General features: G+C 40.5%; 2 protein-coding genes across 2 annotated transcripts; both read left to right on the top strand.

Annotated features, from left to right (window-relative positions):
• Positions 1 to 12580: 12580 nt before the first annotated feature.
• ASZ1 (ankyrin repeat, SAM and basic leucine zipper domain containing 1) lies at positions 12581 to 48489 on the top strand. The gene is made up of 13 exons (XM_041471556.1): positions 12581 to 12685; positions 14256 to 14352; positions 19332 to 19454; positions 22345 to 22456; positions 29472 to 29583; positions 29825 to 29959; positions 32296 to 32408; positions 35168 to 35243; positions 35610 to 35666; positions 40548 to 40660; positions 45907 to 46012; positions 46419 to 46532; positions 48343 to 48489. The coding sequence occupies exons 1-13, from the start codon at positions 12581 to 12583 to the stop codon at positions 48487 to 48489; spliced, it is 1410 nt and encodes a 469-aa protein (XP_041327490.1).
• Positions 48490 to 55547: 7058 nt separating this feature from the next.
• On the top strand, positions 55548 to 70556 carry WNT2 (Wnt family member 2). Its single transcript, XM_041471500.1, has 5 exons — positions 55548 to 55627; positions 56935 to 57158; positions 60093 to 60370; positions 63181 to 63445; positions 70327 to 70556. The coding sequence occupies exons 1-5, from the start codon at positions 55548 to 55550 to the stop codon at positions 70554 to 70556; spliced, it is 1077 nt and encodes a 358-aa protein (XP_041327434.1).
• Positions 70557 to 71881: the final 1325 nt, after the last annotated feature.

The following is a 71881-nucleotide window of genomic DNA, read 5'->3' as shown; positions in this document are numbered from 1 at the left end:
TTTTTCATGGTAGAGACATGGTAATAGTGAGTTCTGAGAGAAAATAAGAAAAAATGGACAAATTTAACAACACTGAGTACTGAAATGATAGACTCAAGCAGTTCTGAGGAGTTATCAGAGAAAGCATTTTCAGATTAGACTCTAGAATCAAAAAGGCTCTTTTAGAAGTTCCATTTTATTTCCCTACCCAGGGATTTCTAGAATTACCTAGCTACAATTAGGAGTATTAAGTTGGTCAATGTCAGCGCAATGCTTTTGCAGCAGAGTTTAAAAAGCCAGGTATACTCGGAAAATGTTATAACTAATAAACTGGGTTTATTACTTAAGAAAGGGAAAACATTTGCAGTTTTGCTTCTAACTGCATTTACGACAGAAATTAAAAACAGGAATTTAATACTATACCCTTACATAGACATCTCCTTTGCTGGCTAACAGAAACTTAATTTACACTTCCATGTGCCTGTGTGAAAGGAAAAATGCAATCTACTCATGCACACTAACAGATCATAAATTAGTATAACCATTGAGGGAAAGAACCTCCTGTGGGTCTAATTGTAGACAGCACAATGAAAGAAGAATGGACAACACAAGGTGTAAGTTATGAGATAGAAACTAATAATTAAAATACTGAATTATATTGTACAGAAATGAAATTATTTCTCACCAAATATCTGTTTAGTCTCATTCATCTTTTCTCAGAACAATAGCATAGAAATTAGACAACAATGAAAAAATTATGTATTTGAAATAATAATCAGGAAAGACAAACAATATCAAGACATCTGTTTATACTTTTGCATAATACATAAGTAAAGGGAAATACTTTTTTATTTGATGCATGGTTAAGCTGTGAAACTCAATGACCCACAGATTTTTAAGCTTCTAAGGAACCAGGACACAGACATGTACAGAGGAAGGGAAATATTTAATGCATTTACAGTAATTGTTTGTTAAAATCTGGGGTTTTTAAAAAAAAAATTAAAATATGAAAAGCCTTTTTATTGAGACAATCTCTATTTCTGTGAATTTAGGAGGCAACATCTGGTATATGTTGTTTATCACAAAACATCTCCTACTACAGCTTTACTTTTTTCACTGTCATATCCTGGACAGGATCCTGGCTAGGGGAGGCAACCACAGTAGATAGGTCTGTCATATACTTTTGGCAGCAGGAAATGAAATAATTTTTTATTGACACAAATAAAGGCAATTTCATTCTGACAAAAATATAAAATGGCTTTAGACGCTTCTTTTAGAGCTGGAAAACAAGGAGCAACATCTGAGTGCTAGATGTACAAGAAAAGTACAAGTACAAGAAAATGAAACAATATGAAAACTTATGCTTCTTTTTGCTGTAAAATAATTTCATTTTGGAAATCAGAAATAAGAGATATTTTCTGTTTGTTTACTTTATTACCTTGTAAGTTGTTTTCCCTATTATTGCAGTGCTACCTAAGGTCAGCTAAATCATGATTCTAGTCACTCTTCTCAAACTGCTTTCATTCTGAAGGTAAGATACAACATGTAAGCGAGACAAACTGTTAGATTGTGAGAAAACCTGTAAAAAGAAGAGCCAGAAACATGCATATTAAAGGCTTCTCTTTCACCCTTTACCCAACCTCAGCTACCTTTCTGCTTGTCTCAGTCAAGCAGACCAAGCACACTTTTGAAAGAGCAGGTTCACCCAGTTACACCTGGGTGGGAAGAAGGTAGGCAGGGGTTGATAAGTGGAGAGAAGTCAGAAAGAAAAGTAGACATTTATGATTTTTAGAAAGAAGTAGTCAAACAGAGGTGTGGAGATTTCTAACTCCCTTCCTTTAGAGATGATTAAGAATACCAATAAAAAAAAAAACTAGAAAAAAAAAAAAGTTGAAGGTTGTGTTTCCTGAATTCTAGATGCTAAGCTGAGAGTAGAAACACTGAAGAGTAGAAGCACTGAAGATGACTCAGAAATTTAATAAATTAGATTTTGTTCTTCAAAGACTAAGCTAGGAAAGAAAATAAGAAGAGAATTTTTAAATTTATACCATGCTGAAAAATGCAGATAGAACCACTGGTGTGGCTGACCTCATTTTATGTATTTATCAATTAAAAAAAAAAAAAAAAAAAAGTAAAAAAATTCCAAACACCAAAATGGCAAACAAGATATTTGTCTTGAGATATGTCACAGGAATTTTGAACAGTGAGCATATGAGGAGGCACCTTCTTAAAGCAATGGGACCATTCCAGCACCTTCTTATCTAACTATAAATATGCTTACTCTACTACAAATGCCTGGGGAAAAGTTCCCTCTCAAAACAGAGGCTAGAACACCAAGTGCCTACACCCAGTCGAGCACATTGTATCCAACGGGCTTCAGTTGGTAGCTAGTCACAAATAGTCTGCTTGGGCAGACAGGAACAGCAAACAGATTCCATTGCAAAAAGGCAGCCCTTTAAAAAGGAAACACAGAAAGAGTAACCTACCTCTTCTTCAGACACAGCTGACCCCCAGCAAACAACCCTGTTTACATCAGAATAAAAGGTGATCTATAGAACAGTGAAGAAGAAATACCCTCCATATAACAGAGCTCATGAGAAAGGGGTGCTAAAATTTTCTGTGTAGGTATACCAGTTGTACACACATAGAGACCAACTGATTCCCACTTGGGATACCCCCCCATAACATATTCATGAGAAACTAAATTAAAACTGGTGTGGACCAGTGCTGCCCCAACAGGGAGCAAATACTTGGTGATATTTCCCTGCCTAATCTATAATTTTCAGGTACTGAGTTTCTGTTTTGTGTTATTCTAGGAAGTTGGCTTTTTAAAAAAATCATTTAGCGTAACCCAAGCCAGGATCCACACCCATCAGAGGCTTGCAAAACCCAGAATGCTTCAGATATCATTTACCTAAAAAGAGCTCTCAGATCTTACTTCCTGCAATTATAATATATATATATATATAAGCGCTAAAGGAACGACGGCAGAGAAAGGTAAACAGTAGCCCAACCAAAGCAAGTGGGATGTTCCTTAAGTTTCTGCTGCAACTCAGTAACAGATGAAGCATGTGATCCATCTGTCTGATCAATCAAAAATCTCTTTTTTGCCTTTTAATAATCCCTGGATCTATTAGATGTATTACTCCCACATGCTATGCTTATGATTAAATTTATTTTCAAACAGCAGTTTCAATGCCATTAACTGAACACTACATTACCAAATGCCTTTCCTTATGCTTAATCCACTGTTCTCATTATGCTTCTGTCATTGCTGTTTTGATCATTGACTGTATCACTAGAAGTGGCTTAATAATTACTCATTGCTTCTAGAAGCCTCAGTATAAAATTCTTCCTGATTCCTCAGGTTTTTCTGGAAAAAAAAGGTCTTTTTTATGCTATTACCTGTAAAAAACTTTTAACACCATTTCAAGAATAGTTGCTGTTTTTAACTGTCTCCTAAAAGTATTGCAGCAAGTACAGCAGTGAGAGTAACAGTTCAGGAGAGCAATTGGATGTTTATAACACAATCATTACAAGAATCCATCTGTAATAAAAAGCAATTCTTCCCAGAGTTTGTTTTCTTTTACCCTAATTCAGTTCTCCCAAATAACAGTGTAATGAATCACATGCTATTACTGTTCCACAAAAAAACTCCCCAAACCAAGATCGGTATTTATCATCTTATAACAAAGATGATCAAATTTAACACTGTTCCTCAAGACCTAGGGGTAATAGATTAGACAGGTTCCCCGGTTGTGAACTTTTTCCTCCATTACTCTAAATTTCAGAGACACCTAGACAAAAGGAATTTGCATAGGAATTAAAGCTATGTGCCTCTGCGTGAAAAAGGCCACTCACTTGAGCAAGACAAGGCAGAAGAGATCCTGTTGGCAGTATTCAAATAAACTAATTTATGTCAGCAAAAACTACAATCAAGAAAATTGTCCTTAATCCAAAAAGATTGTTTATTGCTTTTTCCCAAGCAAAAATGAAAAGTCTGAATTTAGACAGTGTGGATACTAGAACCAAGCATTCACACTAGAAACCATCTAGGAACTATTACTTCAGAGGGATCCTGCGCTTCAAGCACACCATGTCAATCATAAATGCCTTGCTCTTACCATGACTCTGTATTCACTGCGCCACATTCTGTCCCACAGATCCTGAGAACAGATGAAAGCAAAATATCTTGGTACGAGTTCAGGGAAGTGCTTCTGGCAGATCAAAAGAGGCATGCAAGAAGAGGAGTTGCAATGACTCAGTGTGGGAATACACATTCTCAATACCTCCCTGTAGCACTATGGTCCCTGGATTGTCAGGGGCTCTGGCCAGTTCATTGCCAGTTAATAGCCAAAACACAACATGATGTGACTCTCTGCTGTTGACTGTGATACTCTCTTCCACACAGTGACTCACAGCTTTGTTACCTCAAAGGTGTAACATTAAAACGTTGCAAAACGATCAGTGGTGTCGTGGGCAGGTAAAACAAGACTATTTTGCTAATGCATACAAATAAAGAGGCCAGAATAACAAATAGATGTTAAACACAAGTTGTATTTACAAACCAAAAGTAGAAACAGCGCAAGCAGGAGAAAAAAAAAAATCATTCTAAATTATTTGAAAACATAGACAACCTTAACATTGCTTCCAAATGTAATGAAGAAATCAAATTCCTTTTTTCCAGACTCATGCTGCTCAAGATAAAATATGCTTTAAAAGTCACATTAATTCCTTAAAAAAGTAGTTTCTTTCAACAAACACTGCTGTCTACAGATTTATTTGTAAATACCCATGCTATGCTGTTTAGGTAATGTGGATGAGACTTAGATGAGGTTAGTCGCATTTAACACTTCTGTGAAAACCTATTTTCCAATCATGTATTCTTTATATAGAACATGAAGTATGCATATAAAAATTACAAATCCTAACTCAAACTGACCAAAAAGGGTCCTGAAAAGAGTCAAGGCTTATGGAAAAATAGAACTTTCCCATACTGGCCACCTAAACCTACACATAATGCATAATTTCAAGTGTTGCTTTCAGCACCAGCTAATTTTTGCTACAAAGAAATTATTAGCCCAAGTTCAATAATGTATTTTCTTTTTCAGTATGTCTGTCTCTAAACAGGTACACTGACGGTTTTAATAGTTTGCTGTTCAATGGAACACATACTTAAGAACATGTGACAGACTGAGGTATGTAACCATAATATTTCTATCATCACAATCTATTGAACATTTTTTAAATGTTTTTTTCAGTATTGTATTTCTTTTCATGCTCGTTCCTGCAAAAGATTCGGTGTGTAAAGGCCTTCTCAGTTCAGTATAAAGCTTAGTAAAACATTAAAATTCCATTTTTGAAGTATTAATCTCACTGTGTTTCAGCCAATGCAAAGCCTAGAGAGGACTGTTGCATTTTTAATGATATTTTGTTAGCTACTGGTGCAACAGAGGGCTCAAGGGAAAAGTGATGACTTGTTAAAAAATGAGAAAGCCTCAAAAGCTCTTCCAAAGAGCCAGCAGTACTGAGCTGCACAGTTTTCCTTGTCCACTGGCCTGCTCTTGACAAAGGGAACTTTCTCTGCCCTCAGTTTGGTAGAAATCATAGGTTTACCTACCTCCGTGATGAGTGCAAAGAGCAACTTACTTTCCTTCCCTACTTTCCCCTTTGAATAAGTTTTCATGCAAACTTAACTGATATTGTATCATTAACACAGCTTTCTTTCTTTCTTTCTCGCTGGGATACTTTCAGCTCCTGGTAAAACTAAGCAAGATCAGCTGTAGAGGCAGCAAAATCTCCAAGGCAAAGGAGAAAGTGAAATAGTATGCCTTGTTCTTCAGAGCTGGAATGGACTAAGGAAGGCTAAAAGTAGGAATAAACAGAAAAGCAGGCTAGGTAAAAGCAAGGTGAAAGGGCAGTGTATTTGTATCTCCGTGTAAGTCTACTGATTTAACTATTTGTATATACAGTGTTTGACTTGGAAAAATTCAAAGCCTAATAAGAACTAGAATATAAACACTTCTAAAACCTGTGTACTAAATACGTGAACATCACAAAGAAAAAAATTCAAAGAGCAAGCACACTGAATTAATTCCTTTTTATTTTTTTCTCCACAGAATTATGATACAGGCTTTAATTGTGTTGTCACTTCATCTAAACCTGTCCATCCCATTCCAGGTAACAGAAACCAAGTAAGTCTAATAAAGAGAAAATCAAACCAACCAAACAAACAAAATGATGCTAGCTAGAACCATTGATTTCCCAAGGACTCTCCTAAATACAGAATCAGAGGTTAGATATCCTGACACCTAGATGAAATTTTCATGTGCTGGAAAAATCTTATTTAAAGCATGCTGTCTTTTGTCTGTTCTTCTAGATCCTGACAATAATAAGAATCGCATCAGTGTCACTCCTGCAAGCCTAATTCTATTATATCATGAATTATTTAAGTAGAGATACTAGCAAATTATGAAGCATGTTGGTGGGAATATTTGCCTGTTACAAAATCCTGTCAGCTTGAAATGACCAGTCAGAGCTTGCTGCCAAAGGAGCACGTGGAGATTTTGCAGAAAGTTTGCCAAATTTTTCAGTTGGAGGTTTGTTACAATTGGCTGATCTGGACAAGGAAACCTATGATCATGGCTCTTTAGTGCAAGCCATATGGTCCATTTTTCCCCCATATACATCTGGATTTCAGATATATTCCATGATGAATTTGGATGATCTGGTTAAAGAAATGGGTATTTCAAGGAAAAGCAGAGAAAATAACTATATGGGACAGAGGCAATGTTTTGGTTTTTTTTTTTATTGCAGAGCCTCATAGGCAATTGGGTTTCCAAAACTTAAGTACAAATTAAGCTTTGTAGTAAAGCATTATGAGAAAGAAATCTATATCAAACAGTTGTTGGCAGCTTATACAGCTGCACTAACAAAGAAGGAGCTGTCTTCAATAACCTGGACAGTTCTGGTATATAGGATGATTAGGACTCAGGGGATTTTACAGTATCAAAGTAGATAGAAACTGCAGAGTATTTTACTACACCAATTAGACAGAAGGTATCTTTCTTCATATACTAGTGCCTGTTGATTTCATGCACTGAAACTAATGATGTTTTTGTAACAAGAGAACTGTTATATCTATGGCAACAGCAACTTGAATGGAGTTATGCCATTGGTTAGAGATTTAGGAAGGAAAAGCTGCAGATACATACACAGGATCCTATGTACAAACATGACTCTATATGAGCACACAGGAGGCTGGACTATGGCCATTTAAATATTAGGGATTTATTAGAGGGAAGGAACCTTTTACTATAAGCCCAATAATCATTGCTTTGGAAGCATGGAATTGTTACAGTTGGAAAAGACCACTGAGTCCAACTATTAACATAGTACCACCATGTTTACCACAAAACCATATTCCCAAATACCACATCCACATGCCTTTTGAACACTACCAAGACAGTGTTTCTACCACTTCCCTGGGCAGTCTGTTCTAAAGATTTCTCACCTTTTCAGTGAAGAAATTTTACCTAATATCTAATCTACAGCTTCCCTGGTGCAGCTTGAGGCCATTTCCTCTCATCCTATCACTTACCTGGGAGAAGAGACTGAACCCCACCTCACTACAACCTCTTGTTAAACAGTTGTAGAAAGCAATAAGGTCTCCCCTGAGCCTCCTTTTTTCCAGGCTAAGCAACCACAGTTCCCTCAACTGCTTCTCCTAAGTCTTCTGCCCAAGACCCTTCACCAGCCTTGTTACCCTCCTCTGGATATGTTCCAGCACCTCAATGTCTTTCTTGTAGTGAGGGGCCAAAATTAAACACAGGATTTGAGGCCTCACCAGTGCCAAGTACAGAGGGACAATCATTGCCCTGCTCCTGCTGGCTACATTATTTGTGATCCAAGCCAGGGAGCCACTGGCCTTATGGCCGCATGGGCACACTACCTGGTCATGCTCAGTCTCAGTCTGCAGTCAACCAAAGACAATCAAGGCATCCCCAATGCACACCTGCTCCCACATGCCCAATAAGGAAGAGTTATGGTTTCCTGTTACTTGGACCAGCTGTGACAGAACAGCTCAAATTATCATAAAAGTCTCTTCCACAGGTAGACACTTCTGCACATAAGTTTGGAGAGTAGAATAAGAATGAAAGTACAAGACAGCTAGAAAACAATACAACATCTTTGAATAGTTTTCCCACACAGTATGTTCTCATGATTCAACTGTTGGCATTTGTAGCAATTTTAGTTTATACCACTGGGGATGTCCATAGTATCACAATTACTCTTGAAGAGAAGACCTTAAAGCAGATGTAAAGGATATGATGACTTTGCTGGAAAAGATGGATGAGATTAAAGGAATCGGTAGCAACGTCCAGTTAGCACATCCCAGGAATTCAGTGAGGGGCTGAACAGTTCCTCTCAGAATAGAAATTGAAATTTTAGGAGCTCTGAATTACTAGTATGACTTTGGAGAGCCAGAATAATAGATCATAATATAAAATACCATCCTGACTTAATAAACTCAAACAAAACAAGTCTAAAAGACAATATATGTGTGGGAATTGTCACAATGCCAGAGACTACTGGTGAGCAGCCCCAGCAGCTGTAAAAGTAAGAGATAACCAAAGACTTAACATTCTGTGGTAAACCTGTGACAGCAAGGCCATTCATTTTGAAGACATGACAATTAGACTGTATGCTTTGCTAACAAAAGAAAAGAAAGACAAAAAAAACAATACAAACCACCAAACATGATAATGCAAAACCAGCTTTTCATTCAAAACTAGCCCCTTTTCCAAGAAGCCATATTCCTTTTGAAGTGGTCAAAGCAAAATAAGAATGTGGCAACCAATAACAATACTACATATATGAATATACTGAAATATGTGGCTAACCTTCAACCTTGATAAAAGCAGTAAGCCAAAGTGAGATATCAGAATAAAAGGTAAACGGTGTAGAAAACTCAAAGTAGCACTTGATCATTATAAACAGCCTTTAGAAAATTCAAACATTTGAGTTTCTAAGAGACAGGCAATACTATTACAAGTGGTTGCCTGAGTACCAGCAGAGAGTCAACAGGCTGAAACAAGAAGGTACTCACCATGATAACGAAGTGGGAGTACTGCCAGTTAAGATTAAGGGGACGAAACAGCATAGAACAGAGTAGAGATAGTGAAGGAATGAGGAATTTTTAATAGAGAGGTTGCATCTAGTAATATCAGGAATTGTTCTGACACAGACTTGCTACACAGACCAAAGCTTCTAGGTTACATGAAAAGAAGCTAAAAATCTGCCTGAGAGACACTAAAATAAAAGAAAGCACATTCAACATCCTAATTCTTGTTCTAGGTTTTTTTATACATTATTGTCATAATAAGAGATATTTTCACAACAGGATTCGATTTACATCATGTCCACGAATTCCCCACTAAGTATGGGGAATTTTGACAGTGGTTTAATGCTTCTACCAGAAAACAATTTTTACAAACAGAAAACCAATTGATATACAATTTATACTCGTGTTTGGCAGCAGATTGAAAGTTTTACATCAGGTACCATCCAGATAGATTTGGTAAAGTGTACAGGAGGAATCCAGCTGTAAAACATTAATTATAAGCAAAACAGAAAAAATTAAATGCTTTCCATCTTTTTAAGTCCATTAGAATGATGACTGAAATAATTATGAACACCTCAATTTGCTGCAGTGCAGCATCTAAACCAAATTTCATGATTCATTTATACTTGAAATACCTTAAATATAAGACATGCTACAGCTATTTACAAGTCAGCTGAAAAATCATCCAGGACAATATAAACTACTTTGTTTCTCACTTGTTTCATGAAAGTGACCTGTTAAATTGCAATCACTTGTGCTACATTACTGGACTTTTTTCAAATTATGCAGATTCCTGGATGCACTGCTCTTAACCATGGAACTGGTACAGCTGTTAGTTCACTATCTCCCATTTGAACATTTACTGGTAATTTGTCAATTCTGCAGACCCAGAGCTACTAAGCCTCTCTGAGAATGAGGATCTCTTACAATTTTCCCAGCTTGACCCATTCTATAATCACCTCCTGCATGTAAAATGAGTACTGCACAGCAACAAGAAAAGAATGTTAGGAAGTGTTCATACAGGAATAAGTAAAAACACACTGATATCTCACAAATATGGATGACAGCCAGGACTTACCATACCATCAAACAAAATAAATAAGTCTGCCTAGCTGAAAAATCAAGACAGACTTCAAGGTCACAAATAAGCTGGAGTAAGAGGAATGTGAAAAAGGAGAGTCTACATCAACAATAATGCCTGATTTACAGTACCAAGCAAACACAAAAGGAGAGATCACCTGCTACCAGCTTCTGTATGATTGTCTTGTTCACATTTGCAACAGCTGTAGGGTACACTGTCTGCAAGGTTCTTCTACACTGTGAGCCTTTGAAAGGAGCTGGGATTTTTTTCTTTTAACACTAGATACTATCAGGCCTGTTGCTGAAAATGCCCTTCCTAGAGTGGTGCCCTTCGAGAAACCAGCAGCATGCAGGTTGCATTTCAAGTGCCTTTTGTGACATTTTAATTTGGATGGGTTATAATGCAGAGAAAAGGCAAAAAAAAAAAAAAATCACAAACCAACCAACCAACCATCTCCAAATCTGAACCAGTAAAAATAAATCACAATTGTCAAATACTAAGCAATTGGTAGTGTATTAAAGATAATGAATTTATTCATAGTACCAGCACCATTTAGAAATAACTCTCCTGGAACATGTGATGTCAGTTGTAAAACATCACACTCAGTTGTCTTTAGCCACTGGGGATATAAGTTCTACTAGCAAGTCCATCTTCTGTAACACAGCTAAGCTAAATTAATAATAATATGGAAGCTTTATTCTGGTTATGGTTATTATAAAGTTAAGTACTGATGGAGTCAATACAGATACAGAGAAGCTGCACAAAAAAGGCATAAGTACTACTTTTCCTCTACAGAAAACAACAAATATTCAGACCAGTACTAGAAAATCCTGAAAACTTAGAATAAAAGTTACATTTTATAAGAACTGACATGGCTACAAAACCATTCGATTATTACACATGGTAAAAAATATATCTTCATTACCAAAATATTTTAAGCCGAGATTTAGTGTATACAGCTAAATAAAAAAATAAGCATATAAAGCTAAGCCTTCATATGGAAGCATGTATTACAGTTGAGTCAATTTTAGCAACCTTTGCTCTGAAGAGGTTGTGTAAAAAGAAGGGGGTTTGCATTTCTATCAAGTTTCCAGAATTGGAAGTTTCTCTCATGGGAGTTAATTTAAAATGTTCACCTAGTTCTTACACCAGAGTTCCTCATTGTTAAGAGTCTGACTTCCATTATACTTTAATGCAAACAGGCTGTCATATTTAACAGACAAGCAAATAAAATCCAGAAAATGCAGCTATTAAATATGTCAAGTGGGGACTATTGAAATATGCAGACCATGAGGGTTTCTTTTTTAATATGTGCAATTTTTATAGCACTTAGTATGTTCTAAGCATAACTCTAGCTAACCTGCAAATCCCAACATAGAAAATGTTGCCTTACACATTGCACTGCATTAAGAAACAAAAGTTAAGCAAAAACTAAAATAAATAAGAAAACTTTCACAGACACCTTCTGATCAAGATGAGGGTAACACATTTTAATTACATTTTTACAGTGTTACAGGCATACGGACTACACTTATCGTTTTGTACTCCTCTCCAAGACCAAACTCCTCTTCTGTCAGTGGATGCTCAATTCCATTTCAACCCGGGGCAAAGTCTGAGATGAGCTCAAGGAGCAATGATGCCTGTGGATGATGTGCAGAACATCATTCCTCGTTTATTCTTCAAAGAGTTTCACACGAGCCTGGTGATGGATGAGGCATTATTATCGGTCACTAGAAAGAGCTCTCAGCACAGCTCTGGGACTTTAAGCCCAGCCCTGTGCAGCCAGGCAGGGTCCAAAGGCTGGCTCATCACGCGCAGCGGCTGTTCCGCGCTCCCACGCGGCTGTCCCCACCGCAGGCCCGGGCTCTGTCACCCTGCGTGACACACACACGAGTGACCTCACAGGCTGCTGCGAAGTGAGGTGGCGTGGAAGGAGCCTGTTAATGACGTCAGCGATTAAAGAGCGGAACCGTGTCTTTTACCGTGAATCCACACACACAGACCAGCCACAGATCTAAAGACACAACTTCACACACGGCTCTGCAGCGTCTCCCAGCACCCACAGAGCAGCGGAGCCACGAGTGCGCCGTGTCACGGCCCCACGCGCTAACAGCACCACTGCCACTGATTCCTTGCACCCCGAGCCGCGCCGCCATGCCCGGCGCGGAGCGGCCCTGCCCGGGGCGGAGCAGCGCTGCTCTTCCCGCCCCGGGCACGGTCCCGTCCGGTCCCGTCCCTTCTCTCCCCGGGCAGCCCTCCCCTCCCCGAGCACGGCTCTGCTCGCGGCGCTCCCCTCACGCGCTGAGGGGCGGGGCCGGGGGCGGAGCGCGGGAAGCGGCCGCCTCGGCCACGTGCCCCGCCTGCGCTGAGGCGACGCGCGCGCGGGAAGGGCCGGCATGGCCGCCGTGATGCGCTCCTTCCGCGTCGTGGCGGGCGGTGACGAGGGCAGCGACAGCGATGACGGCGACTGGGACATTGGCGTCGTGCGGCAGGAGCCGCAGGTGGGGCTGAGCCTCCCTGCACCCGGGGCCCGCCAGCCGTGGCCGGGCGGTCTCGGGGTGGGGGGCGGCCCGTGGAACCGTGAGGGGAGCGGAGCGCGGTGGGTCCCAGGGGAGGGTGCGGCTGGTGCTTCCACTCAGGCTGTTTCCTACCGGGGTAATGCTAGTGTACCCTCGATCCAGTAAATGAAACCTACCAAACCCTTAATGTTTATTTGGAAGCTCTTTCTCCCCTTAAGTAGCAGACCCTAGTCCTAATTGTATTTCAGCATGAGAGTAAATTTGAAAATGACTGGGGGCCTGTAAAGCTGTTTTATATCTTAAATCTCTTGAGGCTGTTTCTGGCTGACTTGAAGATTTCAGTAGTTTTATTGCTTCTAACAGGTGTGAAGTGTCCATCAGTGTGAGGTAGAGGAGAGAAACTCTTGCTGTCTGTGAGGGTTTTTAAGCCTAGGTTTGTCTCATCACCAGACTTGAAAAATGGAAGTATAACTGAATTCTTGAGGTCTTAGGCTAAAGGTTATAGCCAGTGTTTTAAGAGGCCTTGACCTTTAGATAGATGTTCCTATCCAAAGATGTGTGTTGTTTGAAAATTGTCATCTGAGTAGGACAAAAAAAGGGCTGAATTGTTCCGTTGACTGTTTCTCACCTATGATTCTGTAGACACTTTTGTTAGTCTTTACAAAAGCTATAGGAAAGATGGGCTACAATGTGCTGTAAAATTTGTACATTTCTAAATTATAAATTGGGATTTAAAAACTTATGATAAAAGACAACTTCATTTCATACCCACTTGTGTCTCTAAGGAAACTAGTGAATAATCCGTCCTCTGCTTACCAGTATGTAAATGTTTTGTGCACTTGATATAGCTCCAGCAGAATCTTCAGCTGTGTCTGCAACTTTGGGACGTTTGCGTCAGAAATCTATGATGCTTTTGCAAACAAATTAGGTAACTGTCTGATGCATTAACTAGTCTTTTGGTCAGTGCTTTTTTCAGCCAGAACGCTTATGATGCAGCACTACAAATGCCTCTGTCACCAGAGAATTAGGATGACAGAGGAGCTGTAACCCTTCACAGCAGTGGACTTGTGCTGTTAGGCCAGCCAGTTAGTCACTGAGGTCCCCTGACTCAAGCTCAAACTTTCATATCTGGTAGTTTTATTTTTTAATGTTGTACTTCACAATATGTGAAATATAAAATTAAAAAAAAAGATAAATGCATTGCAAATTTTTTCTAGTGTCATAAGATGAAAGAGAATCTTAATTGAAATCAAACTGTGGTAAGTAAAATTGAGAGCAGCATGGGAGGATAGCAGGTCTGTTGAGAAAGAAGGTATTTCCATTTTCACAGAATGGAACCTCTCAGAGAAATTTATTTTAAAACTTATGCTTTATAATAGACGCTGAACAGATCTATGGAGATGGAAGAACAAGTTATATGATGCTTTTTCCCCTCTTCTTCTATGCTATGGCCTTTCAGAGATTATTGTTCTTTTATACTGAAACCAAGCTCTATTGTTTTTGCCTTGAAACAGTCTCCAGATTTTGACTTAATTTTTCTTTATTTATCTAGCAGTTGGATCAAATGTTGCAGGCAGACAAGAATGAGGCATTAAAGAAGGCTCTGTTTCGTGGGGATGTGTCATTAATTGAAGAACTCTTAAACTCGGGTGAGGAAAAGTCAGTTACAAAGTTGAATATTTTTTATTGAACTCAGCAAAAATTTCAATTCTCATTTAAAACAAGACTTTATATCCTTTATTGAAAACTCACATGTTCCTACATGCACTCAACACATTATTTTGGAAGATTAAATTACCTTTTTAGTGACTCAGATTTGATACTCTAGCACATTCCTTCTAATTTATGTTTCTTTTGTCAGTCAGGAGACCTGAAAATTAAGAAAACTGTGGTTGAGCTATGAAATAACGTGTTTCTTTGTTTTCAGATGAACCTTTAACATGCAAATACCAATTACAAACAATGAATTAGAGGTTGTTTAAATTGAGGGGGAGAATTCAGTGGGTGGTCATTGGTGTTGAAAGTCGTACAGCATGGGGTAAGAAGGGGAGGCTAGGCTTTTTTATTTTCATGTTTCCCCAGTTTGGAAATTCCTTTTCCTCTTTTTTTTTTTTTTTCCTCTCCTTCACAGCACTGGTAAGTGTCTGGTATGTGCCCTGTGTATAACTGCTGTCTTGGCAACATCAGCTGAACAAAGATTTTGTGATTCTGAAAGGTCTTTTTGTGGCTTTTTGTGGCATTTGTCACTAAAAAGTAGTCTGTGTTAACACTGAAAACCTTTTTCCCTGTTCTGTTACTCAGTATTTGTCTCTAATGTGTTTGTTAATCAGTGTTAGGAAGATTGGATCACTTATTCAAGCATCCAGGGCAATCAGAAACTGCATAGCTGAGTTGACCTGCCTGGTGATAATTGTCAGGAAGTTCTGCTTCAGCAAGCAAGGAGAATATAGTAACCAAGAGCTTGTTCTCTGAGGAAAATTTGTCTTGGGGAAGAAAGTAGTTTCTTGGTTAGCAATGGGCTTTTCTGAGTTTTGAAACAATGACATTATTTGCCCTTTTAGAACCCAACTGTTTCTCACCACAATGGGGGAATGGTTTTCTTTTTAAATTAAGCAAAACTACTGCATGGCTTGGAACACAAGAAATGCAGTACAAGCATGAAATACATCTGTCTTGCTTTGAGACAATATATTCTTATTTATGAGTAGAGTTTTAGTGATGTCTGTGCCTCAGATTGCTGATTTGTTTTGCTACACCATCCATTTTAAATTGTTGTGTTGCAGTGAAACAGCAATAGTTCACTTTCTGTGCTGATGCCTGCTGCACAGTGGACAGTTCTGTGCTGTTGGAGGATGATAATAGGTTTCTGTAAGAGCATAGGTTGAGGCCAAGGATTCATGTAGTCTAGTTTCTGTCTCCTGAAACAAACAAGGCAGTATTATAAAAGAATGTGTAAGTTCCTTAGAATGGGACCGGCAGTACATTCTGACCCATCCAGTACTGTTCTGCAAAGCAGCAGAACACAGTGCCTATTATGGAGGTCTTCCTGAAGAAAGCTAACATTGTCCTTCAGGAGATCTGTGCTCAGATTAAATCTTTGCCGCCAGCAATACCTTTAGTATAGAAGAGCTTGTAGGAGGCTCACTATCAGCAGTCAGCCAAACTCAAGGTTTTTGTTGGAAGTGGATTTCCTAGCAAGGGTTGGGGCTATTCCTTCAGGTAGACTGAGACTGTGTTGTCTTCTGGCTTGGTTAGGTGTTGCCTTAGTATTTTTGATGCTGAAGCAGTTTTACAGAGCTTCTTGAGGAGATGGACAAGCACAATGCTTTTCCTTACCACTTCTGTTAAATGGCAACTTAGGAAAAAGTTTCTGAAGTACATATCACAAAAAGTAATGCAAGCAAGTAGCACCTTCAAAGATGAGTTGGATATTTTGGTTTGCTTCAGAAGTAAAACCCTTCACACCATGTGTTCCATTTCCTAAAATGGAATTAGAAGTTATGACTTCATGACAGAATGAGTGCTGGAGCTCATCTCATATTTTGTGAGCCAGTTCAGGGAATTACAAGTAATAGTAAAAAACAGAAATGGGAGGGTGCCTAGTGTGTGAGAATAATTTTTCAGCTAGTTTAGGACTCTGAACCCTGAGTCAGGTGACCACCATAGCTGGCCCAGCAGAGGGAGACAACAGCAGCTCTAATATGACTCAGCTTTAAGGTCGTGTGGGAACAGACCTTAAGTGCAGACAGACTTAATACTTCTACTGGAGAAAAGTCTTAGAGAATCTAGCATTTTAGCACTTCCTCTCAGGTAAATGGTGGCTGAATGTGAATGAATTCCAACACTGAGAGCTGTTCTTCAACTGAATGGAAGTCAAGACCTCATATTTTTGGTGTCATACATAGACTTATTTAGCAGAGTTACATTTTTCTCTACAAAAACAGCCTTTATAGTATAGCTATTATTAGCCACAGTCAAGAAAGTATCTGAAAGGGATATGGGAGAAACAATAATAGTCACCAAAAAAAAGTTCTTTGCTGTTCTTTTGCTTCACTATTATTCATATTCTTCACATGGTTTCTGCTGTAGAGTTTGTCTGTGGCCAGAATGTGTTTATCCTCTTTGCTGCTTAAACAGGAGGATATTTTTCTGTAATTCAGATTGTAAAGAAGAGTGTTGCATCTAGTTTGTCTTCTAGCTGTAATTTGTGGGGCCATGTAACTGAAAAGCTCCTCTGCTCATACCTACAGAGGAACACAGATAATGGCAGGTGAGGGAATCCAAATAATGCCCTGGTCCAGCTTCTCTCATGCTCATCATGGAATACAGTTGCCTGCCTCTGCAGTCTCAGAGAAGTAGAGACCATGTGCAGGCAAATTATAGGCTCAGAGCAAGGGACTCCCAGCTGTAACAAAAGGTCCTGGTGCCTGGGGGCCCAGCAACTGTAGCGACAGGAGTGAGTGAAAGCTGTGCCAGCCACAGGGGTGGGACCAGAAGTCAGAGACCCATGTGTCTGTGGTGCCAGCAGCTGGAGGGGACGGATGGCACACGGATGCCAGTGCTCCTGTGTTCGTAAGAGCGCTCTGTGTGTCTGTGTTGGTCACTGTGACCAGTGATGTGTGTGCCTGTGCCTGCTGGGAATACAGCTCAGCATTGAGCATATGGGTTGGACCTGCAGTTCTGGAGTGCAGCAGCCTCACTTCCCTCTGGTTGTTGGATCTGGCCTGATTTTTGACTAAAAAGTTTTTTCTGTGCTTCACTGTTCTCTTGAGAAAATCTCAAGGGTCATTTAAAATGCTGAACTAACACTGCTTACTTTAATAACAGCTCATGTAGTGAGAGTAATAACCTATTTGAGTAGTCATCAAGGTGAGACACTTCTGGTTCAGTCAACAACTCCTATAACCAAGCAGCCAAGAAGCCACATAACTGTTCCTGTTTCAATTGTCCTCTGTCTTCCTCTGGGATTGCAGCTTGTTTGCATTGGGACCATCAGTGGTACTTCAAGACAGTCAGTACCAAGATGGTAGGAGACTGTGCAGGACAAGCAACATATTGCCACATAGACCATTCTACTTCTAGAACTGGAAAAAAGCACCAGCACCATCGCAGATACTGGCTGCTGTCCATGGAAAGAAAGCATTGAGGAAAATGCCTTCTCTAGTGTTTTAATAAGTCTATATATAACTGCCAAGGAGGTCGTTGCTGTTGTTCTGATACGTATTAAAGTAAGAAGTCCTAGATGGGACTGCTTTTCTTCTCACGAAGAAAAGAGACTTAAAGGCTTGCAGGGTGACAGTTTTTGGGTATTTTTTTCTTACTAGTATTGCTTCAGTGGGCTGTTGAATATCAAACTTGCTAAATTCTTGAAGTGATTTACAAGGAAGTTCTGATATGACTGCTAAAGGACATTTGCTGGCTCCCCTTGTTGAACTTTTGTGGGCTTCAATGAAAAGTTTTGTACACTGCACATAGGCCAGTGTGCTGTAACATTAACTGCAGCTAGTATGTGTACATTGCTAAGGAGATTTGATTGTAAATTCTGTGGCTTGCAGATGTTACAATGCTTCAATACGTGGCTTTCACTGAATTGCTACCTCTTTATCGATTCTGCAATTCCAGTGATCTTAAGAAATTAAAGAATCAATCCAAGAGCAGTGACCTGTTAGGCCCTCAGCTTTAATGACTTTATGTTGCTACACTGAACACATCTTTGATGTGTACCACGACAGGGAAAGTACACATTTTGCATGAAAAAGTATGCAAGTAGCTTAACTGCCACAAATTTCTTAGGATAGTTTTGGGGGGTTTTTTTCCTAAAGAAGTATTTTTGGTTATCCATGGTCACTGTAGGAATAATATGGAACCAGCTGATGGAAACTTTTCTAGAGGAGGTAATATTTGTTGAAGGATTGAAAAATGCATGCAGGTATTTAATAGAAAGTTGTCAGATGAGTCTCAGTTTGTACTTGATTCTCAGTGCATTTGGGAGGGCTGGTCTCTCTGACAGGCATGCTTCTAGCCATTTTAGCCATTCTGGCTCTTAGGAAGAGTAACAAACAATTCTGGTGATTGTGTTTGAACCTTGCAGTCTCCTATTTTCTCTTTTTATTGAGATAATATTTTATTAGTACAGAACAGAAGTCTGCTAGCTAACTGTCTTTGTCCAGGACAGAGAATAAAAGGAGCTGTGAAGCGGAAACCCTAGATGTTGTGATCTTAATTGTCTGACAAGCAGTTTGATTCCACAGCAGTCTTCCTGGCTTGGCAAGAGTCAAATTTTTTCATTTTGTTTGAAGAAAGCTGTTGCACAGAGGTAGAAAAACAGATTCCGTGTGCTTATATGAAATTACTTTTGCAGCTAAATGATTGAGGTTTTTAGTGTAGTCTTTCTGTGGTACTTAACTCCTTGGGTTGAGAACTGGGACACATTGATGTCAGTTTTAAAAGTTGTTTTCTGGTGTATTAAATAAAGATGTATTATAAAAAACAAAATGCCATAAGAGATTTCTCTCCCTTTTACTAAATGCAAACAGGGTGTAACCTTTGTAATGATGAGAGTAAGTTTTATAAAAAACATGTTTGTAGTGATGCAGTTTCATGACTGTAATTTCTTCAATTTTGACAGGTATCAGCATAGAAACTAGCTTTCAGTTTGGATGGACTCCCCTGATGTGTGCAGCCAGTGTGGCTAACTTTGCAGTAGTACGTCTTCTTCTGGACAGAGGTGCTAATGCATGCTTTGAAATAGGTAAGATGGGAATGAAAAATGCTGGCTGGTAATGCTCAGTACCAGACATTGTCCTTATCCTTGTTCTCTTGTTTACATGTGCAGGGAAAAAAATCGAAAGTTCACAGTGGATCTTAGACCTACTTGACTTCTCACAGTTCTAAAGTAAAAATTGTGTTCTTGGAATTGATCTGGAATCAGTTGCTGTGTTTTCTTGTTCTTTCTCTCTCAATTCCACTTTCTCCCACATGTCCCAAATCCCAAGTACTTTTTAAAAAGTGTTTGGAAGTACTTCCTTAAAAATTGTAGCATAAAGTTGCACAGGTAAAACTTACTGTGTTTTGGTCTGTTATGAACTATGTATGTGCAGAAACCAGTTAACATCTCAAACAACATGAATAGCTTTCCAATTCATGAGAAATTAACGTGGACCTCTCTAAAGCTAGAGTGCAATTTTTCTGTTAAGAAAACTGTTCTTCAGCATGTTGCTAGATGACCTTTTTCTGTGAGAGTTCAGTGTAGCTTCTAAGTAGTATCAGTTCCTCTGTCAATTTTATTGGCATAATAATAACTCCTTTTCTACTTAAATTGTGGTTGTTTTCAATCTCTTCCATTGCACTGGAATATTTATCCCACAGTACTGCCAGGTACATAAGAGCAGTGATCATATTTTCCAGTAACTTGACAGTAGTTGCACTAGTAGTAGAGTGAAATGCAGATGGTACAAATCTGGTTCTGAAAATTTTCTCTAACCTCTTAGCAGTTGATCAGAGGATGAGATTAGAGTAGATTGCCTACACCAAAAGCAATCATGCCTTCTTCTTATCACTGTCCTTGTAGCCAGTTTCAGAGAACTACTGTGTGTCTGCCTAGAGTTCGTACCCGTTCCTTGTTTGTGGCTGTAGAAAGCTATAAATGGGGCAGAAACTGCTATGGGCAATAGTTTAGGCTGACCAGGTAACCAGATGCATGGCATTTTTTCACTTGTGTGATCACCTATCTTTGCCCAAAGTGGCACCTTGCTGGGATGAGGTTTCTTGGTTTGTTTCCCTGTTAAGCTGTGTAGGGAAACTGTAACTAGGGCATACGAGCAGCAAAGTACTGCCAGGAGCAATCTTGTAAGTCACTGATTTGGGTCAGGTCATATATGTTCAGTAGAGCTGTGCTGTCCTAAGGGGTACTGAATTTCACCAGCCCTCCTGCTATTTTTTACATCAGCAGGCAATCATACAAGTGATCCTGTAATAATAACCCTTTAATGCCTAATAAACAGCTATACTGTTAATCACCTTGAGTCACTCTTCAGTCATTCTCTATAACTAATTACTTAATTTTACCCTCTTTGGTAGTCGACAAGAATTAATATATCATTCACTGTGTGGTGGGTTCAAAATGTTGCATCCTTGAGGAATAATTTCACCAGAATTACTGGAGTTTTCATATAGTCTGAACATAAACTTACATTTTTGCAGTCTTTTAGCAGTTATTCTCTGTAAAAGAGAAATCTAAGAATTCCAAGGTGTTTCTTTCCTTTAGTCTCTTGCTCACATGTATGAGCTACATGTAGGCTAACAGAAATTAATTTCTCACTCTATCACTGCCTGAGATAATGAATACAAATACAACTGCAGGTTCCTCCCAAATACCATTCCCAGACTGACAGTGCTTTATTTAAAGTCCTGCCATCTTTCTATTCATGTTGTAGTTGATAATCAGGTTAAACATTTTGAGTAAAAATTTGTCAGCATATCAAGTAATTTCTACATGACACAATTGAAAATTAAAAGATGGTATATTAAAAAACCAAATAAATGTAGAACTAAGCTGTAGAGGTGGAAGACAAGAAGTGATAAGTAAGAACAGTGGGGGTAACGTAAATAACAAACTTTTCATGTCTACATATAATGAAATCTGACCTCATTGAAGAATGAATATGTTAACTATACACAGTCTTAAAATTTCTGAAAGAAAATAAGAAAATATGTTGTAACACTTGATAGGATATGCAGCTAATGTAGGTGCAGCTAATATACTTCTTAAATGGATGAAGGCATGTTGGAACTTGTGAACAAGTTTGTGCAATAAACAAAATGGGCAGTTACTCAAATGGCATTCTTCTAAATGACTCTGGGACCAGCTAACTAAGGTGCTATGTTTCTCAGAGGGAAACCATGGTAATCATGGGAAAGGAGGTGTTCTGTGTGCAAACAGCAGTTGTACAATTTTGATTTGTGAGCCAAGGTGGTATGTAACACCCAGCTGATTTCAGAGCTGGAGAAGTAAATATACTGGTATTCCTATGGAGTGTGTAGATGCTCTTTAAATCCACATCTAAACCAGTACTTTTAATACTTCTCCTGACACTACTGGACTATAGTAAATTAATTAATTTAATTCTTCCTCCTTAAGACCTATCATGAAGCTCTTTTGCTTCCAGTGTCTTTTGTATGGGCCTCTGTTCTCCCCAAAACTGGTGTCACTATGTGTTCATAATACATTTTGTGTACCTTTTTCTATCCATTGCAGCTGTTACTTCCATTTACTGGAGAGGAAGAATAGGGAGTGAATCTACTGGTGTGGAATGTGTTTTGAGAAATAAGCATCTATAGTTAAGCTCCTGTTGTAGCTTTGGGGTACTTTCATGGTATTCTGAACTTCCTTAGGAGTAGATACTTTGCTACTGTGATTCACTCTCATGTTTCTGAGTATCTCCTCAGGTGCCTTTTTCTTACCTGATCATTCTAGTGATTTTCAGACAGGAAAACACAATTGTTAGCCTTTTCCAAATATAATAGAGTATCAAAGTCTCAGTAGCAACTCTAGCAAATACAAAGACTTCTAAAGGAGTTTCTGAATTAGCATGCTATTTACATTTACATATATAATTCCCTAACTGCAAATTTCCCAACAGATAAATACACCGTGTTGATGGCAGCGTGTACTGCACAGGCTTCAGAGGAGAACATCTTGAACACTGTCGAACTGCTTTTATCAAGGAATGCTGACCCTAACCTTGCTTGCAGGTATTGAAAACCCCACATCGGTGAATACGGTGCAAAATTTAATATTATTATACAGAGACATGTTTATAGACATAGCTGTCGGTGGTGGTTAAGATGAAGTCTACATACTTCTTGTAATTTCACTGCTGATTGTGTAAGAAACTATTAGTACCCAGATACTTATACTTGTTAGTACCATTTTAATATGAATAAATAAGACTGTGATCAGCTTTATCAAATTGGAAGTATATTCTTCAGCTGAACAAAATAAAAATCTTAATTCTTCATGTGAATGAGGTATAAGGGCAAGAAATATGTCCTCTGCCTTTCCTAAATCATATTGCTTCTTCTGCATAGGGATGGAAGTCAAATCAATTCATTATCTAAGTTCATATCCTACTTTTGAACTTTTTTGTGGATATCTGGCTATATTCTTTTCACTTTCCATGAGTGCTTCCCATGGAAAACAAAATTCTGTAAATAAAATAAATTTATTCCACTGCAATGTGGAATAATTTGGATTAAAGAGGTTAAGTTCCTTTTAGAAACAAGTAATAGTGTCCTTCAGTTACAACTTTGTGTCTCAGCGGTTTGAAGCAGTGCATTGTGAGATGTCTGTAGTTTTACAGTCAGATGAAATGTTTCATTTTACATAAAAAATAAATAAATTCTGGACTGACCCCAGGATAAACTGTCTAGTCTCTGCTAAAAAAAAATAGTGCTTAGGTCACCTAGTTTTTCATCTAACAACATTTTTTTGTACCACACCTCTTTCATCACATTACCTGGGATATATAGACTGAGTAGCTCTCTAAAAAGAATAGAATTGAAGGCCTTTGGTTTTCCATAGTAGAATTCAATTACTCAAGGCCCTGAACCTCACTATAAGCACAGTACCGACAGACAAGGAGGAAACAGAGTTCTGCTGAAGTGCAGCTGATATCTGGTACCAAATTAAAGTGCCATTATTTTATTCTTATCAGAGAGACTAGAAATTCTTCATGAGAGAAGAGAAAGCTACATACTCTGAAATAATTACATATTGTTGTTGTCAGATAGCTGGGTGTTAGAATAAACATCCTGTTTAAAAAATAGGGGAAGACTTTTCATTATTAACTTTGTCTTGGGTGCTGGAAATGGAAGCAAGAGTGCAGAGCTGCAGGTTTGCATTTGGACAGGCCTTTGGTTAAACTTTGGGGGAAGAGAGTGTGAAAGCTGACACAAAAAGTAGGAATTTTAATTTTTAAATTTTACTTATAAACTTAGGGTGTGTTTTACGTGGTTGATCTTTATATACAAATATTTACTTACTACCTTTTTTGTATCCTTAGACCTTGTGCTAACATGACCTATCTGTGCATCGAGCAGATATGGTTGTGGCTTTTTCAGTTTTGCAGTAGTAGTCTTTCTCAAATGAAAAGATAAATTAAGTGACAATCAGAAATGTCATTTATGCTAAATAAAAGCAGAGACTTGAAAAATCCAGACCTTATCATCTCAAACCTTTGAGCTGCCTTTCTCCCTTTCCATTATTTGACATATGTGCATGCCACTCAATCGTTGCGTCTGCTCAGACAACAGCTACTGTTTCTCATGGACTTCTTGCTCTGTGTTCAGAAATGAGAACAAAACACAATAAACTGCCTTATGTGACCATAAGGGATCAAACAGCCCCTCTCTGTGGCACTGCAGTCCCATTCTGCCTGTTTCATTAGAGCAAGCAGAATGTTCTGTGGTAGAGATCAAGAACTGTCAGTGAATTGAGATTATTGTGAAGGTATTTCCTGTGTGATCAGCTTACTGCAGCTGAAGAGCTAAGGTTCTCATTAGTCTCATGGTTTTCTTAGCATGTAAGAACCAGAATGATTCTAGGAAGCTTCTCTTCTGTCCACCAGTCACTGGAATGTGTGTGAATGCAAAGCAGAATACTTAACCTTCATGTAAGCAGGGTTAATGTTTATCCTTTCTCTATTGCTCCATCAGGGCAACCAGTAGGCTCTTATTTCATGTCATCTGGAGGTGATACACAGAAACTTGGAGAGAGTGGGTCTAATTTACTATGTGTGTGTAGAGTGGGGAAGGACTAGTGGGAAAGACGTGATTTTTGAAATGCAAAGAAAGGAGGCGAGTTTAGGAATGGGGAGGTAGATATCCTTTCTTTGCAAGGGGATATGGTTCTGAGCAGAAAGTATTCAGTAGCATAACTCAGGATATTTTTGTTAAATCAAAATTGGAAACTGAGTACTGGTGGCTGTAAAAACAGTATTGTTGATGAGAATGTAGTGTATCAAAGCATAAGTGCTAGCTAAAGGTTTTGAAAGTCAAACAAGTAGAGTAAAGGCTAGGTGAGACAAGAAGGCATTGTAAGACCTGCTCTGAATAGCCGTTGTAGAGCTACTATGGCTTGAATGCTTCATTTAAGTTAGTGCTACCTTAAGAAATTTGCTTTGCTTGTCTCATGTCATTCACCTTCCTCTGCTCCAAAATGTAAATTATGTACTCTATCCCTTTGTAAGACCTGGAAGTCTTTAAGTAAGTCTTTTTTGACCTGCAGTGCTTTACTAAAATTATACTAAAATATGTTCTTCCAATATTACTTATTATATAGGATTTTCCACTTATTCACTAAATCCCACTAAGCCAGAAAATGGGCAAATAGATTATCTTCTGTTGCTGTGAATACACTGTTGCCACTTAATTTCTCAGTTCCAGGCTTAATGTGCAGCAGTGGAATGGGGAAACTGGCTCCAAAAGCTTCTGAAGATGCTTCCTGTTTATCTGAAGAATTGTTCAGTTTACAGATCAATAGACTAAAATAGTGTGTTGCAGCATCATTTCCTTGCTTTGGGATCTCAATAAGAAAAGATGGAAACTAAACTCTAGACTAAATTGTTTTCTACCTGCTGCATTTTTTCTAGTGTTACCGATACACTGGTCTAGTTAATAAACACGTATCCACTTATGAGACTTTACTTACAACTTTCCAAGACCACCACCTTGAAATACTGAAGTTTTTATAGATGTCCTCCCAGTGGAAAGAAACCTGTGGGTAAATAGGAGACATCTCCTCTCCTTCCTCTTACGAAAATTTCCAGGAAGGTGAAGTTTGTCTTGCTTGAGATCGTGATCCCACACACAGCATGTTTATTTGTCAAGTGTGGTGAATTCTTCACCACAGATCCAGTTTAGTGACATCTGTTCAATGCATTTTTGAGTCAGATGCTTGCCATCTAGGAGATAAAACTTTATCACCAGTTCTGTAATGGCTCCTGACTGACTGGGACAGACAGCTGCAGGGTAGTAGGTGTGTTCTACTCAGCTTGTTGTCTTGTGGTGTAAATTTTGCCCCATTTTTCCACAAGGTAAAGTGAGCCTGTAAGAACTTGTGGTTTTATCTATGTGTACACGTCACATACAAAGTTTGGGATGGCCCTGAAAACTAAAAAAGCTTCCATTTTTGTCTTTTTCTCCAGTCTTAATATAAAAGCAGGGATACTTAGAGCACCAAGCTGTGTTAGAGGATGTTTACATTGGATGTTAGGAAAAGGTTCTTCTGCCAGAGGGTAGTTGGGCATGGGAACAGGCTCCTAGGAAAATGGTCATAGCACCAAGTTTGACAGAGCTCAAGAAGCATTTGGACAATGCTCTCAACTATGTGGCGTGATTTTGGGTTTGTCATGTCTGGGGCCAGGAGATGGACTCTGTAATCCTTGTGGGTCCCTTCCAGCTCAGAATTTTCTGTGACTCTAAAGATAAAAACAAATAAACAAACAAAAATATCCATTTGCATGAGGCCCTGCCTTTTATGTAGGTGCTGCAAAACTGGAAGCAAACATAGTTAGATGTTTAATTAATAAATTGCTTATATGCCTTTTAAGATTTTATTTATTTACTTACTATGACTTGAGTATCATATTCAATGTGGAAAAATGTCATTTGGCAAATTGTACCATACAAAAGGACTTAATGGGTGTTTGGACAAGAAGGTCACCTGCAAACCAGACTGCTGAAACACAGCAGTTCCTCAAAATTATGAAAGGATGCTTAAGATCTGTCTAGATGAGTATCACTACACTTGATTAACGTTTTTAGATTGCACTAAGATGTACCAATATGTTTCATTTCTCTTCACCTTAAGCAGGAAAGAGTGGATTTGCCATGTTAAAGCTGCTGTTGTGGTTGTGGGGGTTCATTGCAGGGTTAGGAAAACAAGGTTTGTTTTCCCCAGTGCTCTTGTTTTCCCCCTGTGGCCATACATTTAAATAGATGCTGCTTTCATGGGGTGGCTCAGGGCACACTCTTGCACGTAGAGGTGCAAATTTCTGCAGCAATGCATTTGTTTCTATCCTGAAACAGCTTGTAGCCTTCGAAAATAAAACTCAGGCATTAAAATTGAATGCTTACAGTACTAATTGCACGATCATGTTGATGGACCTTTTAAATGCTGTATTTATTGAGTTTTGCTTGCAAATTGAGCAGTTCTTTTAATGGCTTTAGTGTCATTGAGTTGTTGGGTTGATTTCAAGTATCATGCTTGCAGTACTATACAGCTGTAACTACATCACATTCTTTGGAGAAAAGACTATTCTGTAGCCCCTGGGCTTTTGTTTAGTTTTTTTCCTTTGAAAAAGCAGAAGATAGCTGTGATGTAGTATCAAAATTTAAAAAAAAAAGGTTGAGAGTGGGAAAAATGAAACCAGGTGTGATTGGACTGGTTTTGCAGTCAGATGTAAATGGTAAATACTTCAAAGGTGATGGCATGTGAAGTTAGTCAAAGGCTACTTACCACCGAAAAGAAAGAAGCATGGGAGTGTCCATGTTGGGCAAAAAAGTTTGCATTTTGTTGCTACAAATTATTAGGTTATCATCAACTTCTGCTCATTCTTTAAAATATACATTTCTGTATATGTCTCTGTATAGACATCTCTATAGAGACCAGTAGAGATAGTGAGATACATGGGTATCAGTTATAAGTTGAAGATGCAGATTATAATCTTTCTCTGTTTTTATAGTAATCTCTATAGGGTAATTAATGTCAGAAGGGATTTCAGGAGGTTTCTAGTTCAACTTTAAAGCTACGTCTGCTGTAAAATTGGGCTAGGTTGCCATCTGGTCTTGAAATCCACTAAAGATGGAGGCTAAAAAACTTCTCTGAGCAACCATTTCCAGTAATTGGCTGTGCTCTGTCGTGAAATGTCTCCTCACATACAGTCAGAACTTCTGCTTTTTTAGTTTTGATTAACTAAGTTCTAGACTGATGCAAGTATTTTTGCTTCATTACCAAGTTGTTTTATGTTGTTGACGGTATGTCTTGAAGGTCTGGTTCCTTTAATTTTGCTTATCTCTATGTGATTGACCTTTTTCCCCTAGCATAAGGTTGTTTCAAATTTGTAATGTTACTGGATTTCATTCAGTACAATTTTAACTGCGTTTGCATAAGACAAAACATTATCCTTGTATGAATGGTTGAAACCAAAGAAAAATGTGCGAAGCCTTAGTTCTAGCCATACTCTCTGGAAGGAGGCAGAAATTTTAAGGCAGTTGCTTTAAGACATGAATTTGGGGGTCCCTCTAGTGGTTGATGAGCTTATTATTAAGAAACCCAGTATTGGGAAGAACAGTCCTCCCATCAGGTATATCCTAGCAAAATATAATAATCTCTAGAAAGTAGATTTTTAACATGGAGCTGTACATTACAAGCAATACATAATATTTTTATTAAAAACTATTGCTTTTTAAAATACAATAGATTTTGGTTAAACAACAGTAATAAAATATTTTACCTTAAATCTTAGTAATTACTTGGTACAACCAGAAACTCTACAATCTTTTTCCTCCAATACTGCATTTTTTTTTCTTTAATTCTGCAGTCTTATTCCACCAAAGAATGTGTCAGGCATCTGGAAAGATACTTTGCAAACAGAAGCTTTCGAGCAATATTTCATAATGGCTTCATCTTGTAAGCATCTCTAGAAGCATAAGATCATGTCTTGGTTTGAGACACTTTGAAGAAGAACATTTTGGAATGAGTCATCTTGTTTAAGTATTCCAACAATCCCTTTCCACCAATAAGAAATTAATAATAGATGAAAGAGAAAAAACAGTGGTTTATTAACAAACAGAATGCCAAAAGGCATGGGGGAAAAAAGTAAATAACTGCTAGACCTCATACCCCACTGCAACAGAGACCCAAAATGGTGGAAACCATCCCTTCATGAAATGAGCCCGGCAGGAGAGTTTCAGGCTTTGTAGGACAGAGTGATAAGATGGTGTGAGAATCCTCCCTGGAAAGCAGGATCCTCACGGAGCTGTTCCAGCAGCAGGCAAAGAGCAACCCCATGGCAAGGCAGCGCTGAGTGGGCACAACAGCTGAAACATCTGGGCAGGAGCCGCTCAGTGCATCCTCTCCCCAGCTCAGTGCAGTCAACAGCTTCTTGGGCTGCAGCGGGTGGCTCTGCTCCACTTCTGCCAGCGTGGTACCCACCTGGTTTTTCATACAGGCAGCTGCAGAGCTCACCCTCAAGGTAGTTCAGATATTGCTCCTACAGCTTCTCTGCGCCAAGGGGAGAAAAAACCAAACAGAATGGCCATTACCTGAGCAAAGATCAAGCAGGCAGCGATAAACCTCCCTGGAGAGCTTTGAAAAATTCCTGCATAAAAGCAACCTACACACACAGACACACACAAAGAGGTCCCCTGCTGCAGGGTCTTAAAGATACAGATATTTTGCTTACACTAATTCTACTAGAGAGAGTTTTGCATTTATGAACATAGTTGTTATTTTTAATATTCTTTCTCTTAAGTATTCAGTTGTGATTTACATCTTGCTCTCAGATAAACCGCACATTTTTTCCAAACTTTGGATTGAAATTGTCTGCATGTAGAGCACATCACTTAGGCAGTGTATTTTAAAAATATTTTTTTAAATTAAAATAGAAGTGCCAACATTAAAAAAATATGCCATTTTTTTAAAAAAACATTTTTTTTCTTTTTGCATTTTGACATACTTGATTTCACCTGGCACCTTTTCTTTCAGGAAACAAATGACTGCACTGATGTATGCAGCTAGAAAAGGCTATTCTCGAGTTGTTGCTTTTCTTGTTGCTCATGGATCACACATAAATGCCCAAGATGAAAATGGGTATACAGTAAGTGATTATTTTGTCTGTTGTATTTAATGATAAAAAATTTTAAAAGTGAGTACCCAACTAGCTTGTTTTGAAGTACAGTTTTCTGAGAAATATTTCTCAGAATTTTCTCCTTTAGCACTACTTTGAGATCCTCTTGCATTAATTGTCTTTGTCTCCATATTGGGCCATGCTTTATTGATTGAAAGTGTTGGGTTTTGCTTCATATGTAAAATTGGTAAAACAAAGTTGTTCTTTGCAGGCATTGATATGGGCGGCACAGCATGGACATAAAAGTGTAATTTTGAAGTTGCTTGAGCTAGGAGCTGACAAAAATCTACAGACCAAGGATGAAAAAACAGCAGCAGACCTAGCAAAAATCAATAAACATTTAGAGGTATTTAATTTCTCTTAGAAATGCAAATTCTGTATTTTGTGTCAAAAGTGTTTTCATTTATCATATAATTTTCTGTAGAAATATTACTTTAATAACAACATAATGGCAGCTAGTTGAATACTAATGCTGTTACATTTATGTTTATGACAGACTATTTTCTGTTATATCACAGCTTTTCACAGTGCTGTAAAGGCTATATTGTAGTGGTTTGGAAACCTTTATTCTTTTTTCATTCAGAATCATTGACTTTAGATATAGAATACATAACAAGGGATTATTCATGTTTGCAGTGTTGATACGAGAAGTAGAAAATATGTTTTAGCCTATATGCCAAAGTATGTGAGAGAAGGCAGATATCAAACTGATTTGTAGTGTATAGCTTCTCGTTGAGTTTGGAAAAGGCTAAAGCCAAAAAAAGAGTAGTTGGTATTGGCCTTTTTCAAAATCCATTCTCTGGAGGAAGGTGTACAGTAATGTAAATTGGCCATCAGATCATGGAAAGAGCAGCTGCTAATTACCAATATAGAGGGCTACTAAAGACATGTATTCTCCTAAAATAAATGTTTACTGCTGTTATCAAATGATACATGGTGGATCAGTCAGACCATATTCCTGTGTATTTTGTTCTGAGTTGCTCTTGCCAGTGATGTGGCTTTTTACATGGGCTCTTCAAAAATGTATAATTTACTCTTACGAATTGTAATTTACAGCTTCTTACCTCTTCTTTTTTTTTTTTTTTTTTTTTTTTTTTTTTTTTTTTTTTGTCCCTGCCAGACTCAAGGGCTAGGCAGGAGCAAAAATGATAACTATGCACAGAGCTGTCAGTGGAAGCTAGCAAGATCCGTGTCTAAGGCTCAGTGATCTGCTAGCTCAGGTTACTAAGAATGGTTACAAATGCTTTCTGCCTTTGATAAACACCTTGTTCAGCAGGTTGCAGCCATATAATCTTATAATGTGACTTTCTCTGGCATGGAGGGAATACAGACTTGTCACACTTGAGAGATGGCTCTTGCCTCTTGACCTGAAGCGCTAACTTTCACACAATTGGTGCAGAGTCTTGCAGATGGTACTGAGATATTTAATGGTCATGAGCTTCTTCCAGCTTCAGGGTTTGCTTTCAGGCTGTTGACAACCCAAGGGGCTGTCACACAAACGATGTCTGCAGAAACTGTTTCTGGGAGGGAAAATATTTTTCTTTCGTATTATTCTGGATTTGACTGGGAGTTATTTTTCTTCCAAACAGCCTGTATGGTGCTGTGTTTTATGATTGTGACCAAAACATTTTTGATAACACACCAGTGTTTTAGCTGTTGCTGAGCTGTGTTTGTGCAGATTCAAGGCCATCTTTATTTCTCACTCTGCTCCCCATCTCTTGCAAGTAGGCTGAGAAGTGAGCAAGAGGTTGGGAGGGGGCACAGCCCTGGGCTGCTCACTGCAGCTTACACAAGGGGTATTCCATGTCCTATATCATGCTCAGCAATGAAATTGGAGAGTGGCTGGGCATTGTCTGCTGGTGGGAGGGGGACCTACTTTTGCATCACTTAGCTTTTGGGTTCATTTTTTTGTTCCCCTTCACATATCAAGTTATATTATCTCAGCCCATGAAAAGTTTTCTCACTTTTACCCATCTCATTCTCCCCCATCCTGCTAGTCTCAGTAGGGACTTATTGTCCAGCCAGGATCAACCCAAATGCGTGTATATGTGTATGAAACTGGCCAGTCCAGTTTTAAATTCCAGGCAAGTGGTTTCACCATTCTTTTAGCTTTATTAAGGGTCTACTTCTTTTGCTGAATTTTCTTGTAACTATCTCAAAACCCACACAGAGGCAGTACAATGTCTGTAATCCATCACCACTGCGTAGTGATGCCTACCAGAAGGCTTCTTCTTTAATCAGTTAAAAGAACCCCTGTCTGTCAGATACAGTTAACTTAGATTGTCAGCTGTAAATCAGTTAATCTTATGTTTATATATGCACTGGAAGTGGAGACATTAAAAGAGTCATATGCCTTTTGTTCTTTAGAGAACTTACTGCATTGTGTATGTAGAATTCTTGTCTGCAAGCAGCAAAAACGACTGTGTTGGTGTTTGACTTTTTCTGTAATGGCAGATAGTTTTTTTTAGATTTTGTGATAGATATAGATATGTTCATTGTTGTGCTGGAACACTCTTGGTAAACTCTTAGTTTAGTCTTAACTTCTCATTATAGATGTATGCTTTAGAGAAGTGGCAGATGTTCCATGTTCCCTGTAAGTAGTAATTGATTGTAATCTTATTCCCATGTATTTTTTATATATTTTGAGTTTTAATAATAATTAATTAATTTTGACTGTTCCAGATATTTAGTTTGCTCTCGTTGGCTGCAAATCACTTGCAAGGGAGATACCATAAAACAGTTGAGCAAGAGGCTATCTGCAAATTTCTGACAGCTGTCTCTGACCACAGTGTTGGGTAAATACAGTTGTAGTGTAATTTTAGCTTAGAAACATTCCTAAAAGATTGTATTTGTTCATATCAATGATTAAATTGTTCGTTACATAATGTGTCTTGTTTGGAGTGTTGCCAAGAGTCCACAGTAAGTATATTAATGCACTATCAATTTTTCAAGATTGCAAAGTTCCTTGGCAATGTAAACAAAAAGCATGCTCTAGATTTTTCTTTCCTCTCATTTAGTGTAAAGTGTAGGAGAGCCAGGGTCCAGTGTCACTTCAGTGCATTTTAGCACTGTTAAATTTGTATGCTCCCCTGTTGCACACTTCTTGTTCTGTGCTTATCTTCATTTGATGTTAAATTTTTGATGCTTTCACTGAATGCCTGTGTTCAGCTTCATTGCCATCAAGAGCTATGCTCTTTTCTTTTTTCTTGAATCAATTGGAGAGTCAAAATTAAGTGTGAGCACTAGTTAAGCTCTGGAAGTTTTGGCAGAGTGTGCCTCTGACCCTGAAGCTTAAAGGTACCCTATGCCTGAAATCAGCACCTGCTTCAGCAACTTCAGAGATTTCTGATATGATTTTGTACAAGAACTTGGCTAAGAAGTCCTCAGCATACCATCTGCTTGCATTCTTCAGCTTGAGCTGTGTGGTCTTAAAAAGACAGCTGGTAGTGTCCATAGGCTGTTTTCTGATTGGTCAGATTGCCCCTGCTCAGCCAGTCCTGCTGAATTTGGAATGCTCTAGTTTTGTAGCATTAGGCTGATGGGCTGATGGCAGTTCACAGGGTAGCAGTTCACAGTGAGGTAGTCTCAGACAGAGTACTTCAGACAAAGCCTCACCAGATTCTGTGTTTAGAATCCTGGAATCATTTAGGTTGGAAAACACCTCCATAGAGGCCTACCCTTGACTGAACACTACCATGTCAACTAAACCTTAATACTAAGCACCATGTCATTTCTTGAACTCTTCTGGGGATGGTGACTCAACCACCTTCCCGGGCAGCCCGTTCCAATGCTTGACCGCCCTTTCAGTGAAGAAATTCTTTCTGATATCCTGCCTGAACCTTCCTTGTGTCAGCTCTCATTTTGTTGCTAATTGCTTGGGAGAACAGGCCAAACCCCCACCTGGCTACAGCCTCCTTTCAGGTAGTTGTAGAGTGATAAGGTCTCCCCTGAGTCTCCTTTTCCCCATGCTAAAGAGCCCCAGCTCCCTCAGCCAGTTCTCATACAACTCACTCTCTAGACCCTTCACCACCTCCATTGCTCTCCTCTGGACATGCTTCAGCCCCTCAATTTCTTTCTTGTAGTGAGGGGCCCAGAACTGGACACAGAACTTGAGGTGTGGCCTCACCAGTGCTGGGTGCAGGGGGACAATCTCTTCCCTAGTCATGCTGGCCACACTATTTCTGATCCAAGCGAGGATGTTATTGGCCTTCTTGGACACCTGGACACACTCTGGCTTGTGTTCAGCTGTCAGTGAGCACCCCAAGGTCCTTTTCTGCTGGGCTGCCTGTCCAGATCCCTCTGCAGTGCCTTGTAATCCTCCAGCAGATCAACATTCTCACCCTGCTTGGTGTCATGTGTGAACTTACTCAGGGTACCCTCAATCCCTCATCCTGATCATTAAACAGGACTGGCCCCACCACGGAGCCCTGGGGAATACTGCCAGTGACTGGCCACCAATGGATGTAACTCCATTTGCCACTCTCTGGGCCTGGGCATGCAGCCAGTTTTTAACCCAGTGGGCTGCCAGCTTCTCCAGGAGAATGCTCTTGAAGACAGTATTGGAAGCTTTACTGAAGTCCAGGTAGATAACATCCACAACCTTTCCCTCATCTGCTAGGTGGGTCACCTTGTCTAAAAAGGAAGTAATGTTGGTCTTTATCTCTCCTAAACTCATGCTGGCTGAGCCTGCTTCCCTGGCTGCCCTGTATGTGCCATGTGATGGCACTCAAGATGCTCCTTCAGTGTTTGAGGGGAAGAGGCAGACCTTCATTTCAGGGCCTACAAGACAGAGCAAAGTATGTCATAACTCAGGATTTTGGCAAAAGATTTGTTGTAACAAATGCAGTAGTCCTTTCAGGATTTTGTAGGATTTGCTCTTCTGTTTAATTCTTTACATTACAATTTATCTGATTGTTGAAAGCTGTTTAGTTATTTTTCCTCTTTACTTTTATATCCCTTGGAAGAGTGGGGAATCAAAATTGATATTTTATATTTGCTTATAAATGTTAAACTCTGAACTTACAGTTCAGTGTTAACTACTTCCTCAGTCTACCTTCTGAACAATAGTCTTCTGACAAGTTTCTTGATGGAGTAATTTCCAATATTTTTAATTACAGACAGTCCTATTTTCTTGAGAACCTTCTTTGGCTTAACTGGAATGGGAAGGGTACCAGTTGTGGACTGAATCCAGTTAATATGAATGTTATGTACATAGTTTTCTTCCTTAACCTCACACATTTTTCAGGCTTTTGTGACCCAACTTTAGGGTTCATTTGGAATGTTTTGTGACTTAAAATTACCTTTATGTATGAAAGTCATCCCCTTTGGGCTCAATTCAACTTACGAGACAGAAAAGACATCTAAAAATTTTTGATAGATTAAGTTGTTTGCTTGTAAGGTACTTCTGTCATCAGCAGGTGTGTGCAACTTCAGGTTCCTCCCAAGTGCTGTCTGGGGAGCTTTTCTGTAACATTTTGTTATGGATGTTTTGGGGTTTTTTTCTTTTTATAATTTCCACTGTTTCTAACTTCAATCTCATTAATTGTCTTTACAGTTCCTATTCAACTTTTCATGACATGGAAGTGTTTTTACATGGTCTTGGTCTAGAACACATTAGAGAATTACTTCAGGTAATTTTGTGGTCTATTTACTACCTGTGAAGTAATCCATGAAAGCAAAATGCACCTACTGCATTTAAAAAAAAAAAAAAATTATATTACCATTAATATATTAAATCAATTCCTTAAACCATTTTTTTTTTTTTTTATAAAATGGGAAGTTAAACTGCAGTGGACTAAATTTGTTTTCTTGATTACATGCATTAGTCACAACATTTGATGTTTCTAAACTAGACAGATCTTTCATTGCTTCAATAATGATGTTTTGTAGCTGGTTTTGTTCCTAAAAACTGAAGTAAAACAAGGAAGAAAATCAAGTTTTAAACTGTTCTATTCTGAAATTATTTTTGATGGCAGAAACCCCTTTGTTTTATACAGGAACAAGATATAGCTTTGAGACAACTTCTGACCATGCAAAAAGATGACTTAATACAGGTCAGTTTACTGCTTTAGAATATAATTTAATTTTGTCCTCTTTGTTAAAATGTTTTTAATGTCTTATCTTCTCATTATAAATGTCTAACCTTGCAAGAGCTCTTTCAACATCTTCTGCAACTTCTTGAATTTTAATGTGACTATAGACAGGCTTTTTCTGAAGTATGTAATCTCACAGATCAATGAGTGATCAGGGATAAGCAGGAAATAGTTCTAGTTTAAGTGTTAGTTGTTATCATTTTTAGTTTTTAATTGTGATTTCTCTGAAGGGAAGTCAGTGCTAGAATAAGCAGTATATAATACTAAGCAACTACTTTAGATGTGGTCCTCCTTTGTGAGGAGGTAATTTTTGGTGGAGAAAGAAGAGCTCTCTTACATTAGGATTGCTTAAATTGTAGAATCTTGTATCCCAAACAGGTTTGTAAAACCTTAGCTGTCCCCAAAAAAGGGAGAAAAGAGAAGATTTTGTTTCTTAGAGTTTACTGCAGCTGGGAAGGTTGTATTTTGCTGTTTGCAAAGGTTGGTCTTTTGACTAAATGATGCATTATTACAAGTCTTCAGTTCTCAGCTGAGATGTGCTGGTTGCTTTTCTTTATTTTTGCTGGAGTTTTTCCTGTGGGAAGTGAAAGGACTAACTGTGCTTACTGGAAGATACTATAATAAAATCCAATTATAGGAGCCTCATTGGAACAACGTAAGTACTTCAGGCTGCAGGATTCTTCTGAGCACTCTGTACTGGGGAACTTTGCAATCTCTGGTCTGGTATTCCAAAAACACTTCATAAAAACAGCCTCTTCAAGACTGCTCCCTGTACTGGAGCAAGCCATGTCTTAGTGTCAGCTTTTTTTCTCCTAACCCTGGTGCAAAGAAGGTGTGTGTTCTGGCAGCTGGATCCAACATTGTATTCCTTTAGAGTGGATGTCAACAAGGATTGTTTTTCTTGATGTTTTGTCTTGTAACTGAGTAGCTAATTTTTCTGACAGAACTCACAAGTAATTCTGTATTCTCAGGAGATGTTCGTATAGGGAGCTTTGTCAATGAAGAGACTTCTAAGAGTTCATTTAGGGCAAAATATTGTAAGACATGTCAGTGTGTTTTGGTATTACTGCTTTTCTGAAGCCTCAGGATCACTGGACAGCATCCTGGTGTCCTGGGATTTCTAGAACTCTGAAACCCCTGTTGATAGTATTTTCGTCCTTTAAGGAGATTCTTGTGGATTTCCTCTCATTACTGTGTGAGCTGCTGTGTTGGGAATGATTGCATTAAATTGTAAATCTGTCTGAGTATATGATCATAGTGATCACTTGCTTTGGTACTGTAGTTATTGCTTGTTTTTTCCAGGGAACATTGGGGGAAGAGGAGAGAATTGTGGACTTCAGTGAACAGCTAAACTTTATGGTTCCCTCTCCAAAGAGGTGTAATTTCACTCAAAATTAGAGCTTCTGTTTCAGTGTTCTAAATTGTTCGAGGCTCGCTATTATGAAAGCAGAAAAGCTTTTAACAAACTGAAATAACTACAGGGATCAGCTGCTTCTACACAGGGAGATAGAATCTGTAAGAATTTAATTGCTTTGTCTGTTAACTTTGCAACAGCAGGAAACAGTTCCTGAAAAATAAGTCATGCTTTGTGCATGGACATAAATTAATTAGTGAGTCTTCAGTTGAGAAGTTAAAAAATGGCATAGCACTCCTGGCTTATTAGCTCTCCATAAGTTATCCAAAATTCTTTATGCAGTCTTGTTTTAGAGCTCTGCTAACGGTTTCTCCCGACGCTGCTGATAGAACAAATCTAATCTGTTTCCTTGTCACTGCAGAGTTGAAAGTTTTTGCTGTGGTGGCAGACTTTCAGCTAACAGCCAGCTGTTTTAAAGAGCCTGGATCTTATTACTACAAAGATTAATGATGACCTTTGATGGATGCCTCTGAACCAAGCTGCTTTGTATCCAGAGAACTGGGGAGAAATCCTGTCATTAACATGATAAGCTTTCCTTCATCAAACAATATAGGAAGATATTTTCTCTGTAAATACCTTTATCTGTATTCTACAACAGAGCCTAAACAATGAGCCTTTCAAGCTGAAATCCTTGCATTCCTTTAGCTTATAAACTGTTCCATTCTGGAAAAAATGTGTTCAGTGTACTGAGACATGTCTTTTCAACATTTGGAGGTTTTTGTCTGCACTACTTATGACACATTTTTTATTTTGTATTAGGCATTTTTCTGATAAGATAGCAACAGAAGTAATTTCGCTTCTGGATGCATTTAGGACTAAAACGGTTTCTTTCTTACTTTTCATTTAATTTAGAATAAGAGAAATTGGCATCTTGTTTTGGATTTGAGACTGTGTAATGAAAAGTTGACACATCAAAATTCAAAATATAATCCAGAACTTTAACTATATAATTGAATAATTATCTGGTCTATGTGCTTCTATATCACAGTTCCAGGACTCATTGCTCTGCTCCCACTCCCTGAAAAGTGTTTAATATTTGACAGAAATGTGTCAGATCATTAAAATTAGTGGTTACTTGGGCAAAGTGGCATTGATGTAAGAGTTTGTGCATAGCTTCACTGGTTTTATCTGTGCAGTGTATCATCTTTCATGTGTTGAGGCTATCTTATTCATCTCTTTTCACATTCATGCTGGAGTGAACTTGGGGCTTGGATTTTGAAGGGCTGCCTTGTATGTATTTAAGCAAAGAAAAAAAATAGATGTTCCTAGAGTTGATCTGGCTAAAATTGAGAGTGCATATAGTCTGTTTTACAGATATGAGCAAATCATTGTACAGCACTTGCACATTCTTAAACATGGCCACTTCACAATAATGCTTGCATAATTTGGATTGCAGAACACAAGTGAACCAACACCAACCTAAAAATCCACTTATCCATCAAGTAGACCTTTTTGCACTGTGGTTGTTCCATGCATTCATTATTGCATGAACAGTCAGGTTCTGGGACACTTCACGTTCTTGCAGAGATGATCTAGAAATTGGAAAGTAGTTTGGATTGATCTATCAACCTTCCGTCTCGAAGTTCTGTACCCTTTACCACTAAATGCAGAATCAGTTTGGTGATAGAAGGCTTTATCTATAGTGACATTTATCACATTTTTACTTCCTGACAAATATATTTTAAGATGTGGTGCTCAGTGACCCATTTGCAGAAGAACAAAATGATGTTTTATTTCTAGGGGAACAGAGTACATCTCCCTGATATGCTAGTCAGAAAGCTGCATCCTGATTTCCTGGTTTCAGGAATGAGAAGGTGGAGTCAAAAGCAAAGGCTGTCTTCAGAATTGTTCCTACTTTTTAAGCAAGATAGTTTTAACTCCTCAAGAATAACTGGTGTTCTAGAAATCTGCTTACTTATTCATGATAAAATGACTGCTGTAATGCTTTGTAAGCCTTAAGAAAATATTAGTTCATACCAGAGAGGGCTCCACAAGGCAAACCTGAGAACTAGTGAATTGAGCAAACTTACAGCTCAACACAAGTGGAGCAGATTATTCATATGAAACTCAGATCTTTCTGTCTTAAGGCTGCTAGTGATATTTGCTAAAAAGACTTCAGGACAATTCATTCAGGAACTCATGGAAGCCTATTAAAAAGTTCAAAAGTTCTTGACACCTGTAGTTAAATTCCCAGTTAATAGTGTTGGGGTTTTTCATTACTAAAGAGCTTGTCTATAAACTTAATATGGTTTTGATATGCTTAAAGGTATACTTGTGAGCCCATAGTTATTTTTTAGCTCTCATTGGTGGAGAACCTGGAGGACCATTTTATGCAATCACAAAGAACAGTGGGTGTCATAACATTGGGTGTCCGAAAAAAACCTTTCCCTAGGCACAGTCTCTTCCCTAGAATATAGATCTGATGTGCATTATCAGCTGTTCATTTGAAATTTTTTCTGACAGAAATCTGGGAGACTGCAAACACTAACATCTTCCAGATTTCTGAGGGTGCAGGAGGTAACTTCAAGTCCTCAGAATATCAGTGAGTGTCCCATATAGTCTAGGTTTGGAGACTGTGAGATCCTTGCAGTCTCAAATGCAGGAGTGGTCTACTCCTGTTGAGTCAGGTACTCAGCTGGTGCCTTAGGAGCAAAGTCAAGAGGTTTTTCACTTGTGTGGATGAGCATGTTAGGGCTGCTAACACCAGAAGTCCTGCGTTGCACAGCAGCCTGTCACATGAGCAAGGGAAATACTGAATGTGCCACAGAAGCTTTTCTTTTTTAACAAATTAACTATTCTTTTTCATTGTGTTCTGCAAGAAAACTCTCAGCCTAGGATTTAAATATGACTTAAAATTTAATTTGAGATACTTGATGGATAGCACAGCTGCCAGTGTTTTCTGCTCCAGGCATCACTTGGAGAATCTGTTACATAGTATGTATCTTTTTGTTTTCCTTCAGTTAAAGAATATGTCTTCCTCTCAAATTCTCCCTTTGATTTGATAATTTCCACTCTTTCTTTCTGAGTTAATGCTGTATCACCATCATGATGATTTGTATCACCATCATGACCATCATGTCAGAGATGACTCGCATCATTCTGAAATGAAAAGCCTAACATCCTAACAAGACAGGAGTGCTTAGGCGAACTGCTATTATTTTTTTTTAATAAACCCTAAACAGATTTTCTCAGTATCCTCTGCAGTTTCAGTTTGGCAGTTCCTCATCTCTTCTCATATCGTTCTGCATCATTGAATATTTTCTGTGGTTTTATTTTTTCCTTTGTCACTTACGCACATTGTAGCTGGTTGCAATAACTTAAAAAGAATTTTTTTTTAAATCTTAATATTTAGAAGCTAGTGAAATGTGTTACTGTACTGTTATGTCTAGTAAAAGTAAATCATATTTGGAATTACTCTTTAAATTTAGATTGGCATTACAAATCCTGGAGATCAACAGAAACTCCTAGATGCTATTAATGATCTGCAAGTGGAAGAAAAAAAATTTGAAGATGTCTCTGAAATTATGAAGCTGGAATTGAGGTATAAACAGTATATCTAAGAAAATAGAAGTGAAATGTTAACAATTTAAGGTGACTGTGTTATTTTCTGTGGCTCAAAGGTAAAATTGTCTCACTTTCCCCTTAATGCATAGCATTCATGAGAATATGCAAGTTAGTAGGTTATGAGAGCTGGTGGTGGGTGTGTTTTGCACAAACAAAGTTGGAAGCTTAGACAAGGTAGGCTCTGTTAGTCTTCCAGTCAAATGTGTCTGATTTTAAGATGCAATAAAAAAAATGTGGGAGGGAGAGATCCATATAACTTCTGCAGAGGCCCTTAATTTTCAACTTGTAAAGTAATATCTTGTACATGTGTATCTTAAATCATAAATGCTACTTCTGTTTAGATTCCAGATTTTTTCATTGTTTTTCTCTTCCACTGGAAGCTTAACTGGCTTCTAAAATACCTCTTTTTTTTATTCTTACCAATTAAGCAAGTTTAGAAGCTATTTTCATTATCATAGATTATATATGGATCAGTAGGTTTATAAGGAAAAATTTTTAAGAAAGTGTTACTCTTTCAGACTCCCATTCCAACTTACTATTTTTTCCCATTATAGTATTAAGGCATCAGCTCTGTAACACCTCTCATACTTTTAGTATAGTATTGTGCAGTACCATAGAAGCCAGGCCTGAGCTGAGAGGTGTGTTCCTTAGCACCTGTATTAAACTTCATAAGTTCCCTAAGCACTGCTAGAGCATTCCACATCCAGCACAAAATGAAAGATGAAGTATATAGTAAGTACAAGGGAGCCTTACAATTTCTAAAATCTCTTATCCTTTATGTGTAAGTAATTTTTTTTTTCTGGAACACACACCTAGACCTCAATTTAAATTCCATGCTCATATCTTTCCTCTTCATAGTTCTCCAACTTAGAGAAATATAGCTACTAGAAATGGATTATCTAGTAAAGGTTCAGTTCCTTGAAGTGTGTGTATTTCCCTCTTGATTAGTGATCTGATAGCTGTGCTGATATTCTCATAGCTATCCCTTCCCTCTCCAAAATACTGGGGAGAGCTGTCTGTACTACTTGAATGCTGTAAGGCTAGAGTCCCTGTTAGTTATGTTGTTCATCAGCCCAAAGAATATGCTTGGATTCAAATTCAATCTGTACATGTCTCTGTGCTTTGGAGGAAATTGAATTGCACCGGCACTGTGCATTAGCAGTCATGTCATGATGTGATCCTGCCATTGTGTTGTCTTTAGAGTCCCAGTTCCATGAGACTGTCCAGTATGTATTCCACTCCCAACCAATCATTCATACACTCGTTGCTCCCAGTGCTGGTGTTGTGCTGGTATCTTTATCCATTACTGTGTTTATGAAAAAGAGACTTTGTGGCCTGCTTGAGGAATGTTTTTGCATCACAATGCAAAAACTGAGCTGTCAGACTTGGGAGGACATGCAAGGCATTTGAGGAAGCTCTTGAACAGCTGAGGTGGGCTGGAAGAGCAGAGTGTTTGTGTCCTGATAGAGGACTTTGATGTTTCTTCTGGTCTGTGAGGAGATTTCATTCAGAGACCACTCAGAGATAAGGAATTGGCTGAATACTCACACTGGGCAAGAGTTGTGGGCAACGACTCAATGTCCTGATGAGGACTAGTAACAAGTGACACTCCTCAAGGGTTGGTATTGGGACTGGTGCTGTTTAACATCTCTGCTGGAGACATGGAGATTGGGATTGAGTACACCCTCAGTATGTGTGCCAATGCCACAGAGCTGTGTGAAGTGTTGGAGGGAAGGGATACCATCCAGGGCAGACCTTGACAGCCTTGAGTAGCGGCTGCATGAAATGCAGCAAGGCCAAGTGTATGTGTCCTGGGGCAGGGCAATCCCAAGCACAAATACAGGCTGGACAGAGTGGATTGACAGCAGCCCTGAGGAGATGGACTTGGGAGCGTTCATTGACAAGAATTATAGAAACACAGAATATCATGAGTTGGAAGGGACCCACAAGAATCATCAAATTCAAATCCTGGAAGAAGCTCTACATGACACAACAAATGTGCACTTGCACAGAAGGCCTATCATATCCTGGGCTGCATCCAAAGAGGAGTGGCCAGCAGGTTGAGAGGGGATTCTTCCTGTCTACTCTGCTCTCATGATACTCCACCTGGACTACTGCAACCAGCTCCAAGACCCCCAGCATAAGAAGGATGTCAGCCTGGAGGGAGTTCAGGAGAGGGCCACAAGGATGAACAAGAGGGCTGGAGCACCAGTCCTGTGAAGACAGGCTGAGAGACTTGGCAGTGTTCAGCCTGGAGGAGAGAGAACCTAAAAGGAGTCTACCAGAGAGCTGGAGGAAGACTTTTTACAAGGGCACGTAGCGATAGGACAAGGGGGAATGGCTTCAAACTGATGGAGGGCAGGTTTAGATGAGATGTAAGAAAGAAATTCTCTACTGGGAAGGTAGTGAGGTATTAGAATAAGTTGCCCAGAAAAGCTGTGGATGTCCCATCCCTAGAAGTGTTCAAGGCTAGTTTGGATGGGACTTTGAACAAGCTGGTCTAGTGAAAGGTTTCCCTATCCATGGCAGAGGGATTGGAACTAAATAATCTGTAAGGTCCCTTCCAACCCAGATATTCTATGGTTCTGTAATTCTCCATCAGACATTCAACATCTCCATTCTCCATCTCCATCCAACAACTGTGTACTTTCAGAAGAGAATCCTGCACATGTGCTGCAGTACTGAAGAACTAAACTTCCAGCATGTAGGAGGATATAAACCAGTGTGATACAGATACACCATAAATGCTTTAACAGCATCTGAGCCAATGGAGGCTTTGCTGCAGAGCTGAGGTGGTAGAGCAGGGATCTATTGGGTGCCTTTGGAAATGGATGTTGACTCTTCAGTAAGCAAACATTAGCTACAGCTGAAGGGGACTTTTCCCTGTTTAAGCTTTAGGCATTCTTTGTGTTAAAGTATATGCTTTTTTCAGATTGTTCCACAGTAGTGTTTAGTACATACATTCAAGCAGAGCAGCTTAAAAATCTGAATAGAGGTAGTAAGTAGAGAAACATAAAAAAATTATCCATTCACTATGTGTGGCCAAATACAATGAAATACCAACGCGGCATCTGGTGCAGTCTCACACACCAGTGACATATCTTATTCCTAGTGGGTTTAGATCATATGTAGTTCTCAAAACCAGAAAATGATTGATTAATTAAAGATTGAAATACACAAAATATGACAGCACTTCAGTTATGGCAAGTGCTGCATAGTTTTCTAGAAAATTGCCTGACATGTATTCTAGGCATCTGACCTTTAGACTAAAATCTTAGGCTATGTTTACATGCTATTATATAAAGATTTTACTTCCCACTTGTTCAAAGTCATTCTGTGAGAAGGAGAATCAGTCATTAAGTCATAGAAAAACTAACATAGTAGAAAATCTTGAACTGATTGATTATAAACTTACGGAGTGTTCAGCACTGTGTAGCCACTGATGTTTTGACAGCCATTAATTCTTTCTTAAAGTGATAATTTTTTGAAAACATTATTTCCATTTCTAAATATAAGAGCATGTCACTGCAACAAGTATAAAATTCTATGAAAATTGGGAGTTTTTTAAGAACTGTGGTGTAGTGAAGTAGTATAGATAGAATAGATAGATAGAATAAATGTTTTTTCTTTTTCCCCCTCCCTAATTCAAGCCTATGGCATATTTTTGTATTTGCCAAGAATCCTTCCAGAATTCCAAAAGATAATTTCCTTTGTAATGAAACACAAAAGGTGCCAGCTAAAAAGTTATCTAAGTAGAAGAAAGTATTTATGATTATGGCTTGACTATAGTAATGTGGGGGAAGCTTTTAGACTATCTCCAGATGTTGGGTGTTTGTGCTCTTTACCTGAAATACTCAGTTCAGTTACATTGTTCTGAAACAAGCCATAGTTTATTTTATAAAAGCAAACTAATAAGCGTTTGTACTTCTCCATCTTCATGAAAACCATGTCCAGTACTGGTTTTAAACCTCCAGCATACCTATTAATGTTTCTTTATATTTCTGTGTTAAATGTTGAAGTCTTAACAGTTCAGCGCTATTGCAAATCACAGACGTCCTGAGCAGTGGCAGAAGTTTTACTCACTAATGATCCTGTACCCAAAGTTGAAGGAAAGCACTCTGTGACACTCAATGGCCTAAATTCCATCTCCAGTTAGACACACGCAGTGCATTGGTGTGTAGCTTAGTTTAGCTGTTTGACAAATTCTGTGGATACCTTTTTGACCTCAGAAGAAGGAGGCAAGTGGTGTGAGTGTGTTGCATTTAGTTATATGTCTGCATTTACTAGCTGATTGCCTAGGGAATGGAAGAATGTTGGAGTCTCAGTTAGTTTATTCAGATACTATGGCTCTGCAGAACAAGAAGTTCTGCAGGAGGAACTTGCAATTGTCCCATGTTTTGGCCCTGCCTGTTATTGACCCAAATAGCTTAGAGTCAGCAGAAACTTTCCTAATGGAGATACAGACACTTCTCAGGAGTTTCAGGGTTTGAGAGCTCACTCAGTGAAAGCAATTGGATGATCTTCTTCCTTGTCCTCTTTCCCTCTTCCTGGTGAGTGGCAGCAAGTTTCTGGCCAGCACCTTGACTTATGACTAAAATTCTCTGACATTCCACTACAGTTGAGTCAGTGTCATGTGGAAGTTTTAGAAACTTAAAGCTGAAAATAATCTGTTAATTTTTTCTATCCTTCTCTCCACTTTTTGGAGACATGGGTCAAACCAATTTTGAGAGTTGACTTCCTGCTTGTGTTTGAGCACCAAGTAAAATTTTTCTTCAAAATAGATAACATCAGATATTTTAGGTTCAGAGGTATATGTTTCCAGATCCAAGGCCCAAGCCAGTATTACTGAATTCTTATTTTCTTCAACTCTGTTGGAGACTATGTTACCCTAAACCTAGTAATTTCAGTCCTAGCTCCAAAGTGCAAACCAGACTTTTTCCCTCACATCTACCTCTAAAATGTAAGCTGCATGTCAGAAATAGTGTCCTTCAAAAATAAGGCAGGGGAGGGAGACAATGGGACAAACAAGGGGAAAAAAACCCCAACAACTTGCTAAGTTGTTAAATATCTCACACCTACTTACTTTTAAAATGATACTGGGTTTTTTGTATGTTGTGAAACTGCATGTCTAACTCACTAGCCAATGTTGAAAATCCGTATGTGATATTCAGCTTGCAAGAAGTTACAGCATTTGACAAATAACAAAATATTTTATTTTTCTAGTGAAGATGAATTGCTCAAGTTTCTTCAGAAGTTGAATAAAGAGTGTAGTAAGCTGATCATTCCTGTGCAGACCATGAATAACCATTTCCTCAAAAATTCTCACAAGGTATTCAATCTAAGAGAAGACTGATTTAGAGTGCATTATTCCACCTTGTAAAATAAAAACTATGAATATTCATCAACCATCTTGATTATTACATAGTTACAGAAAGCTGTCCAATGCTCTTTCTCTAAAGGACACATCTTAAAAATAATATATTTCAAAGAGTTAGGCCATGCAACTAAAGGAGATAGATTTGTTTCTACTGAAAGGAGAGTTAAGGTGACAAAAGTTTCCAACAAAGGCTGCTAGGGAGTAGTAGCTTATTGTGCATAAATCATACAATTAAAACCTAGCATAAATACAGTTATAGACCTTTTCTGGCACTGTCTTTTGTGATACATGAACTGTAGAATACTAAATTAAAATCTACAATTATGTAATTATGGCAAATAACTGTAATTATTAACAGATGGTACTGCAGTGGGCACCAACTGAATGTTATATTCAAGTCTGCAAAGATGTGATTTGCAGTGTTAAAAAGTTGGGAGAAGAAGTTGACAAACTGAAGGACCTCGTGGTGGAGGTGGGTGTGTGTGAGTGAGGCTGTTAAATAGTGCATACAAGTTTCTGATGCAACCTCAAATGTGATATCTGTCAGGGAAATGTTTCATACCTTGGTCTGCCAAAGGCTGTTTAGCCTTAGCTTGGACATTGCACTGATCTCTTCCCCTTCCACCTTTTCATGGACAGAAAGAGAAATAATCTAATATTCCACAGAAGTGTAGAGAATCTCCAAAAGAAAGTGTAATCTACCTTTTTCTTTCTCCTGCACGAAGTAATTAATTGGAATGTATCCCTGCGCTCTTGGACAACCACGGTGGCATAGAGGCCATGCTGAATACTTACACTCTTACTTTTTAATTAAGGAATCTTTTGTTTGGAATTATTGACTCCAAGGAAGATACTAAGGTTTTATGGATTGAATGGGAGGCATCCCAGATAACTCTGCAGAGTGACAAAAGAAGAGGGTGGGAGAGGTCAAGGCTAGATGTTAGCACCACATCAGTCATTCTCAAGCCAACACAGTGACACTCTCTTGTCAGATGGGGTCGTTTTAAGTAATAGGCTGGTAAAATGAACGGCCGCTGGGGTAGGGTAAATGGAGCATCAGTGTCAGAAAGGAATCTGTTGCTGAACGAAGCCATGTGGAGCTCAGACCTTGAGTATAATGCTACTAATGCAATTTCCTGTAGTTTAAGTAAATTTAATGTAATATTACAGCCTTCTCCCAATAAATCGCTTAACACCAAATATATTAAGAGGCAGCAACTGTGGCAAAGAACTTATTAGCTATTTATTCTTTCTTTTGCATATGCAATCATCAGTTGTGTATATATTTGCCTTCTATATATATGCAGGCCAGTTATAAGGGCTGGGAGGGTTCCAAGTTTGGTGCCACTTGACTTTATCTGTACATAAGCTTTTATAGCTGTCAAGACAAAGCACAGTGTCTTTGTATCCTGTGTAAAACAGCCTTCTAATTACTTCAAGAAAGAAAATCCTTCTTTTTAAAATCCTGTTATGTTTTATGAATTTCACTTATGAATGCTTTAATACAAGACATTTTTGTATTACTTAATTTATGATGGAGCACTTTTGAATGTAGAGGACCCAAGTGTTTATTATGAACCTGTGAATCTAAGTGATACAGTTTAACCTCATACATAAAATGTTTCTATAAATTCCCTTGAGGTTTTCAATACTGTTTGCTGAGCTTAGTCATGACAAGACTTTGCCAGCAGTAAATGTCTTAGTGTATAATTTTTGAAAGTGTGGTAAATGAGACAGCCTTCCAAGCATTGTAAATTAAGGTAGGAAATCAGAACCTAACCCTGCTGTCCTTTATGACAAGGCTCCACTCAGGTTCAACAGGTATTTGAGAAGGCACTTATTAGGTACTTTCTACTCTCCCTTTAATTTTGAGTAAGTCTAATCTGTTACCTATTTAACTTTCTTTTTAAATAAACAGGTTTTTTAGTAATTAAATGGCAGAAGTACTAGTTAAAACTAGTTTGATAGTCAGGGTTCAATTGTTTTGTTATTAGATTTTTGTAGCATCTAATAATAGCAGTGGTTTACTCCTGAGTAATTAAGTTTGTAAACGAACAGTTTGTTTTTCTTATATATGTTACAGAATAATTGAATATCAGATAAGATGAACATTTACACACATTCATTTCAAATTAAGTAGGACAGAGACAGAAAGAAGTAATACCAATCCTAGATGCATGCAGATTCTTATGACTGGGTACTTTATAATCTATTTAAGAAGCTTTCACACTAACTTTTTTTTTTTTTCTGCACTTTTTACATGGATTTAACATCTGTCTCAGTATGAAGAAAAGAATAAACCTAATGAAGTGAAACTTCCAGAAAAAGCAGCCACCTTGGAAAAAAGATTAGTAAAAATGGGAGTGGTAACATTGCTTGGATTTGGTTTTTTCCTATGTGTAATTAAATTAGTAGCAAAGAGAACCTGAATTTAAGTTTAGTGTTGTTTCTCATCATATCTGTAGTAATTGCATCTAGTAGGTACTTTGATCTAAAAATAAAGTTATTAAAAATTAAAACAGTTACTTGAGAGTATTGTAGGTTTTTATTTTGAAATTCATGTTGGTATAGAATGTAGGTCTAAAATCTTGTCAAAGCTTCTTTTCATTTTTTGGCATAAAACTGTGATTATTGCTTACTAATTACTAGTTTGTTTTTTTTATTTTTACCTGTTCAGAGGTGAGTATAAGCAAATTCTGATTATATATCACATGTTTGTATTTAAAATTATGCAGATGTATTTTGGGGGTTGGCAGTCAGATATTTTAAGTATCACTTTCAATTTTATGTTGATAAAGGTCTTTTCTCTTGCAGAGAGATACATGTATTTTTTTCTTTTCACGATCAAGAGAATTGTGGGGATCTTGTTGCATTTTGTCTAAAAAGTGATTTCCCATTGAACTATGATACTTAAATTATGCCTGAAATCTGCTTCATTAGGGATACTCACCTCTATTCAGAGTTTCATCACATCTTTTAAAAGGATTATAGTAGTACTTTGCTGTAAGAATGCAGACAACTTAGAAGGCATAGCAGCTTGATTTTTCTTGGTCTGGTCTTTCACTACAAAATTTTTTAAAATATTTTCTCCACTTAAAAAAGTGTTTGTAATCCCACAGTGAAACATTTGTAACTGGTTTTGATCTGCTTACTAAACCAGGTATGTTGGGAAAAAAGGAAGTTGGTGTAAGTGAGTTTAAACTAGTTACGTTTTTGCAGGTTTCAGTAAACATCTGTAAAAATGCTGAATATTTTGGAAGGAACATTTTTCTTTCAAAATGAAACAAAAAGAGTGTAAAAAAACAAACCTGAATGGTTGTGTGAAACTTGGTCTATGAGTTTTCAGAATGTTGTCTAGAGTCTTAACCTTTGGTATTCCCTCTAGAGACTAGTAAGGAGAAGATAAAGACTAGAAGATAAAAACTTGGGTGTTATTCCAATCATTGTTACTGCTGTTTTCTGCTTTTCTTAGAGAATTGCATTGGGTGTTAGTGTGTTCCCTTTCGTCCTTCAATGCCAGGAACATCCTGCAGAGTGATGAGGCCAGAGGCAAAAACAACATAAGTTGGGGGTTTTTTGTCTGTTTTCTTCTGCTTCCAAACTGGTGTCAGAGAGGATAAGCTGTATTCACCACCTACCAGCAGTGGAAATGAACATTCTATCAGCATGAACAAAGTATGTAAAAAGAAATACTTAAAAAATAGTTATCTGGTTCTTCATATTACCTTAGAATTAATCCCAAACTAACAGGGCACGTATTGTGGAAGGAACTCACCTTTTATATACACACCACTCCTCCTCTAATCAGCTCCAAATACAGTTCAAAAGCAGTTGCTCAGTGATGGGTTGGCTCACAGGTAGTACTAGAACTTTGACGCCTGATGTTTTGGGAGTTTCTGTTGGGCGAAGGTGTTCGGGGTTTCTGGGGTTGGTAGTGGAGGGGGAGTGGCCAGGCATGTTGTTCAGACTGTTTCCTACATGTACTTTTGCATTATTTAAGTAGAATTATTTCAACTGCTCATAAGGTTTCTGCCCTTCAAAAAATTCTGCTTCTTAGCCCTTGCTTTCCCACTTAAGTGACAAATTGCATTAACAAAGCCACTTCAAAGGACACTGAAGCTTTCATTTCAAAAGATGCATTTCCTGCCACTAGTAGATCTTGACATTTGAGACAACAAAAATTCAAACTCTTTTTCCATCAACTTGAAGAAAAGATCTGGTCAGCTGGAGGCCTTTTAAGCTTAACTTGGAGCTCTTGCAGTTGAACCGAAAATCTGCTCCTGAAAAGTTTTATCAGTATCTAACTAAACGATTATGCCTTTGGTGTAAAATACTTAGCGGGGAAAAAACATAATGCATGATAATTGCTGGTAATTTTTTTACAAGTGTGAGAGTTATAATGAAGTGTTTTTTGCAGAAGGGAGTCAGAGGTCTGAACTTCAGGAGATGATGTCCAAAATACATTTGGAAGAACCTGGTCTTTTTGAATTATCTTACGAATCACCTTTTTCTGAGCTTATAGTCACAATTGCAAACACACATGTGAACATCATTTGGGTTAAACACAGGCTTTATGCCAGCAGCATCCTCGGCATCCTGTTCAAGTAGAGTGTTTGAAATTCCATAAGCCACTCACAAGAAATAAAGGTCTTGGAGTAACCCCTTTAAGCTGTTTTCATTAATTGCTCAATCAGAAACTGCACTGCATGAGGAGGACATTTTAAGAGACAAATGAACAAAGAATATTTTAACATACCATATAATTTTTTTTTAAAAATGAAATTGCATTTACCTTCTTGGATTCCAGACTCGGGCTTAGATGATGCATTTCAAGGTTCCTACTTGCAACTGTCATTGATGCAGTGCCTCTTTCAAATTCTCTGACAAGGTGTCACAATATGGTAGTGATAGGGCAGAAAGCAAAGAAAAAGATTCTTTCAAGGTCTGGCCCTTGAGCTACACTTTCAGAATTCTTACCCCCACCAGCAACTCCTAAGGGAGCCTTCATATGAAAACGTCCCTGCTGAGAGGCCTCCTTCTGCAAGCCATCAAATTGCAGTCATTATCCCAGAACAGTAAGAATACAATGATTTGCACATCTATGAGGGGATTGGAGGAGAATGCTAAAGAGCTTTGCATGTATTAAGCAGGTAAACTGCAGCCCTGCTGTTGTTGTTCTCCTCCTACAGTAGTGCAAATTGGGATGCTGAGGAAGGAGTGAATTGGACCTCGGGACAAATCCTGTGGATGCAGTGAGGTTCCTACTTGCAACTGTCATTGGATACCTAACTTGTCTTCATAGGGATGATTATTCATACCATGGCCTTTTCTGAATCTATAGGCTGTTGTATAAAATTAGGGCCTTGGATGATTCTGTGGAGATCTGAAGGAGATGCAAGGTTTGTTTCTTTTAATTTCCTTGCTTAAGATAGGCTGTGGGTTGTGTGTCCTGTGTCTCTCTTCTGTGCTTTGGGATTTGCCCTGCTCTTTAAATTTGACTTGTGCAGTAACTGGCCTTTTGTAAGGCAGCACCCTTAATTCTTCCTGCTTGCCAATTACAAGTAATAAAGAGGATTTTGGGGTACGTGTATTCTTAAAAGAGTGAGGGTGTATTTCTGTTCTACTCTCCACTGCCCTCAGCATGTGTTTGGTTTATCTTCTTTTGTTTCATCCAAGTGCCTTGTTGAGGACAAGACTTAAAATGTACAATTTATTCTTCTATCTTTTGTTGTCTTTGAACCCTTACAGGTGTTTCCCAAAGCTATCACTTCCTCATGAGCAGGTGATTGTTTGCATTTGCCTTCTCTGTTTCACCAGTTCTGCAAAAGCTACAGCTTGTCTTTCTCAAATAAAACTCCTGTGTTACTACAAATGTAGTAATACACACAGTACAGCACTACAAATGTTGCTTTGGATCTTTATGTACAGAGACTACAGTTTTGATACCTGTTAGTAAGTAGCGAGGCTACAAAGCCTTGAAAGCCTAACAGGTATCCGAACTGCAGATTTCTGCTTTTAAAGACCTGTGCTGTCATTTCTTTATTTTGGAGGTGGGGGGGAAGTGTGTGTTTGAAAATTTTAATTCCCCTACTCCAGAAATAGGAATTTTCAGGTAATGGGGCTGTATTGAAATCTGAGTGAGATATGACAGTGGGGTGTTACTGACATGAAATTAATTATGTGATCTCAGCAGGTTTACTAGCTGATAAATTACTTACAGTTTTTATCCTGAACCAAATGGTTAGTCTCATATAATATAGAGCCATAGTCCCTGGAAGTGGGACTTAGAGAGATACCTCTGGGGAAGGATTTTCAGTTCTTTTAAGATGTGCTACTGTCTGTAGTATATATGGGAAGATGTGTTCTACTTAAGAGTTTTGTGGGGGTTTTCTTTAAAAAATTTCATATGAGCCTTCCATGCCTTCATCTTTCCTGAAAATAGTCTTTTTTGAATGTAGAAATACAGGTTTCACTACATTATTTTCATTACTGTATTGAAAACCTCAGCTCGATTTCAAAAGGTATGCAGAAGATGGGGCTTTCTGTGCTCTGGCTACTCCACTGTCACCTGTTTTGCATATGTACATGATTTCTTAACTGTATGAGAAACTGTGCACATAATACTTGTTGAAGACACCTACAGATTTCTAGATTCAGTCTTTTCTTGCAGCAAGGGAGGCCAGCAGCCTCTCCAGGCTGCATCAGGAACCAGCACTCCCTCTCAAGAGAAACAGTCATCCATGATCTTCTTCAACGTGAGTCCTTTCCACAGGCTGCAGTTCTTCACAAACTGCTCCAGTGTGGGTTCCTCCCTCTCCCCCCATGGGGTGCAGTTCTTCAGGAATAGACTCCTCCATTGTGGGTCCCTGTAGGGTATAAGTCCTTCTTCAACCCTTCTCTAGCATGGGCTTCCAACTGGGTCACAGCCTCCTTCAACCCAGCATGGGCTTCTCTGTGAACTGCAGGTGGATCTCTGCTCCACCATGGATCTCTGTTGGCTGCAAGAGCCCAGCCTGACTCACTGTGGTCTGCTTGGGAATCTGCCCTGGCAGCTGGAGCTCCTTCTCCCCCTTGTTTCTTCACTGGCCTGGGTGTCTCCACAGCTGTTCCTCTCATGCTGTCTAACACCCTCTTCGGCACAATTGCTGTTGCCAGAGGGGTTTTTTGCATTATCAAATAGTGGTCCCACACGTGCAACTACCATCACTGGGCTTGACCTTAGCCAGTGGCAGGTTCATCTTGGAGCTGGCTGACATTGGCTCTGTCAGACATGTGGGAAGCTTCTAGCACCTTTGCACAGAAACCACCCCTATGGCCACCTGCTACCTAAATGTGGCCATGCAAAACCAGTGTGGTTCCCCAGGTTCCTTTCCAAACTTGCCTGTTTTGTCATTCTCTATAATGAGAGTGTGGTTCTTAGTAGAAATAATGGATCCAAAGTGAACTTCTGTAGGGCCGGCACAAAGTGGAGGTGTTGGAGAAAGAATCTGAATAGCAATAAAGTTGGAATGCAGATGGGGTAAATGACTAATGGAGGGGAAAAGGATATCGTTGATAAGGCCACTAATGCAGTAGCCACAGGTAAAGGAGCTCCTGTTAACACAGAAGTGTACGAGAAATTCTAAGTCAGCTTTTTACTGCAAGCCTGACAAAGCTGGTAGTAGGGAGGATTGCAGCATCTCTTTGTACGTGTCTAAAGTACTGCTGGAATTTGCTGTCCTCACTGGTGTTTCTCTGCCCTGTTAATTGATCCAAAATGTATTGTAAATGTAAGAAATAAGTTGGCCAGCAGCTAAAAAATTGGGAGTGTTTTTACACTGATTACATTTTATCAAATAGGTACTGAATGCTCATCTGTTGCTTTTAAGACCTGCTGGAGTTAGTAAGAGTAGCTGTAGTTGCCTCTGGGCAAGTACTGTTGTAGAAGCATTCATATGTCCCAAGCTTCAATTATTCTTACTCGGAAGCCTTTGCAGTCAAAAGATTTTGACATAGCAGATGTGGATGGTAGTTTGGTGTTGATTTCTGAGGATTGTTTGGGGTACTTCTTTCAGGTTAAGTTAGTAGTGGGTGAATGTTAGCACCTCAGAACTTCACATAATTCTGTGTTTTGCATTTTCTTTCTGAAATGGTGCCTACATCTAGTTCAATGTCTGGGATCTTGGGAAGTTGTACCGAGAAACACGACAATTGCTGTAACCGCAGCCTGGAGAACAGCTCTTAAAGGGTGCTTCCTTGCCTGCTCTTCCAGGATTTTCACCTGGAGTTAACAACTGCAGGCTTCTTTTAGTAACGAGAGCTATGTAGTCCCTAACTCACTTAGCAACCTTGGGCATTTATTTGTCTTTTTTGCAGCCAACGAATGCGGTCTCGGAAGCGGGGCATCTTCAGCTATTTGATAATGAGTGTTCGTTGTTTGGAATATTTGTTACCCTGTATTTGCTGTGCAGAGATGATACGAAGTGAAAAAGTTGCTAAATCCCTTATTCTTGACTTTGCTTCCAGCCCCGGCCGCATCACCCTTCTCTCGGGCGGGGACCGTCAGTCGCCTCTCGGGCCGGGCGCGGTGCGGAGGCGGCGGATTCCCCCATCCCGGGATTCGGGCGCGATGGGGCGCGCAGCCCGTCCCGCGGTGGGAGCCCACGGGCCGGGAGTCCCCGCGGTGCGGGGCTGCGCAGGGACGCCTGGGGCGGAGGCGTCCCGGCGCCGGTGTCCGCGGAGAAGCCGGCCCGGCTTTGCGGGGCCCGTGGCGAGGGGAGGCGGCCGGGCGGTGTCCACCCTATAGCGGGACTGCTCTGCCTCTCTGCTAGCACCGATCGCTGTTCCATTCCGTGCTCGGTGTTCGCGGGTGCGCGTACCGAGCCATGAATTACCGTCGTGCCAAATCCCGAGAAGGTGCCAAGTGCTGCCGGTCTGTAACAGCCTGCCGGGGCCGCCGCCGGCTCCGCAGCAGGTCTCGTAGCATCTGCTGGCGGGTTTGAACTCACTGTCTGCTTGTAGGGTTATTGGAAAGCAACTGGCTCCTCGGGATTCCTTGCCTAATCAGAGGTGTTACCTCCTCCTCTTCCCCCAGTGTCTCTTGACATCATTTCATCCATCAGAGTTTCAGAGGAAAAAAAAACACCAACCAAAGCAGAACCCACCCAGTCTGAGAGCAGCCCACACCAGCCCCTCAGTTTTGCCGTGACTGCAGGGAAGAGCTGGATCGGGGCAAAGATGAAGGATGGGAGCGGGGCTGAACTCCATGTCCTGAGGGATTTGGTGCAGGGCGAACCGAGAGGAATCCAGAGTGGTGCACCAACTGGTATCCCTCGTATCCCGGCTGGGGATCGGTAAGCCTGGCGATCGCGCGTAGGGATGCGAAGGTGCTTGACCCACGGGAAAGAAGTAGCCCTCAAGCTGCGTTTGCCCCTGCTCGTCCTTGTTGCTCCATGGGATTTCTTCTGCCCCCCGCAACTGACCTGATGTGGACCGAAGCGTTTCTAACATGAACTTTCTCCCTCGGATCTGGTGGTCTCTTCCCTTGGTCTTGGTCTGGGCGACCCCACCAGTCACCTCCTCATGGTGGTAAGCTGTGCAATTCCAGAAATTTTTATTTGCTCTTGGGGAAGGTGGGGTCGGATTAATGGTGATTTAGGGAAGGTGGGGGAAGCCTCTCCCTCTTAGTCTCGCAGAAGCGGAGCTCGCTGCTCCCACTGCTCCGGTCCAGAAAGTCCGGCCTTAAAGCGAGCGGATTAGACGGTCCCGGCACCTCCTTCCACACCCCGACTCTCCGACCTCCGCCTAAGCACAGCGCAGCTGCGAGGGCTACCCGGGGCTTGGGCAGCGGTGCGGGGGTACCCGGCCCGGCGGGGGCAGCGGGCACCGCCCGGGGCCGCGGAGGGAGCGGGAGGAGGGCAGGGAGGAGGGCAGGGAGGCGGGAGGGGAATCCGCCCCAGGGCCGCGGGTTGCCGCCCGCCGCTGCTGGCAGCCGCCCCTCCGCGCCCCGGCGGCGCTGGGAATTGGCTGCAGCGGCGCTACTTTTTTATTATTAATTTATTTTTTCCTTCTTCCTCGCCCTCCCCCGCCCCTCCCTCCTTCACAGTCCTCGCTGAACTGCAAACTGCCAGAGCAGAGGGCTGAGAGCCCGGCAGGGCCCGGCCTCAAGTGATAGCTGATGTCAGGCAGCTCGCTGCACAACGCGTTAGAATGGAAACATAAACCTGCCCCTGAAACTGGGGACCCCAACCAAGGCCAGTCGTGGTGTAGGAGAGGAGTTAAACCCCTTCTTGTAATCCTGGGGAACACATCTAACCTTGACTCTGGCTGATGCGCGATTAAAGCCCGATTTATCAGACTGGGCATGTTTCAATAAAACGACTATCTGTGTCCTTAGTCGTATAAACGTTATTTATTGTGATGGCTTTTTGTCATGGTGTCTTCTAAATGCGATATTTTTTAGAAGTTACGGCATTAACGATCGTATAAAATAATGAAAATTCAAGAAAAGGACATTTTCTTCTGTTTGATCCCTTCAAAAGACACCTATAGAAGTTTGGATTTTATGAAAGGTACCTTTCGAAACGTTTCAGGACTAATAGAGACCATCTGGATACAGATGATGTAATTTAATTTTTTCAAGGTTTTTTTTGTTTTTTTTTTTTTTGTTAAGTACTGCACGGAGCTGCAATAGCGGGGCTTGGGGTTCTCCCGAATGCTTCACGTTATTAAAAAAAACACAGGGTCGATGACTACTTGTAAAGGATTTCCATCAAAAAGGCAGAGGTAGCTGCAGCTCGGGACCCGCCGGACGAGGGCTCCGGGGCGCTGAGCACCCTGCTTCCCTCGGGGTCGGCGCGGGCCCCCGGTGCTGCCCTGCCCCTTCCCTCCCGCAGGTACATGGGCGCCGTGGGCTCCTCGCGGGTGATGTGCGACAACGTGCCGGGCCTGGTGAGCCGGCAGCGGCAGCTGTGCCGGCGGCACCCCGAGGCCATGCTCTCCATCGGCCGCGGCGTGGCCGCCTGGACGGCCGAGTGCCAGCACCAGTTCCGCCGGCACCGCTGGGACTGCAACGCCCTGGAGCGGGGACAGCGCCTGCTCGGCCGCGTCCTGCTGCGCAGTGAGTGCCGCGCCGGGCTGAGGGACGGGCTGCCGCCGGCTGGGGTGGGGCACACAGCCCACGGCCCGAGGGTAGAAGGGGCTGTGGAGAGACAGTGAGGGTACAAGTGTTCCTCACAAGGGTAACAGGGGCTGTCTTGGGGCTGGCACCCCCTGGGCAGTGTGCGGGAACGATGAGAAGCGGTGGCCATCCTCCTGTATCCTTCATCCTTAGCAAGGGTGAAGCTTGGTTTTATGTTTCAGGAGGAAAGTAAGAGGACATGCAAAGTTATTTTAGGGTCTCACGGACAGCAGAACAGCATATATGATAATGTGAATATCTGTATTGCTTAAAAACCTGTATCAAATCAAGGAGAGACAGTGTGGGGTTTTGGCATATTAAGAACTGGCTCTGCAGCTCCCAATTTCTCTTTTTTTTTGGTGTATAATGGATATCAAACCCACATATTAAGGCGTGCAGGGAAATTGAGGCATCAGAATGTGGCAGCAGGACAGAAGACTTTCCATCACAGCCCAGCCTCAGGATACCAGGACTTGGGATGGGCCCTGCTGTGAGGGGCAGCAAACGGGAGCCTCGTGCCTTGGGATGGCAGGAGACAGTTCCTCCTGCAGGCGGATTCCCGCTGATCATTTCTCCGGGAAGGCGCAGCAGCAGGGTGCAGTGCCTCCAGGGCCGTGCTGTGTGCGGGGTGAGCAGGGCAGCCCTGGCCTCCAGGCACTGCGGCATTTCGGGTCAGGCCCCGGAGAGAGAGGGGCAGGGCACACGCATCTGATAGAGGTGAGCCCGGCTTGTGCAGCCGCCGAGAAGCTGAGGGAGCAACATTGTGCTTCCCGCCCTGAGGGAGGATGGTTAAGCAGGGACGTGTCATCTAAAGGTCGGAGTAAGGCATCTAGTGAGTCTTCAGATCTCAAAAGTGGCCCTTTTGAGTCAAAGACGTGGCTGGTATTTGTTACTGTGTCAGAATGTCCTTACCCGCGGGATAAACCAGCTGAGATTCTTAGTAACTGCAGCACTTTCCACCGAGTGCCTCACCCTGTGCACATGGCCTTCCTTGGTGCCCAGCCAGTGTGGCTGACCCTGCCCTGGCACTTGTGTCCCTGGAATGTGCCCAGCGTCATTCTAAACAGTGAGCAGCGTGGCACCTGCAAGGAGGGCAGTAGGAAAGTACCCTGGGACCATTGCCCCACCGGTGGGGACGGAGAGGAGGATGGCAGACACTGGGCACACTGGCCCAAGCAGGGGGATTTTCATTCCGTGCTCGGTTCTGCTGCTGGTAAGCCATCTCTTCTTGTAACCAGCTTCATGTTCATGTTCCCTTAGCAATTATTTGTGAGTAACCAGTAACGTCACCCATAGGCTGAAGTTTTCAGTGAGGTTTGTCTGATATTCAGGAAAACATGTCTGGCAGAACATAGCCTAATAATGATGAGGCTATTTAATAAAAAAAGTAAAAATGCAGTTTTTCCAAAAGTGAAGTTTTCACTGTTGGCTCATGTGAGAGAATGACAGCATCAGGCTTCTGAGCTCTGCACTGAGGCTGATCGGGCTGTGATTGCCATGGAAATGTAGCTTGATAGTGCTCTAATAAAATTGAGTTCAATAAACTCAAATAAACCCTTTCTCTTCCAACAATATCCAGTGTTTCTTTTTAATTAACATTTTGCAAATTTTTGATATTTCTGAATAAGTTTTCTCAGAAATAAGTCTTCAAAAGAGCATGATTTCTAGCAAGCCATGGCAACTTCTGCCTGATTTTGAAGGCAGTGTAGGGAAGGCATGGTTTGCCCAGCTGCCATTTGCAAAAGGCTTGCACAGCATGTGGAAGTTGAGGGCCCATTCATAAGTTAAACATATTGGTGTACTGCAATTGAAATACTAAATAATAAGTTCCATGGTGTAATTCTGCCTCTACAAAAAAGTCACTGTTAACATTTGTCTTTGGGGTCCTCTTTTACTGTGCTAACATTGCTTAAGGCTTACAAGCCCTGCAAAGAGGTCTCTCTCACTGCTAGTTGTCTTACATATTGCACAAAAAATCTGCTTGTCGTTCTTCCTGTGTTAAAAGCTTTAAAAGTAGGAAAATATTTCCATTACCATAAATAGATTTGTGGCAGTGTAATGTAGCTCTGTATTGTAAACTACTGCATCTCAAAATAAAAGCAATTATTACATTGAAATATGTACCGAATTGCCTATGAGTAGGTATAGTGCAGAAATTCAGATAATCTTTGGTATAATAAAGTATCTTGGTTAGGAGATGGGAAAGCTGCCAGAGCAGCTGGCATGAAGAAGTCACAGCTGCCAGACCAAATCCTGCCTCAAGCATGACACAAGCGGTGCCATTGATTTAATGGAACTTATTTGTGTGAATTATGGTTACAGGCTGGATTCTCGGCAGAAAACCTAATATTAACTTATTTTTCAGAAAATAACACCCAAGTTTTCTCCCTAGCACATTTTAAGCAGGAAGGTCTATTCCAAGAGCTTCAGGAGAGAAAAATCTAGTTTCAAGAGTTACTTGCAGTATTTTGCAATGTGCATGTTGTTTTAGTGTCCCTATTTAATAATTTCTTAAACTTATCTTTCGCATAGCACTTCATATATTTTTCTAAATTCGTGAAACATGATAGGAATACCAGCTGTCCTATTCACATATCTGTACAAAACAACTGATCCATGAAAGTATATGAATCAATATCAGAAGCAAATGTTTAATGTTTTCCAACTCTAACACTATATTGATGAGCTTTTACCAGGGAGGGGTCCAAGCTTAAGCCATGACTAATTCTGGCTCCAGGGAGTGTGTATTTGTGTGATTTCAGCCTAGTTTATCTTTTGCTCTGCAAAAAAGTCCAGCCTAACTGTCTTGGATATAGGACAGCCACTCAAAGTAGCCACCCCAATGATATTTAAAGTGACTTTTTTTTGTTTCAGGTAGTCGAGAGTCTGCTTTTGTACATGCCATTTCCTCTGCTGGAGTTGTTTTTGCCATCACCAGGGCATGTAGCCAAGGGGAGCTGAAATCCTGCTCCTGTGATCCCAAGAAGAAAGGCTCTGCCAAGGACAGCAAGGGCCATTTTGACTGGGGTGGCTGCAGTGATAACATTGACTATGGCCTTAAATTTGCCAGAGCCTTTGTGGATGCCAAAGAACGGAAAGGAAAAGATGCCAGGGCACTGATGAACCTTCACAACAACAGAGCTGGAAGGAAGGTGGGTGTCCATGCAATAGATGCCTAGAGATGTTCTTGGACAACTCTGTTGTGTCTGGGGCAGTTAATGCTTGGCTCTTGCTGTCTGGTCTCAGCAGTTATGAGGAAACACAGGAAGAGCAGGAGCCTGAGCTGCTGTTTCTATCTTCCTTGGAGGTTCAGTGTGACAGAGATCTAAAAACAGACTGAATTCAACTGCCTAACAGTATTCCTGTTGTAGTCAAGCAGGAGTCTGAGCTGCAGGATCAGTTTAGATGGAGGTTTTGTTTTGAGCCTAGTTCTTATATAAGCAGGAGTTTTATTTTTTCATTAATACAGAATACAAGTTCCTAAGAGAGGCTGAAGATCACACTGAAGAACAGGCTTGACAAAGAGCAAATCCAAAATAACTCTTGAGAAAAAAAAACCAAAACAACTATTCTGTCCGTTTCTGTATGTATACGGTAAACTTAATCACAAAGTGAGCAGAGATAAAAGGTAACTACTTTTAAAGAAAAAAAATCCAAAATCCATGTCCCTCCAAAAGGCAATGGCCTCGGTGCATGACCTGCAACCCCTTTCCTAAACATTGTATGAAAATACTATTCCTGAATTTCAACTAAAAAACTCTTTACCTTCACACTGAAGGTGAGTAGAAGGAGTAGTTGCTCACCTCTGGTGCAAGGGCTGAGGAATATCTACACTAACATTCTGTGGTGGTAGCTATAAAGTGTAAGAATGGTGCATGAAACTGGAATATGCTGTTTCATTTTTTAAAACATGTTAAAAATGTGCTGCTCCCATGACATCTGAAATACAGAAAATAACATTTTATTGTGCTAGACCAAGCACATCTGGAATTATTTGTAGAGACTTTTTGTGTCTTATCTTTATATATATTTAATACATAAAATCTTCCCTAATGTCTTCTTTATTGTATATTTAATAGGAATTAAGTTTGTATTCTGATTGATTTTTGTACGGGAAGTAGATGATTTTCCTGAAAAATTTTTGTTCTTTAGCGTCTTTCCTTCACCTGCTTATTGCCAGCAGGTATAATTAATATGTAATGTAGGCAGATGAGGCTATTCAGGTCGGTGATAGGCACATGCAGTACTGTGGTCATGTTTCTGCTACTGTCCAAAAGAGGCTGAAGTCGACAACACAAAGATTTTTTAGGGGCAAATAAGTTCCATGGTGGGAAGTACTTTCTGTATTATTTGAGTACCTTATTATTTTTAAGTTTTTAAAAAACACCTCTGCCAAATACTTAGATAGTACTGGTAAGGTAGATATTTAAAAAAAGATAAAGAAATTTTACTAAATATAAAAATAGTGAATATGTTCTCATATGCTCTAGGACCTGCTTTATGGGCAGAGACACTGTTTTGTATTTACAGTGCAGTAGTGTAGGTTTAGCTTTGCAGGGATCTCACCATCTCAGCTGCCCACAAGCCTGGCATTTTGACCTGGGTAAGGCCACCTGTGCCCTTGTTTTTTTCTTTCCCCCATAAGGGGTGTGGATATATGTCTTTTAAAACTAGACTATTTCAACTGTGCTAATTAAAATAGAAATAGAACAAATATTTTTAATATTCCCATATGAGTCATAGAACATAATATGCTGTATATCAGTATAGGAACTTTACTGACAAAAAGAGACCATATTCCTATGTGCTTCTTCCCCTATTCCAAAAAGTTGTTTTAAACATACAAGAAGTTAAATTGATTTCTGCTCAGATAATTAAAACCAAGCATCTGCTTAAATCCCAGATTTGTGATATGGCAATGACATGGGACTGTGGGAATGCCAGTGACTTCTCTGAAGTAGTTGTATCATTTACAAGTTGGAAAGAAAATTGAAAGTCCTTTGGTTTTATAATACATTCTCACTTTATTACTAAGTGCTTGACTGGAAAAGGCTGCCCCACTGTGCATCAATCTCACTTATAATCATGGAGGTTTCCTCTCTCATACCTTCCTCCCACGATGACATTCCTCTTGTACAAACTCTAAAAAGTTTATATTTCATGAGCCCTTAAGGCATAATATTTGTAGATCAAATATCCATATCTACATAATTAGGAATGAATTATTTACTGCCTATGAACCCATCTGTTGTTCTCCAACATCATACAGATAGCTTAAATGTCTGAGATGAAGCTGAAATGTCATTAATACTATCCAGATGTTAAATTAATGATAAGGGTGATCTCCCCAAGGCAAACTAATGAAGATCTTATTCTAAAATGTTTGTTAAATCTGGATAAGCATTTTAAGTATACTGTATTTTAAAATTCTCCATAGGTCTGATGCCTAGCGCAGGTACAATGCTTTACACAGCCTTTTAAAAATAATTTAAATATGAAATGCCTATGAATTTCTGGGCAATATTTGAAACGCTGTTCAGGGTAAAGGGCAGCTTCATGGAGCTGGAGAGGGACAGAGGATCAGCATGGTGATCCTGCAGCTGGAACCATGGGGAAGGGGGGCACCTTCGCCTCCCAAGGGGCTGAATGATTCTGGCCGTTTCTGATCATTTCCTCCTGTCCAGTCTGTGTCCTAGCCCTGTAGACCGCCGATGCCCGGGATGGGGCAGCAGCAGGAAGGTAAGCCCACGGGGCGGGATTGTGTGTGCTGTGAGTCCAGCAGCCAGAGCAGAGCAGCCACATGGGGATGACTTGATGCTACCAGTGGGTGTCACTACAGACCGTAATTTGGAGACCCATCGCAGGCCTGGCATTACAGGATGGGTGGAAAAGGGCTGAGAAGCAATTAATTATGCTTTTTTTACCTGTGTATATTTATATTTACCTGTGCATTTCTAAACAGGCCGTGAAGCGGTTTTTGAAACAGGAATGCAAATGTCACGGTGTGAGTGGATCCTGCACTCTAAGGACCTGCTGGCTGGCCATGGCAGACTTCAGGAAAACAGGAGATTATCTGTGGAAGAAATACAATGGAGCAATTCAGGTGGTGATGAATCAAGATGGCACAGGTTTCACTGTGGCTAATAAGAAATTTAAGAAGCCAACTAAGAATGACCTGGTATACTTTGAGAGCTCTCCAGACTACTGTATCAGGGACAGGGATGTAGGTAAGCCTCTATCATTACATGTGAATGCCTTTATTTAAGACATTTGTACTTCAAAGGTCAAAAATTATAATTTTATTGAGAGTGTGTGTGTGTGTGTGTGTGTGTGTATATATATATATCCATGCATGTAACCAGCAGGAAGCAGGAAAGATGATGTTTTGGAAAGACTCAGTACAAGAACATTAGTTTCTTGATGTCTCTAGGTGTACAATAGCCAGCAGTTCTAATGTAATTTAGCAGTTTCTGCCAGATGCTATGGAGCCCTGGAGGTGCTGTAAGGCAAAGCTGCTTTCAGTACGAGTTTGAGTTGTGCTCTGGAGGCAGGTCATACTGGGCACAGCCACACTCATGCCACACAGCTCACTCCAGAGCTGCCCTGGGTCCTGCTGATGCCACCTCCTGTTGTGTTGCTTCCTTTCCTTGTTATGCTACCACTGTGGTGCCCTCCTTTATCTGCACATTCCCACAGCTCATGTGGCTGTGGAGCCCGGCCGCAGACGTGCCTGTCCCCATCTAATGTGGGAGGTACAGCCTGTGACAGTCCAGCCCTGCTTGCAGCAGTCAAGGCAGCTGTGGGTAACGGGGTGAGGCAGCTGGAGGGCGTGCAGGTGGATGGAAGAGTAGAGGTGGGTGGGACACAGCACGCTTGGCTGAGTGACACAGCTGTTTATTCCTCTTTGCGAGGCAGTGTTGGCTCTGTCCATGACAACCATCACATCTTCTGAAGAGTTCTGCCAACCCCCGTGGCAACAGATAAAGTATTGGTGCTGCTGTTAACACTGCATTTTCCTGCTTCAGAGATTTGATAGAGACACACTTAGCAGTGTTGCAGAATTCAAGGCACTGCCGAGCAGCAGGAAACCTGCTAACGGCTCTTGACCTGTGTATAGTATTTCCTGATGTGGCAATTAAAAACTAGCAACTAGAAAATCAGAAATTTGGAAAAGAGAGGCAGACTGAGTAATGTATTAGAGAAGTTGTGGGTCTAATTAACAGGTTGTAAATGGACCAGATTTCACCCTATATGACAAATCCATAAGTATCTGGATAGCAATGCAGCTCAACTCTTTTTGGCACTGCTGCATGTTTACAATCCAAGTTTGCTTGGAATAAACATTGCAAAACAGCTGTACTTAAATAAGAACAATATGTGAATTCCTGGTCATGTGCTGTTGACTTCAGTGAATGCAGAATTTCATCCAGTACAATTACATTGTACAGTGTTTCTGGTTAGTTGAGTCGTCACCATAATTTTAAATGTTATTTATTATTTTGGCAGGTGGTGTTTATTACCTGCATGAACACATACCATTCCTTGAATAGTGGCTGATACTGTAAAGTCTAATCCAAATGAATAAATGGACATATTGTGGAGTCTTGCAGAAATTAACTTTGCAGACTAGGATTTTTTCAAAACATTTATCTCTTGATGTTGCCTCATTCATTGTAAAAACCATGATTTCTTTTCCCCTGGAAGAAGAACTTGTACACTACCCAATTCTATGTCAAAAAGCCATTTAATAATTGCTTTGTACTAAGCCTAGTCTCATCTGTCAGTCTTATTATTGTGGAGGAGAGTGGGCATTTTTCACCACAGTGTATTATGTGCATTTGCCAGACACTGGCAAGCCTGCCCAGAGATGGCAAAGTCTGATTTTTTTTTTGGCTCAGCTCAATATAATTCTGAAGCCGAGGTGGTGTTTCTTTGCTGGTCAGAATTCAGAGAATGTGGCTGTTTGGAAGAGCATATTTTTAGAAAACTGCAGTAAACCTTTGGTGGGATGCTGCTTGCATGGAGCAAAGAAAGAACCACACAAAAACTCCTGATCTGACTTTAAAGGAGATGATTTTGGCAGCTGCACCACATTTTTTTCGGTTTTTTGTTTGCCCTGTTGAGCATTGCAGAGTGCCAGTCCTATTAAATGACTGCAAATGAAATGAGATTGTGGAAGTCAGAGTTTGGAAATAGATGGGGGCATCTCAGTGGTATTGGATTCAGTGTCAGCTGAATCTAATGTCACAATGTTTTAGTGTGTCATTGAATGCAGTTCTGCCTATCATTCTCCAGGGAGTTAAATTGATTTAATGCTTCAGGGAAAAAAAATTATCTGGAGGTTGGTTAGTGTTGGAGCTGAATGCAGGATTCACAGAGAAAACCTTATGAAGCATCATGACTTGACCAGGAGACAACTTCACAAACTAAAATGTGCAAGCCAGTGTCATCTGTGGCTTGATTGTGCTAACACATAGGAACCAGTGAGTTAAAAGTGCTCAAGAATTCTGCCATCAGCAGCTTACCCAGGAAAAAAGCAGATACCTTCTCTTTCCCCACTGGAGCTTTCCACCCTGGGTCTGGCATTCTGTCTGAGGGGGGAGCTGGGCATACATACCTGGAACACCCCAAAATGTAGTTTGTTTGTTTGTTTTCCCTCTAGAAAGGAAAGGAGGAGTAATTGATTTCAGGGAGGGTATAATATGGGAAATCACTAATAGTAACTCAATAGCAAGATAAAGTAATAACCTGACCACCTCTTTCCTTGCCTTAAGATTTCACAAAGGACCAAAGGAAGATTTTCCAGAAGTGTTCAGAATTCATTTAACCCTGCACACGTAACTGCTGAAATAATTTTTGCTCCAAATTTGATAGAAACAGAGATAGAACATCCCAGAGAGCTTTAAAAAGTCATCCTAGGTAAACTGTTGTTTTTATCAACACATGGCCATCTCTTCAGTGCTGGCCTGGGAAATCCCAGCCCCTCCAGAGAAATCTGCCTCCAATGTGTGCTGCCTGTTTTCTCCAGCCCTTCTCTACTGGGTGTTGTCTGTAAGATCCAGTAGCTCCAGAACTACTTTTCTGGGAATATTTCCTTCAATTGTTTTTTCCCCAAGAATACTTGAGAGGAAACTATCATTGGGGATTTCACTGGTTTTGCACTTTTTTTTTTGCTTTTCTTTGTGTATGTGTGTGTCTGTGTGTGTGTGAAATGGATGTTATTGCTTGACACCAGATTTTAATCAATAGAAGTAGAAGGAAAAAGCTCTCATTATATACTAATAAATATATTTTAGGGCTTTAGGAATGGAAAGAAAATACTTTTCAACATAACACATGTTGACTTCCAAAAATAACTGTGCAAACTGAAAAGAAAGGACTTGATGTACAGGCTGTGAAGTTGGCAGTATGAAAAGTTGTGAATGTTTTGGCAGGTAAAATGTGTGTAGGCATGGCAATTCCAACATCTGAAATAAAAACAAAGAGGCTGTACAAAAAACTTTTTACAAGTTAGAACCTACCCCTGCCTCGTAAGTGATGAGGAGGTGCATGGCAGGTAGCAGGCAGAAAACTCTGCCTTATTTTGTGCAGTGTCTTCAGCTGCCTTCATCACTTTGGCCTGCCAATGAGCATAGTAATTTGTCTGGCTCCTCACTGCTGCTTATTGTTCATTTTCCTTCTCACTAGAAAAGCTGCAGGCATTTTGAAGGTGCTGTTTGAACTTTTAAAAAAGGTTGGTTTTGCTCAAAAACTGAGCCTTTGTATGAGCTTGTTTTCACTTTTGTCACAATCTGTGGATAATTAAGTTGTAGTCGTGTAGTAAATGTTGATGTTTTGTGGTCAGCATCAGGTGACACCAGTTTCTGACTGTCTGTTAGTGGCTGAAATAACTTTGGTTTTGAAGCTGGTGGCAAAACTGGTGAAAACTGGTGGCTGGTGGTGAAAGCAGTGGGTGCATCCTGCTTAGGCTGTCCTTTAGTGCTGTGTGATTTCCCCTTACATCTGGAAATAAGAACTTTGGACTTGGAAACTAACTTGTGCCTCAGCTGAGGAATGTGGTCAAACCTTTCTGGGCAGCTCCTGATGGATGTGGGGGAACATGGGGTCTTCCTTCATCCCCAGCAGCCAAATGACACGACCCCACTCTGCTCCTGGTTGGGAGTTGTGCTGAGGTGGAGGGTGTGAATCCACTGGTGTGAATTCCTGATACAGAGTGTTAATCACGTGGGTCACAAGCTTGGCCTTTGTAATGTTTTTTTGGTCTGAACAGAGAGAGCAGGACAAGTGCCTTTCTTCACAGAATCAATGAGGCTGGGAAAGACCTCTGAGATCATCAAATCCTACCTTTGAGTGAACACCACCATGACAACTAGATCATGCACTAAGTGCCACACCAAGTCTTTCCTTAAACATCTCCAGGGCCAGTGATTCCACCCCCTCCCTGGGAAATCCATTCCAATGTCTAATAACCCTTTCTGTGAATTTGGTTGTATTTGGCACAGTCTGGGATGTGATGGATATTGCTGTGGGCTGACACAAACAGCAGAACTTACATTCAGGTATCCCAGCTGTTTGCTCAGCTTCATGGATGGAGGAGAGTGTGATGGCTGGGAAGCAGGATCTGGCTTTTCTTCTGCCACAGGTTTCCTGTGGACCATAGGTGCATCATGTGGTGCTGCATCCCCCTGACTCCTCAGCCTTGCCTGGACTGGGGGCACTGGGGGCCTCTGGAAGTCTCTCTGCCCCCATCATGGAGTGACTCCTGAAGAAAAGATCTGGGAGAGGCCTCTTGGCATCACTGCTCTGCCTGTTACGCCAGTTTCCCTGGTGCAGGGAGAGCTGCACGGCTGAGGGCTTGCTGGGAGCAGTGTGTGCCCATGTGGGTCACTGCTGGGGGCACCTCTCCCCCCTTGCTGCAGGGGATCCAGGTGAGCACTGGCTGTAGGGACAGTAGGCCAGGAGCAGGAGTTGCTGCTGGTTTCCTGGTGCAGGGTGTGCCTGATGCCCCACATGGCTGGTTGTTACCAGGAGCGGAGCTGCTCCCCCAGATATCAGAGGTTTACTCTGAAGTGCTGTTCAGCCTTTCCCCAAGGACGTTGTGCAGAGCATTGGTCCACAGGCAGCAGCATGAACGTGCCCAGACCCCAAGGAGATTTGGGATGTATCAGGCTGCAGGTGCAGGAGCCTGTTTCTGGCTCCGTTCCGTGGGTTTTCTCTTCCCTCTGCCGGTTCCCTCAGTGGGGCTGGCTGGTGCAGCAGAGCTGTGCTGAGCCAGGAGCCCTTTGCAGCTCAGGGCCAGGGGCTCAGCAGCTGGAGAGCAGCTCCGGGACGGGCCATGGGGCCTGTGCTGGGGCCACAAACACCCTTCTGCTCTGCCTGCAGCAGACATGAACCAGCCATTCCACAGGGAAGCTCTCCGGGTGTATACCTCTACCCAATGAATATTTAAATATTTAAATAAGTACAGGAATCTAGGCCATGGGAGGGAAGCTGTGTTCTAGGGTCTGAAGCACTTCTCCAGGACAGCAGTTAAAGGCTGTCCTAAGTTTGATACAAAAAGAGGAAAATTTGCACCCCCATGGCTGAGAGGCTGGATTATGTGTAGGTCTGATGAAAAAACACAGTTTGTGAGGGTGACTTTGGTCCAGTTCATGAGACTCCTCATTGCATTAGTGGTTTGGGGTCAGCCCCCATATAATATGAAGTCTTCCTGATGCTGGGGGACAGCAAGGGATGGAGAGACAATGAATACTTGTATGTTATAAACTGCTTTGAGACAGCAGCATCACTGCATACAACCATAAATTCACCCTAGGGGGGAAAAAACTAAAATTGGAATTTATTCAACCTAAATTATTAATAATTATGATTTAACTGCAGTTTACATTTTATTAATTAAGATTGGTTTGCTATCCTAGCTTATGCAAATTTAAATTAATGTTTGCATGTATTAGTTTTCCTTAAGAAGGTAAATTGTTCATGTTCAGTGTGCACCTGCAAATATGCTTTGTAAAATAATTCCGGTTAATTTACTGACCACAGCCATTACTTAGGGAATATCACCTTGCCCAAGAAGAGAATGGAGTTGTAATCAGGTCTATGGAAAATGTCAGAAGAATGTTAATTTTTGGATATATCCACATTTGATTCATAATAGCACTACATAGGAAATTAGGTGAGGCAATTAATTTTTATGAAGTTTTCAGTTTGGTGGTAATAACCTGTCAGCAGCTGTGGTATTGATCCTGAAACGTACCCTAAAATCAGTTTGTGTTGGATGAACAGTGGCTCCTATGTGGCACAGTTGCTGTTCATGCTAAGACGTGCCTTACAGAGCCATTTTGTGCCACGTGGATATAGGCACAGGCATTTCAGCCACTCCTCCTGGGTGTTTGAAGAACATGACAAGGCGTGAATTGGTTCCTCTCCCTCTTTCTGTCCAGGCAGGCTATAATTTAGTTTCTTCTAATGTTATCATGAAAGGGGAGAAGAACCCTTGGTGTTACCCCACAGAGATGAGAGGCACACAGAGCAGCAGCTCTTCAGCTGCCACCTGAACTGGTGGAATGGGGCCTGTGGGTGGACACCACAGCGATGCCAAAGGCCCGGGGTGCTGGTGCACTCACTTCTGCAAGACTTTAATCACTGGCAGCACAGTCACTTTACCCACTGAGTCCCTCACAGCCACCAAATTCTGTGGTCTTCTCTCTCCTAGCCCTCTCCGGCACACCCAGAGCTCCTCAGCAAAGACCAAGACCATGAAGATGCTCCACCTGGGCATCCCATTTCAGACAGTCCTGGGGGACTGGGTGCAAGACTGCCTTGGGAAGGGTGTCTGCTCCCTGGAGGGGAAGAAAGTTCCAGGGAAAGATGAAGAAAAACATGCTGATATTAACAGAATCAGGCAGACCCTTAAAGTATTTAATCCATTTTCTTCCTCCTCATCTCCAGGCCTGATTCCTAGGGGAAATATGGGAGTAATTTTATCTTTATAGGCATTTTCCTGGGTGATGTGATGTTAAAGGATCAAATACATTGCAAATGATGTCTCCTATACCTGTCTTTCCTTAAAGTCTGCCTCCTGACTTCTGCTGCGTTCCCTTCGCAGGGTCCCTCGGGACAGCCGGCCGGGTGTGCAACCAGAGCTCCCGCGGCATGGACAGCTGTGAGGTGATGTGCTGCGGGAGGGGCTACGACACCTCCCGCGTCAGCAGGATGACAAAATGCGAGTGCAAATTCCACTGGTGCTGTGCTGTGCGCTGCCAGGACTGCCTGGAAGTGGTGGACATCCACACCTGCAAGGCGCCCAAGAGCGCTGCCTGGATTTCCCGGACATGACACACAGGCTGAGGAGCACAGCCTTTGCCCTTCCTGGTCCATGCAGGGAACACATCAGAGATATTTTTACTTCTATGCCTGTTTTGCCTTTGTTGTTCATTGCAGAGATGCTGCTGAAAAATTGATATAAACCCTGCAGCATTTACTTGGCATTTCTGCATGACAGTGTTGCTGCAGAGTTGTCTCTGCATAAACTGATGCAGCTCTGGAAGGATGTATTCATGCCAAGACTCTTCCAACCACCGTGTAACTCTCCCCCAGAACCCTTGTGGCAATTCATTCCTGCCATCAGGAACACAAGAAGATACAAAATGTGGCACTTTCACAAGATCACCACCACCAACCGCGTGGGCTGGGCTTGCTCAGGCGTCTTCTGAAGGATCTTGGGCAGGTCACAGTTGAGCCCTGGCTACTGAATGGCTCAGGAGTTTGAGCACTGGTTGGTGATTTCCCCATGAAAGAAAATTTGTGGCCAGATTGGTGAAAAACTTTACTGGAAGGGTGTTTGATCATCCCTGGTGGACTGGAGTTTCCAGTAAGCTGGCCACCCGAGGCCACCCTGGCCACCATTAGCACACTGTGGCTTCCTGTGGGGCAGGAACTGGCCCATGGCCTAAAACAAAGGAAATTGCAGGAGATATATTCAGCCATAAGACTTTGATGAACTATTAGAGTCTAAGCAAATGTCTTAGTTATATATTTGTGAAAACTTGCCTTAAAAGCTTCTAAAAAATAATAATATTAACTGCTGAGAATTTTTTTTTCTGACCTGAAGGATTGAAGAGAATGGTTTTTCCCCTAGGGAAAGCTGGGTACAGGACACTCAACTACCTAAGGATCTAAGGATAAGGTTTCCTCTTTTTCACATACACAATAGTGGAAAAATGTTTGTGAACAACGGTGGAGAAGGAAATGCCTTGCCTCAGTAATGACTTGGATTCTAAAGAAGTTATCAGCATCTATGTTCTTTTAAAGTTAATAAATCTATTAAATGTGCTCAAAATGATACTTTCCACTCAGATGGGGACATCCAAATTAGATTTTTTCTGCATATTTTCTGCAAAACTGCACATCTATGATTTGGAGTGTATTGGCTTGTAATGGAGGCAGTTATAGGTTGTGCCAGTCCATATGCTGGGCTGGGATCAGCACAAAACAAGTTGCTGTAAAAATGTACAAGCATCTGAGGCCCAGAAATTGCAGCCTTGGTGGAGAGGGTCTGGGTCAGAGAGAGACCAGCTGCCTCACCTCAGGGCAGAGATCAGCAACATGAACCAAGAGAAAAATGGGTTCTGTGCCAATAGGTATAATAAGACTCTGAAAAA

Source organism: Pyrgilauda ruficollis, unplaced genomic scaffold (genome assembly GCF_017590135.1).
Source record: "Pyrgilauda ruficollis isolate IOZ18807 unplaced genomic scaffold, ASM1759013v1 scaffold27, whole genome shotgun sequence".
Classification (NCBI taxonomy): domain Eukaryota; kingdom Metazoa; phylum Chordata; class Aves; order Passeriformes; family Passeridae; genus Pyrgilauda; species Pyrgilauda ruficollis.
This window is presented reverse-complemented; position numbering and strand designations above follow the sequence as displayed.

Excerpts from the sequence above, each read along its gene's own strand:
- ASZ1 (XM_041471556.1), top strand. The coding sequence starts at position 12,581 with ATGGCCGCCGTGATGCGCTCCTTCCGCGTCGTGGCGGGCGGTGACGAG. Across the intron at positions 29,960-32,295 it reads AAATCAATAAACATTTAGAG|ATATTTAGTTTGCTCTCGTT; the intron begins GTATTTAATTTC and ends TGACTGTTCCAG. Across the intron at positions 35,244-35,609 it reads ACATTAGAGAATTACTTCAG|GAACAAGATATAGCTTTGAG; the intron begins GTAATTTTGTGG and ends TGTTTTATACAG.
- WNT2 (XM_041471500.1), top strand. The coding sequence starts at position 55,548 with ATGAACTTTCTCCCTCGGATCTGGTGGTCTCTTCCCTTGGTCTTGGTC. Across the intron at positions 55,628-56,934 it reads CCAGTCACCTCCTCATGGTG|GTACATGGGCGCCGTGGGCT; the intron begins GTAAGCTGTGCA and ends TCCCTCCCGCAG. Across the intron at positions 63,446-70,326 it reads TATCAGGGACAGGGATGTAG|GGTCCCTCGGGACAGCCGGC; the intron begins GTAAGCCTCTAT and ends TTCCCTTCGCAG.